The 60,948-nt window shown below is 37.2% G+C and overlaps 1 protein-coding gene and 1 pseudogene across 1 annotated transcript; both read right to left on the bottom strand.

The window, feature by feature from the left end:
• Positions 1-382: 382 nt before the first annotated feature.
• On the bottom strand, positions 383-41,943 carry LOC149844240 (putative GTP diphosphokinase RSH1, chloroplastic). Its single transcript, XM_090000444.1, has 24 exons — positions 41,642-41,943; positions 41,358-41,554; positions 33,766-33,954; positions 31,425-31,490; positions 31,154-31,246; positions 30,871-31,002; positions 30,694-30,795; positions 30,537-30,614; positions 30,392-30,463; positions 29,781-29,888; positions 29,499-29,596; positions 8,763-8,823; positions 8,579-8,641; positions 8,439-8,495; positions 8,242-8,343; positions 6,324-6,482; positions 6,100-6,231; positions 5,923-6,009; positions 5,779-5,850; positions 2,245-2,331; positions 1,715-2,171; positions 1,276-1,337; positions 1,132-1,200; positions 383-801 (listed from the first exon to the last, which is right to left on the bottom strand). The coding sequence occupies exons 1-24, from the start codon at positions 41,664-41,666 to the stop codon at positions 694-696; spliced, it is 2,676 nt and encodes an 891-aa protein (XP_089856570.1). The 5' UTR covers positions 41,667-41,943; the 3' UTR covers positions 383-693.
• A 5,063-nt stretch (positions 41,944-47,006) lies between these two features.
• On the bottom strand, positions 47,007-47,443 carry LOC149844239 (uncharacterized; annotated as a pseudogene).
• Positions 47,444-60,948: the final 13,505 nt, after the last annotated feature.

Genomic DNA, 60,948 nt, shown 5'->3' with positions numbered 1-60,948 from the left:
AGGCATTCAAGTTGAAAGGCATAGACAGTTCGATACTTAGAGGCAGATCCTTTCCCTTAAGGCTACAGCAGCAGGTTCCGTGGTGGACAAAAAAAAGCAGCCAAACGATTTTAACCACTTGGAGGTGGGTCATACAGCAGAACATAGCTCCCGAGCCTCACCGCGTGTACAGCGATTTCTCCCTCACATGGTGGGGCTCCGCAGGTTGGTGCAAGTCTGTTGGTAGTTTGAGCTTTCTATTGGTGCACCGTGCACCTGTATGGCTTTACGGATACCCAGCAAAGGTAGGGGAAGAGCATGAAAACTCAAAAAACTACTCTGGTCAGATTGAGCACCGAAACGCAGATCATCAAGAATTAATCATGACTATCGTAAATTTCACTTATTTAAAGAAAAAAGACCATGATTAGCTCTTCTTATCAAGAAAAAAAAATAGGAATGGACATTTACATTACCAGACAAAACTTCCCAACTTCTCTCTCATATACAGTCCCCTCAGATGCTTTATGATATCGGTACTTGAAACAAACAATGGTATTTGAGAACCATTTCAGTGCACTTCATATACTTACCTCCCTAAAAGGTGACCACATTTTTTCCTGAAAGGTGATTACATTTGTAAATTATGACATTAGCTTCGTATATCCAGATATCAGTGGTTGAAGTCTATTTGGATAACTTGCACTGAATAGTTTAACATTCAAGAAATCCATAATCTGAAGCTTCTGACTTTTGCCAGCTACAACCAGTGGACCAGGCAAGAACACCATGGATCAAGTCAATCCTCGAGCAAACGGTTGCCTGAAAAGATGTACAAAGTGGATTGCATTAGACAAATCGTAGGAACTCCGTGTCCGTTTGCTTTCCATGCCTAGATACGAAGACTGCTTTGCCCTTTGGATGTTAATGTTGGAAGGTTGTGTTGAATTGATTCTTTAATCAACCTAGCCAATCATACAGCTTGTGTCTATTTGCATGAGATAAAAACAAGATAGACATGTCGACCTACTACCTAAGTAGGCCCCAGTTGCCATATGCACACTGACTCAATCCTGAGAAGCTAGCAAGCCATGTAATGACTTTTGACAATGTCAAATGAGAATGGATGATAAACTGTAAAGAAACAAGTACCAGATTGTCAAAGTCTCCTTCTATGTGAAATAGCATGACATCCATTCCTTTCTTCCTGTCAATCTCTGCCTGCTCATTTACAGCAGCAAATGTGAATAATTGACAAGAGCATTTTATCAACCAAAAGAAGAATGAATTACTCACCACACAAGAACAAATCATTATACCAGGGGTTGTCAATGCAGAAGTTACCTCCGCCATCACCCCTGTTTCAAAAAAATGCAGGAAGCAATCAGCATTGAAACATCATAAACCAATTACAAATAAAATCAAGACTCTCATTTTGGACATGACACTAGACTGAACTACTGCAACACTCAACCTAAGTTCAGCTGGTTCTATGGTAATGTACAAATCAAGAGAAAATTTCAAACAAATACAGAATAAAAAAATTAATTTGATCAGGCAAGCACGTTTAACGTAGGCATGTATCCTCTAGAATAAAAAGCATACACTGCATCCGCAAGATGACAATCTGGGATAAGTGAACCAGATTGGTATGTGATGATCTGGGCAAAAATTTGACTTGGTGATGTAAAAATTGGAAAACCAAAAATATGACTTGAAATGGAGGGAATATCACCTCCTTGGTTGATTGAAACAACAGAAAACCATTGAATGGACTGTCCTTCAATATTGTGCCAGAATGAAACCTTCTCAGCTTGCCAAGTTTCTAGACCAGGCAATACTTCTCCGTACACAGGACGGATTTCCTGTATCAACCCAGAAAGACCCTTTTCTTTAGACAGAAACTCCCCATTGACCTTCAAGCTCATTTTCTCTATGCTCTTGTTATGTTTCCCGTTCACCTTTGGCATGCCAATCTTACTTTGGACATTCGGAATATCATCATGGCCTTTTCTAGTTTTTGATAAACCTGATATATTCATGAGTATTTTCTTCCACATTGAGTTTCTTTCTGTGGAAGAATCTGAAATTATATTCATTGTTTCAACCCCACACTTGAGATCAGCAACAAAGTTGTTAACTGCATCTGCTGTTATTTCGGTAGCCGAGAGTGCAGCTTGCTCTCTCAAGAACTGAACAAAATAGAAGTCATAGTATAAGATGTAAAACCAAAATAATAGCAAATAGATAATACAAAAAAAATACCTTCATTATTTTATGCCTCGCACTGCAGGTCCTTGCGTGTTTCAACCACTGTTGATGCCGCTGGAATGCAATTTTGCCTGACAAAGCCTAAGCATATACCACCACACAATCACACCAACATGAGCTTTTCAACACTGAGACCTCAGCATAACAACTTCACAGTAAAACAGTGCCACTACATAACAAAAAGGGTGATAACTTATAAATGTGTGCATGTGTGTGCATATGTCCACGTATTGAAACTAAAAAAACCATACGCTACAACAACAACAACTACGCCTTCATCCCAAAACAATTGGGGTCGGCGATATGAACCAACAAAGAAAATCATTCTGGGTCTTCCACATGAATCCTTCTCCTCCATTCATTTCTATCCAATGCCATGTCCTCGGTGAGGTTCAAAGCATTCATATCCTTTCCTATCACCTCCATCCATGTCTTCCTAGGCCTACCCCGACCTCTTTTAACTAATATATTTTCCCATTTCTCCATCCTTCTAACTGGAGCATCATTAGGCCTTCGTCGAATATGTCCAAACCACCGTAAACGATTCTCTCTCATCTTATTTTCAATGGGTGCAACGCCTACCGTCTTACGTATCTCCTCGTTCCGAATCTTATCTTTTATTGTATTTCCACACATCCATCTCAGCATACGCATCTCAGCTACACTCATTTTTTGAATATGATGTCTCTTGGCAGCCCAACATTCCGTACCATATAGTAAAGCGGGCCTAATAGTCGTCCTATAAAACTTTTCCTTCAACCGCAATGGCATTCTACGATCGCACAACACTCCAGTTGCACTCTTCAATTTCATCGACCCAACCTTTATCCTATGATTTACATCTCCATCAATTTCTCCATACTTTTGAATGATAGATCCCAAATATTTGAAACAATCATCCACCAGTATTTCTTTCTCACCAAGCTTCACTACACTCCCATCTCTATTTCGTTGCTTACTAAATCGACATTCCATGTATTCTGTCTTACTCTTACTCAACTTAAAACCTCTTGCTTCCAATGTCTTTCTCCATAATTCTAACTTAGCATTAACCCCAGCTCTAGACTCATCAATCAAAACAATATCATCAGCAAACAACATACACCATGGCACATTTTCTTGAATTGATCTCGTAAGCTCATCCATCACTATAGCAAATAGGAAAGGGATTAAAGCAGATCCTTGATGTAACCCAACCGTTATAGGAAAATTGGTTGTCACCCCTCCACAAGTGCGGACATTGGTTACTACTCCTTCATACATATCTTTAATTATACTAATGTACTTGAGAGAAACACCTTTCTTCATTATTATCCACCAGAGAACGTCCCTAGGTACTCTATCGTAAGCCTTCTCCAAATCAATAAAAACCATATGCAAATCTTTGTTCCTCTCTCTATTTCTCTCAATAAGTTGTCTAAGAAGATGTATAGCTTCCATAGTAGATATTCCAAGCATAAAACCAAATTGAGTCTCCGATATCATGACAACCTTTCTCAAATTGATTCTCCGATATAAAAAAAAACCATACGCTATTTTCTCAAATTTTAAAAAGAAAAGAGAGTATGCTAGTAATCAAAACTTTGTGCTGCGCTGGAAAGCTCAAAATTTTGTCAGGAAAACATATTTACTAGCATTGACCTAATAGGGTGCCATACATCAGAAGGCACTGATATGAGAGTCCAAGGTGGAAGCGTCATGATTATAGAAGGGGTTGATGATGAAAACCTTACATTTTCACACAATTATTTCATTTTATATCCTCAAAAGCAAAAAAACAAAATCCTTTGCACAGAACTAAGCATAATTCAACTATGTCCACCCTACTGATGACAAACATATTCAGCAACCACCGTGTGATACAATATTAACACAGTATCATGCATAAGTAGAACTGAACAATAAAAGGGACTCAATTTGTGTGTTAGATTTCAGTAACCAGCCCACTCAAGTGATGTACACATTGCAGAAGCAACAGTACCCTTTACATGAGCAATTAAACCTGTGCTGTCGACATGTTGTGCAGCCAAGACCTAATAGGTACCCTCATTCAGGGTCTTGTATTTCCTATTCTTAGTCTAATACTACCATGCCAAAGGCAAAAATGAATTATCCTTCTAGTTCCAAAACAAATGGGAATGAAAGCATTACATGATAATAGCCACATTAACAATGCAAAAGCTTTCTGCATAATTTATTGTGTCACCATGCAAGATACCTGAAATGCAAAGTTTAACTCAAAAAGAATATTACGAAGCAACTACATAACTGACATGCTAACTGCATGCCCAATTCAAACTAGAAAGCTCCTTTCCTCTATCGGAAAGCACTAGCAATTACTGAACAAGTAAATGAAGTACTCTGACACCAATCTAGACATTTATGTCTGCACTTTCCATGATTCAGGAGTGAGAAATGATGTTTGCAAAGTAGGACTCCTAGTAATGAGCATTATCGAGTAGGCATACTCTTGAAGATGCATTCGTCAGTCATAACTGGTTGCAGGTTCAAAGAAATTGACATGGTACAACGTTCAAAGACTACTTATGTGCATCACTGATCATGCGAGTATGCAAATTACATTTGATATTCTTCTCCTATAGCGAGGAAACTACTTGATATACAACCAAATTTACAAGTCAAGCACCTATTTGGTAAGTGATATATGTCATATTCCCAAATCCGTTTCTTTTAATAAGACATCTAGTGATTACAAATATCACCTATAGCTCCAGCCTTTCATAACAAAAGAGCCCAGTATTCAATTTAGAAAGAATAATAATACAATGATGACTAGTTGAACAGCTTAATTGCAGAATAAAAAATATTAAGTAGAATGCCTATGTTATTTTCTTTTAGAGCGCAACAGAACTGATGAAGTTGGATAGTAAACAAATTTCCTTTTCGAAAAATCCAATCTTTTCTCTTTTTGTTTTTTTTATTTCCTACTAATAATGAATGATGCTTGCAAATGTGGAGATCCAGTAACTCATATTCTTGAGTAGATATTTTATCAGATTGACGCTAGGGAGTCAAGAGTATGCTAGTTGAAAGTTAAAATGATTTGCAGAATTAAACAGCTGAACGAGTAATTTCTGATATTCTTGAAAGGACCAACATGCCATCATGCAGCACTCCTCAGCTATTATTTTCCCACATTGAAAGATCCACTAATAAACATAAACAAATTCCACAATTAGATCAAACTAATGCTCTCTTAAGTTTTTCATGATCCATCAATGATAAGTGACAGTTGTCGCTATGGAATCCTTAACATCATGCAGACATGTTGGTTTTCACTTTTCAGTGTATCTACCAGGCTATGTCACACGGATACTCCATTTTGGCTCCTGTTCTGTATCCCCTTATATACTAGTCATATTGAGAATTTCATAAAAAGGGACGGATCCCCGTATCTGCAGCCATATCCATGTGACATAGCTACCAGGTATAATAAAAAGAACAAATACATCACAAACTAAGGAACTTAAAAGGATGACTATTGACAGCATATTCAGTCATACTGACATTGTATGTAATAATCTCGACAACTTCAGCATTGGCAAGCACATGTGTCGGAGATACAAGATTTCCATTGACCTGCAAACCAGCAGACAGATTGCATTATGTATTGATTTCAGAACTGGTTAGTAATGAAATCTACAAACCAACCTTCGCAGCCACCATTTTGTGGCCAATTTCTGTATGTATTTGATAAACATAATCAATCACTGTAGACCCCTTAGGCAAGTTTTTAATCTGGATGGTCAAATGGCCAAAACATGCATTAATCATAGTGGTAAAACTAACATGATGATAGACTAATTGTGCCCTATGAAACTCCTTTACCTCACCCTTTGGTGTGAAAACAAAGACATGGCTCCCCAAAAGGTCTCGAGTTATGGTATCCACAAACTCCCTGGAACTCATATTTCCAACAAACTCTTCTTGCCATTCTCGAATTGCATTAAGCCATCCAATCTACAAAGTATACAATATTTTCATGAAAAAGTCAATGTCTAATACACACTTGTTTATTGATAGATCAGACAATCCAACTGATTGATAATTACCCTAAGAACAATGCCTGCATTGTTCAGACAAGCAGCCTTCCCTCGCATGTTTCTCCCAGCAGACTTGATGTATCCTGTCAGGCTAGTTCCTAATTCTTTCCCACTGTAATGAGCAGCAATGCCTCTTTCAGCTATCAGATCCATTTCCTCTGTCCTTATCTGTCAATAGTGGGGAAAAAAAGTTATAATGTCAGTGCTTAGATAAAAAAAAAAGTGAAATAGAACTGAAAGAGAGAAAAAAGAGAGGAGAGGGAGACATTGAAGAAAAGAGAAAAGAGAGAGAAAGATATATATTGACTACATTAAAGCATGATAAGCATCTCTCTTTGTCATTATTTCTTATGACATAAAATTACAAAGAATGACCAAAATGTTCTTTAAGATTACAAAAAGAGACGAATCAAACTGAAAAACCATGGTCAACCTTCTATACATTGATCAAATTTAGATTAGATGACATGGCATTACAAAGAACAGTGAAAATGTCTTAAAGATAACAAAAAGTGGCAAATCAGCCTACAAAGTCACAGTCAACCCTCTTTACATTGGTCAAACTTAGATTAAATGAAGTATGAAGTATGAAAATAAGCGTCATCCTCATTAATAATAAGTAATAAAAACAATACAAAAAAAGAGTGGACAAAGCGCAGCAGTTTGATAGTAGGTACCATAGTCACTGATAAAGCGAATATTTTGAAAATAATGTGATATTATTAGCATTTTCAGCTAGGCCGATAATACAGGCAAAATATTGCACTATTTTCAAAATATTGCCAAAATGAAAATATCACAATATTGTCACAATATTTTGTGATATTTTTTAAACCTTATTTTTATGTATTTTAAGTTCAGTTTTTCTATTTTTTGGTTTCATTTGTATTTTACAAACTTTTAAAACTTGTTTCTTTATTTTTTGCAAGAAAATAATAAAAAACCTATTATTTTCCTATGTTTCTTATTATTATTTATATTTTTCAATTTTTAAAGCTTCTGAGATTTTCCCGAGAAAAAAACACTTTTTGAAAATATCTTCAAGAAAAAACCTCACCGAGAAATTACCTTGAACGATATATGCATAGTCACCTATATTGTTCAGGTAATTTCTCGGCAAGGTTTTTTTCACAAAGATATTTTCAAAAAGTAATTTTTCTCAAAAAAATCTCAGGAGCTTTAAAAATTGAAAAAATATAAATATTAATAAGAAACATAGGAAAATAATAGGTTTTCTATTATTTTCTTGCAAAAAAAAATAAAGAAACAAGTTTTTAAAGTTTTTAAAATACAAAAAAACAAAAAAAAATTGAACTTAAAATATATAAAAATAGTTTTTTAATATCACAAAAATATCATGATAATATCACAATATTTTCATTTTGGTGATATTTTGAAAATATCATGAAATTTTGCTGATATTATCTGCCTAGCTGAAAATGCCGAAAAGATCGCGATATTTACAAAATGTCGGTGAAATCAGTGACAATGGTAGGTACCAAGGTACCCAACAGTTGGAGGCTTGCACAACCCATTAGAGCATGATGGTGGTGAAGATAGCAGAAGCTGAACTGAGAAAAAAATGCCACACTCAAGTATGATAAGAACATGATTTTAGATAGTGGAAGAAAGTATCAGTTCATAACAAGCCCAAGGGGGGTGGTGCAGTGGGGTGGGGTCTTGGCCACTAGACGGGTGGTCATCATTCCATTCTCATGGGTGTCACCCCCCTTGCATATTGCCAAAGCATGGCGACTACCTGTGGGCGAGGGGTGCAGCTGGGTTTTACACCAACCGCAGAAGCGACCGTAGGCCAGCAGGGTTGACAAGCATGGCCAGGTCTCTTACTCTGGGAGTGGTTTTCTCCGGTTCTCATTGAAAAAGTATCAGTTCATAACAACAGAAAAGAATGATCTCAAGGGATCACCTGAACTTCCAATCTGAACATGCTCTCATAAAGAAATGGTATCACTGTGGTATGTAAACTTTGATAGCCATTAGGCTTGGGTGTCACAATAAAATCTTCCATCTGTTGAAAATTTGGAATCATTATTCTTTTTCTTTGAGAGAAACAAACAAATTGATAAATAAATAAAATAAAAAAGATTAAAGAGAGATCCTCACAGCCCGAGGAATAGGGGTCCAGATTCCATGAACAAGACCAAGAACATGATAGCAAATCTGCAATCGCAAAACCACAAGCATGTGAGAGATAGTGAAAGAATGTGGTCTTTTGATAACTGAACCTTTGAAAAATGGTCCACCTTCTGAGCAGTACATAAAGGTCGAACACCAATGGATGGCTTTGGTTTGATAACAATACGAAGCTGGTGGCCACAAACATGATGTTAATCAACTTGAGTTGCAAGCTAAACCAAATCAATGATTGCAGAGGCATAATTCTATGGTAAGCTACACAAATCTATTTGTTAAATTTAATAAACAAACCTGAGCAATTTGATTGACTTCACGTATTGATCCTTTTGATTTCAGAATAGCCTTAAATATGCTGTAGTAAAAACAATAACAGCAGACAATCACCACAAAGAAGCCACTCTCACCACTGATCAAGATTCAAAATACACTAGATAACAATTGAAAAAGCCAAAACAAAAGTACACAAATATTTATATATATGCATTTATGCATGTGTGTGTGTGTGTGTAGAGAGAGAGAGAGAGAGGTTGATGCTGATAAACTCAGTTGATAAATGAGCTTCAAATTTTCATATTTTCACATATATACCATTTGCTTGATTGGGAATGTCCCTTTTCAGTTTCTACATTTTCCCATAAAATTATCATTCACTTTTCCCAAGAAACAGTTTCACTAAATGGCCTTTCTAATGCATATGTATGTATTTCTAATTCATATGCATTCACAGCTTGTACCTTAAATAAGTGTGTTTTAATCTGCCAGAGGCACAGGGCCTATATATGTAGATGAACTATAATCTCAAATGCTTCCTAATTGCATGTCTAAGCATAAGAAAGGCTAGCACAAATAGTTTATTTGTTTTCATTGTTGAAACCAGGTTGACCAATAGTTGGACCCCTTTCGGACTGCACATTCTGCCCTTATGATTCAATTGGCAGTCCTATTCCCAAGGTACTGAATGAAACATCCAATAAGGTTAACACCTATGTCACATGGGTACGGGTATGGAGGGTATGACACGGCAAGTTCAAAAAATGTGGGTGCAGGTGTAGTGAAATGGTGATCTTCCACAAAGCACGCGAATCTCTCAAAAGAATGTCTATTAAAGACACTTCAAACAAAACCCATAAAAGGGTATAAATGAAAGAGCACAATAAAAATAAATAATCTTTATTTATGACAAAAATACTTAAGAAGCATTCAGTACAAATGTTGAAGGGGTTCACCCCTATTTATACAAAAAAGAGAGAGTGAGGAGAGCTTACTTTGAGCTCTCATAAAAAGAGTCGTTGGACTAGAGTCCAACGACTATTCCTTAGTCAAGTTCCAACTAGGAACTTGACTATATTATAAATCTAGTTCAAACCGAACTAGGTAAAAAAAGGAAATAAAGGAAAATAAAAAATAATAAAAGAAAAAATTATATATAATAATATATTATTATTATTATATTATATATATATATGTTACAATTTACATTTTAACACGCTCCTTCAAATTTTACGGGGAGACGACGGAAAGTTCGAAGAAACGAAGAGAAGAACTCCAAGTCTTCTAGATTCTTTAATGGAAATCTGAAATTAAATCATAATCATAAGAAACCATAACATTGATTATAAGAAGATTTGATTATTTAAAGGACATATGATTCATTAAGAAGAGATAAACAATTATAAAAAAATATCTTAAGCATTTCAATCAAGCAAGCACCATGTGAAGATGTCTTTAAAAAAGAATCAAGTCTGAAAAATGACTTCAATGTGAAAATATCTTCAATAAGATCAAGTTCAAAGATGACTTGATTAACTCACAAGAATCACAAAGAGGCTAAGTGCAGAAAGGCATAATGAAATACTCACAAAGGAGTACAAATGCACAAAGGCATGAAAAAGAATCTTTATTTATAGAACTCAAAATCTTTAGAAAGGGCTAATTAACTTCGTGCATACCACAACGTGGATACGATAATCAATTAAAAACATAATTCACTCACCCATCCTAGAGTGATTTTAAGTATAGAGGACCAAATGTATATATATATATATATATATATATATATATATATATATATATATATATATATATATTATCAATGAAATGCATGAATTTTTATCAATAAATATTTTTCTATACAAGGAAAGCACAAGTATTAAAGAATTAAAAGAACCCACATGACAAAGGGAATGATATAAGCAAGTCAAAACCAATTTGCGGAAGATGACAAATTTAAAAAATCCTATAAATATCAAGAAATGGTATTTTGCAAAGAGAGATTTTAAAAACTTATATAAGGAGAAATGAAATTTGTAAATCAACACCAATTTATGAAAAATTACATTATCACAAATACCAAGGAGTGATATTTTGTAAAATTCTAATAATGCAATGCAAGATACATAAAATTATTTCAATCAATCATTTCTCATAGAAGAGAAGATAAGTTAGACAATTTTGAATAGATTAAAAATTCTAAAACATTTGAATGAGTAAATTAGAGCATCGGTTTAACCATCACAAGCAATCACCTCCTAGTCCTCCAAACCTCAAATATCAAGTGTATCAACGACTAGACTAAGAGCATAAACAACATGCCACTAAAAGGCCAAAGACACACACGAAGGTGTATAAAAACACCTTTTGTCTACATATAATGACACTTGAAACGAGTGTATCAGCAACTAGAACAAAAACACAAAGCCAACAATGGACTAGAAATCACACACGAAAGTGTGGATAACTGTCTCTTGTCTACATATAGTGACACTCAAAATCAAGTGTATCAGCGATTAGAACAAAAGTACAAAGCCAACAATGAGCTAAAAATCACACACGAATGTGTGAATCAACATCTCTTGTCTACATATAATAACACTTAACACAAGTGTATCTGCTACTAGAGCAAGAGTACAAAGTCAATAATGGGCAAAAAATTACATATGAAGGTGTGAATATACATCTCTTATCTACAAATAATGACACTTAGATAAGAGACACAAAAAAGAAAAAGACAACCGAGATAAGAAAGCTTGTAATGGAAACACATTAATGCAATCTGTAGAAGGAAGCATCCACCTGTGTAGAGAAAGAGAGAATAGGTGGTTTTTAGGTTTTAGGATATGTAATGGAATTTGATCACCCACAAAAGACGAAGGCATGCGGTTGATCAGATAGCAAGCAATGGTAATCGCATCACCTCAGTATAACGCAGGAACATTGGATTGAATCATAATGGTCCTGGCAACATCAAGCAGGTGCTGATGTTTTCGCTCAGCCACCCCATTTTGTTGAGATGAATAGGCACAGGAAGTTTGGGGTTGGATGCCATGATCTTGGTAAAATTGTAACAGACTTTTTTGATTTAAACTCGAGAGCATTATCAGTGCGAACAATCTTGATAATAGATTCAAACTGAGTTTTTATTTCAAGAATTACGGATTTGATAATACTTGGAACTTCAGATCGTTCCTTTATTAAAAATACCCATGACAATTTAGAGAAATCATCAACAATAACAAGACAATAACGACACTGAGTCCTAGTAGAAATCTTACTAGGACCCCATACATCTGCATGAAGAAGTTCAAAAACTTTATTACTAGCCTGACTCTGACTCGAAGGGAACGAGCTTCGATGATGCTTGCCCAATTGACATGCTTCACACTGAAATGATGTGGTGGAAGGAATATGAGGAAAGACCGACCGAAGCTTTGACAATGAAGGATGACCAAGACGACGATGCCACTGAACATGACTGAATGAATGTTCCACTGCAGCATGAACAGTACCCATTGGATGATGTAGGTAGTAAATTCCATTTTCTTCATAGCCTCCACCAATCTTCTTCCCCGTCAGCAAATCCTGAAAATGACAACCCATTGGATCAAATATTACTCTACAGTTTTGTTCTTTTATAAGGCAACTAACAAAGAGTAAACTTTGAGGAAAGTTTGGAGCATGAAGAGCATTTTTCAACTGTAATGAGGAGGATATAGAAATATTTCTCTGACCAACAACCGGGGAGGAGCTCCCATCGGCTAATGAGACTCCAAGCTGAGCCTTAATATCCTTTAGATCTGAAAAAACATGTGAATTTCCACACAAATGTCTGGATGCACCAGAGTCAATAACCCACTTACTATCAGTCGGATGAAGATGATTTCTGGTTGAATAGGCAACACCAGCTACAGGAGGAGTGAAACTCAAAGGTCGAAGAGCTATCAACTCATCATATTTCGCACGACAAAGGGTGATACTACTTTCATTTGCAGAGATATTCTTTTGTACATTTGTTGCCTCGATAGTAGTAACATTTGCTTTAGGAGTATATGACTTTGATGAAGAAGAGGTTGGCCGACCATGCTTATCCCAACAACGATCTTCTAAATGTCCAGATTTTCCACCGAATGTACATTGAAGCTTTCCTCTACCTCCCATACCACGTCCACGTCCACGTCCTCGTCCTCTGATATTCTGAATATTTCCACGCCCATAACCAAATGAGACAACAAGAGCAGATGACTGAGTCACAGGCTGAGATTGTGGCAGAGAGATCGCAAGTCTACTCAGACGATTGTAAGCATCAGCAAGAGTGGGAACATCTGATCCAGTCAACATTTGAACTTTTGCAACAGAAAAATCTGAAGAAAGACCTGTAAGAAAACGAGCAACCATGGTTTGTTCTTGATGGTCCTTTTGCTTCGAGCAACAAAGAGGCCTGTGAGCATTAAGTCTTTCAAACGCAGCTTTGATAGAGGCATAGTACTGGGCCAAGGTCTGATCTCCCTGTTGCAAATTATATATTTCCTGTTCGACTTGCAGGATACGACTCACATTCGTTTCTTGTGAGTATGTATCACGAAGATTGTCCCACATCAGTTTGGCAGTATTATAGTAGATCAATCCATCTGCAATATGGGGTTCGACACTATTCATGATCCATGACATAACTATGTCATTATCTTCATCCCAAGTAACATATTTTCCCAATTTCTCAGTGGGTTCGCCTTCCAACAGAATATGTTTTCGACGATGTCCAGATACCGACATCATAAAAGTTTTGGACCATCTGGCATAGTTGGTTTCATTCAACCTTACGGAAGAACCATACGAGAATGGGTTGGCAAACGCCTTATACTTCCCAATATGTTCCATTTTAGAATCACATTTCGAATTTTCAGCCATACTGCTCATTTTAACAGCAAGTATTCAAGTGGAATTTTTCAACATTGTAAGAAATCAGTCCTGCTGAAAAAAAACCCACAACCAGTAGGGAATCACTCCTGCTGCTTTCACGACAGAGGGATAGCTTGAACTAACACAGCATGAAACAAAAACTCGACACAGCAGGGAGTCACTACCGGTGTTGTACCCAAACACACCACGATAATATTCAGTTGCAACGCAGATGATCACGCCAACTGCTGTTCCCAAAACATATAAGGCATAACAGCCAATAAGACTTCAGAGGACAATAAAAGAGATCAAACATATCTCGATCACACGCAACAAGTATAGGAAATAAAATTCAGAATCACGACAGGCACTTAATCAGCACAGATTCAGAATCACAACAGGCACTCAATCAACACAGAAAAACATGAAACTCACGGCTGGCACGCAGCAACACATAGACTTGCTGCGTAACCCAAACAACCAACAACACAATCAACACAGCAGAAACAACCAGCAGCATAAACAACACAGCAGTCACGGTAGGCACGCAACAGCAGGAACACAACTCGTCAATGTCCAAGAAATCACGACAGGAGAAAAAAAACTCCAGATTCCAAAATAAAAAGGAGGTTACGGCTCCAGGAAAATCCTCGTTGGGAGTTACATCCTTAGATCTGACGACAGATCTGGGTAACATCCCAGATCTGTTATCAGATCTTCCACAAACGCTGAACAACAAACCTGATTTCACGCAGTCGGGTTTTTTCTTTCTTCGTTGGTGATGATGAGCCTCTCGTGGGTGATGATGAGCCTCTCGTGATCACGCTCCCGAGATCGAGTGCTCTGATACCATGTAGAAGGAAGCAGTCACTGTTAAAAATAAAATTGTATCCAAATACCCAATAAGGGTATTTTTGTCTTTTATCATATAGTACAGTCCACTAGGGACTGAAATGTAATTTAACATTATAATAAATAAATAAACTGTCATACAGCTTAGGCACAACAGTCATATTTATGACTGTTGTGCACAACAGTCAAAAATATGACTGTTGTGCAGCAGTCCAACTAGACGTTGGACTGCCACCCAACAGTCATAATAATGACTGTTGGAAGGCAGTCCAAAGAGCTGGACTGCCTCCCATGTGTTGGAGTGAGGCTCTATAAATAGAGCCTCACTCCCTTGTTATTCCTCAATGCTTTTAGAAGCATTTGAGGGTTTTCTCTAGAGTTTTTTCCCATCTTATAGGCTTGTATGCCTCTTGTGCTGTTTGGTATTTTTATCTCTTTTGAGATTGTATTTGGTCCATTAGTGACCAACTTTAAGTGAGTTTATTAAAGCCCTTTGTTGGCATTGTGTTTGTTTCCCTATTGTTCTATTGTACCTTGTTTCATTACATGGTATCAGAGCGAGGTTCTTGAAAGAAGGAGAATCTCGTGAAGGAAGTGTTCTTCGATCATTGATCATTCCCTATCTTCTCTAGTCTAAACTCAAGTATTCATTATGGGAGAAAGAGAGTTCGCCACCATCATCACCTACAAACTCAATGAAAACAACTACTTGATGTGGGCGACGGCTATGGAGAATCATATCAAAGGAAAAAAAATGTGGGGTTTTGTTAGTGGTTCTACTAGTGAACCACAACTCAAATTGACTAGAAGAGAAGGAGATCAAGTCAAAGCCTTGTCCGAAGAAGAAAAAGAAAAAGCCTTAGAAGAATTCCAAAATAAATTGGAAGATTGGGAGGCAAGCAATGCACAAATACTCTCATGGTTTATGAATACCACGGAGTTCAAGATCGCCACCAATATCATCAAATTCAAGAAGGCATGTGACGCATGGAGCTTTCTAAGAAGTACTTTTATCCAAAAGGATATGGCTAGACTTTATTATCTCCAAGATAAGGTACGTAATTCAAAACAAGGAGATAAAAGTGTAAGAGATTTTTACGGTATTTTATCTCCTATTTGGGATGAATTAGCCATGTTGGAACCAAAATGGGAAGGTTCGGCTATTGATATGAGAAGGACCCAAATCGAAAGAGAAAATCTTTTCTCCTTTCTTTATGGCCTTCGACCGGAATTTGAGCAAGTAAGATCTTCCTTACTTCATAGGACCACTTCTCCTTCTATAAGTGAGGCCCTTGCTCAAATTTGTCAAGAAGAGACAAGACTTGGAATGCACAAGTCTAATGATGAGGTCCTTGCCATAGCAAGGCCCGGAAATTTTGTGAAAACATATAAACCACCTCACTTTGAGAAAAAGTTCAATGGAGAAGGACACAATGGAGGAGGATACAAGGGAGGATACAAAGGAAAAATTATTTGTCATCATTGTAAGGAACCAGAACATATAAGGCCGGAATGTTCCAAATTTAAAAAGGTGGCCGCCTTAAGTGAAGAACCTCAAGAATCAAGAAAAGGGGGCAGCTTCAATGAATTAAATCTTGCTCAAATAGCAGAAGCCGTCTCACAACTTCTTAAGGCTGCACCTTCTACATCCGGAGCTGCCATCTCTTCCTCGTCTCCTCCAGGTAAGACCTCTTGGATTCTAGACTCAGGTGCTTCTTTCCACATGACTCATAATGAGTCTCTAATATCTGATTGCACTAAATCATATTTTTCATGTGTCAACTGCCGATGGTACCTCTTTAAAAGTCAAAAGCTTAGGAAACCTTGATGATATTTCAAAAAAATTCTTTATTCCAAAAGTGAGAGTCATTCCTAAACTGGATTTGAATCTTTTTTCGGTCTCTCAAATTGTTGACTATGGTTGTAAAGTATTCTTCTCATCTAAGGCGTGTTGGGTGCAGGATCTCCAGTCAGGAAAGCGGATTGGGCAAGGCCATAGACGAGGAGACCTTTACTACATGGATTTCCTGTGTTTACCAAAATACTCGTTTTGTAATCATGTCAAAGACATTAATATAGATCTTTGGCATAAAAGATTAGGACACCCAAGTATATCCAAATTATCTCTTTTTCCATTTTTGGAAAAATTTTGTAAAGATAAAAATTTTGTATGTGAAGATTGTATACTTGGAAAAATGCAAATGATACCTTTTGGGTCTAGAACCTCTGTGACACATAAAATTTTTGAATTAGTGCATTCGGATGTGTGGGGTCCCGCCCCTGTTATGTCAAAAGGTGGTTATTCGTACTATGTTACATTTATAGATGATTTTAGTAGACATACTTGGATTTACTTTCTAAAACTCAAATCCGAAGTTTTTCATGTTTTAAAAACTTTCATAATCTAGTTAAAACTCAATTTAAAACAAATATTAAAGTCTTCCGCTCCGACTCTGGGGGAGAGTTTCTTTCAAATGAATTTCAATTATATCTAAAAAATCATGGAATTGTGCATCAAAAATCATGCCCTAGGACACCTCAACAAAATGGGATTTCTGAAAGAAAACATCGTCATATCATTGAAACTACTAGAACCCTACTTATTTCAAAAGAAATTCCAAAGCAATTTTGGGCTGAAGCTTCCCTAACCGCAGTCTATCTGATAAATAGAATGCCTTCTCAAACTTTGGAAAACAAGTCTCCTATTGAAAAACTCTTTAAAATTTCTCCTGATTTAAAAAGGCTAAGGGTATTTGGTTGTAAATGCTTCGTGCTTCTTGAAAAATATAGCAAACTCTCTCCTAAAGCCATAAAATGTGTCTTTCTTGGTTATGCTGATAATAAAAAAAGATATCGATGTTATGATAAAACAAATGATAAACTCTATGTTTCTAGAAATGTTACCTTTCTAGAAAATGACAGTGGATTTGATTTTGAAGTTCCTAAAAAAGAATCTAAGTATGCTTTCTTATTTGATTTGTTACCCAATAAAGGTATTAGTAATGATATTGAAACCTTCGAGTCTATTAATGACTCAAGTAGTGAACCATCTCAAGATCTTCTTCAATACTCTAGACGAAATATTGGGGAGCATCCATGAGACCTTGACAGATATAATCAATTAACAAATACTGAAGAAACTAGTGTTAGAAGGTCAGAACGAACACATAGGCCTCCAAGTAGGTTTGTCTCATATGAATCCTTCTTACCAAACTACAGGGCATGTCTTCTAGCCATTCATTCCTATCATGAACCATCCAACTATAACGAGGCCAAAAATATAAACGAATGGGTTGAAGCCATGAAAATTGAATTAGATGCATTACACAAGGCTCACACTTGGGCAATTCAACCTCTTCCTATCGGAAAGAAGACAATAGGGTGTAGATGGGTGTTTAAAATTAAAACAAAAAGTGACGGGTCTCTTGAGAGATATAAAGCAAGACTTGTTGCAAAAGGATATTCTCAAGAATATGGTATAGATTATGAAGAAACCTTTGCCCCAGTAGCTCGTATGACTACAGTTAGAACTCTAGTTGCTATAGCATCCATTCGAAAATGGCCGATATATCAGTTAGATGTTAAAAATGCATTTTTTAACGGAAACTTAAATGAAGAAGTATATATGGATCCTCCCCCTGGTCTGTCTATTGAAAAAGGCATGGTCCTTCGTCTTCAAAAAGCCCTATACGGGCTTAAACAAGCCCCTAAAGCATGGTATGATCGGTTCAGTGGTACGATATTAAAACTTGGATTTAAATCTTGTTACACTGACACTGCTCTTTTTGTGAGATCTACAGGTACCTCATTGATCATTCTTCTTTTGTATGTTGATGATATGATCATCACAGGGAATGATCAAAAGAAAATTGAAGATATTAAAATTTTGCTTAAAAAATCTTTTGATATGACTGATCTTGGTTTTTTGAGATACTTTTTAGGAATTAAAGTAGCCTACTCACCAAGAGGATATATTTTATCTCAAATCAAGTTTGCAGCTGATATTGTTGAGCGTTCAGGAATCACGAACACAAAATATGTTGATACTCCTGAAGTAATAAATGCGAAAATGCGAGCTGAAGATGGAGTATTATTAGATGATCCAACCCCTTATCGACAACTTATTGGATCGTTGATGTACCTGTCCATTACAAGGCCAGATATTGCGCATGCCGTACATTCTGCAAGTCAATTTCAACATGCGCCCACAACCGTCCACATGAGTGCAGTATTAAGAATAGTTCGATATATCAAGAAAACTATATCTAAAGGACTATTCTTATCCTCTTCCTATCTTTAAGTCTTATTTCTTACACTGATTCTGACTGGGGAGGAGATCCCAATAACCGTCACTCAACTACTGGCTTTTGTGTATTTTTAGGTGATTCTCTCATTTCTTGGCGATGCAAAAAACAACAGAAAGTGTCTTTATCCTCTACGGAAGCTGAGTACAGGGCAATGGCTACCACAACCATTGAAGTTGTGTGGATGAGAGCACTACTTTCCGATATGGGTGTTAACGTCTCAGAACCTTCAAAGCTATGCTGTGATAATAAAAGTGCCATCTATATAGCCAGCAATCACACATTTCACGAGCGAACAAAACACATTGAGATGGATTGTCACTATGTTCGCGAAGAATATTTGAAGGGGACCATTACATTGCCATATGTCCAGTCTGAATTTCAGATTGCAGACTTCTTCACCAAAGCTCTTCCACTACCTCAATTTTTGTATCTTCTTAGCAAACTTTCAGTGATTTCCCCATAAGTTTGAGGAGTGTTAAAAATAAAATTGTATCCAAATACCAAATAAGGGTATTTTTGTCTTTTATCATATAGTACAGTCCACTAGGGACTGAAATGTAATTTAACATTATAATAAATAAATAAATTGTCATACAGCTTAGGCACAACAGTAAAAAATATGACTGTTATGCACAACAGTCAAAATATGACTGTTGGGCAGCAGTCCAACTAGACGTTGGACTGCCACCCAACAGTCATAATAATGACTGTTGGAAGGCAGTCCAAAGAGCTGGACTGCCTCCCATGTGTTGGAGTGAGGCTCTATAAATAGAGCCTCACTCCCTTGTTATTCCTCAATGCTTTTAGAAGCATTTGAGGGTTTTCTCTAGAGTTTTTTCCCATCTTATAGGCTTGTATGCCTCTTGTGCTGTTTGGTATTTTTATCTCTTTTGAGATTGTATTTGGTCCATTAGTGACCAACTTTAAGTGAGTTTATTAAAGCCCTTTGTTGGCATTGTGTTTGTTTCCCTATTGTTCTATTGTACCTTGTTTCATTACAGCCACCTGTGTAGAGAGAGAGAGAGAGAGAAAAGAGAGACGGTTGCACAGAAACTTACTTTCGTTATATGTCGAGTACGGCTTCTCTCTATTATTAAATAGAGAGAGGCTAAAAGACAAAATTACAACTAAGTCCTTATGAAAACAAAAATTCAAAACACCTCTAATATAAAAGAACTTTAACCTAAAAACCACCTATTCTCAACACAATCATTATCAATTTTAACCACATTTCGAAACACCATGGTTTCAAAAATTAGATATCCATCACATATACATAATTAAAAACATCCATAATAAAAACAATGACAAAAAATAAATGAGTGATACAATCCACTCGCAATCAGAGATCATATAACTATCAGCTAGAGTCAAACTACAAGTTGACAATCTAAAATGACATAAAACGAAGTACAAACAACTCACCCCAACAAACATCTCTGATTCAAGAATAATAAAGCCAAGAAGATGGATGCATCATATGTGAAGGACAACATAAATGCCATAAGAAGACAATAAATACTCACGAAAATCATTTTCCAAATAGGTGAGTTCATAAAAGAAACCGATATGAAAAGACAATTTCAAATCGAAAAAACCAATAATGGTAGACGACCAATCTTACAAAAAGTGCAATCATATGCATAACAATATGTCTTATGACACCCTTTTGAATAAACAAGAATCATGCTTAACATAAACAATTCTTAAAAATGAAGTCATAAATTCACCGATCAAGGAATAGATGCACTAGGGCACGTTACATACAAAAGATTTTTTAAAGAGAAGAGGACATATAGACTTAAAAGGAAGTCTTTTAAAAACAAAAGTCTACTACGAGACATGTAATATTAAGGAAATAATATATATAAAGTTTCTAGAAGAACTTTTTACAATCCCAAAAGTAAGCATAATTACTACCAATCATGCAAATAATCTAATAACCCATAGTTATATAGAAGCTATGAAATTATACCAAACATTATTCATAATGCAATCTATTTTGTGTGACTATGACACATTTTTAGAGAAAAATGAGTTAACATTATAAAATGTATTCAAAGCATCCAATGCAAGATTTATTTTCTACATAAAAGTCGAATAGAGAGAACACAAATATCGAAGATCATTCTCAAGCATAATCAATCAAGAATATTTTTCAAAGAATTAGTTTTGCATAATGAGGAAAACATCTTAAAGTTAACCATTATAATGAGATATGCGAAAATACAAATTACAAGGGATAACACAAGAGGATTCAATAAAGAACCAAATATCACAAGTACATAAAATGCAAAATCCCCAAAATACACTAGGGGTTAAATGCCAAAAAGCAAAAGAAGAATATTATTGAAGGGAAAAAGTGAGAGAACGGTTGAAATCACATGAGTATGCAAAAATATCCACGATATCACCAAAGAGTTAAGGAAAACATGATGACATAAGATGTACATCATACAAGTTTATAAAATCTTCATAAAATTCATATAATATACCTAAACATCATATTTTAACATATGCTTAGAACTATCAATTTCAATAAAAATCAAATACATACAACAAAGGAATTAGCCATATGAAAAGCGCAATATTTAAAATCTATTCTTATAAAATATAATTTTTATGATGATATGCAAAATTAAAACAACTATTTTAAGGAAATATGCTTACGTACGAGATTTAACAATTACTTTAAAAAAACCTATTCATTTTTAAACATATTTAACAAGAGGCTACTATTTAAAATAGAGATACATATACGTAAATAAGATGCATAAAGACACAATACATGAGATAAATAATACAAAAGACACTTTAAGAAAATATGAGATACATACCGGATAAGAACTTTTCTTGAATCCAAGCCACATAATTTTGAGTGTCACATTTTTCGAGACAACCATCGCAACAAACGATCTATTCTCCTAGAGACCAAGCTCTAATACCATGTAATGAAATGGTGATCTTCCACAAAGCATGCGAATCTCTCAAAAGAATGTCTATTAAAGACACTTCAAACAAAACCCATAAAAGGGTATAAAAGCACAATAAAAAATAAATAAATCTTTATTTATGACAAAAATGCTTAAGAAGCATTGAGTACAAATGTCAAAGGGGTTCACCCCTATTTATACAAAAAAGAGAGAGCGAGGAGAGATCACTTTGAGCTCTCACAAAAAGAGTCGTTGGACTCTAGTCCAACGACTCTTATTATAGCCGTTGGACTAGAGTCCAACGACTATTCCTTAGTCAAGTTCCTAGTTGGAACTTGACTCTATTATAAATCTAGTTCAAACCGAACTAGATACAAAAAAAGGAAATAAAGAAAAATGGAAAATAATAAAAGGAAAAAATATATATAATAATAATATAATATTATTATTATATATATGTTACAATTTACATTTTAACAACATGGACATGACTATATATATGTGCGTGTGTGTATGTGTAATATTTTTAAATGAAATTTTGTGTGTTTTGAATTTTTTTAGAAGGGGTATTTTTAAATGAAATCTTGTGTGTGTTTGGAATTTTTTAAAAGGGGTAAAATGAAATTTAAAACAAAAGTGTTTTAAAAAATATGTGTGTGTTTATTATAAAGGGAAGGGGGTGCTTTGTATTCCCCATTCCCACCGCCTCTCTCTCTATATATATACGAATGAAGGAGGTAGGTACCCCCCTCTCTCTCGTTTCCCCCCCACCCCTTTGGTTTACTTTCTCTCTCGTTCCCCCCACCCCTCTAGTTTACCCTCTCTCTCTTTCTTGTCCCGTCCTTGTTTATCCCTCTCTCTCCCTCTCATTTTCGCAGTCGCCTAGAGACAAAGAGAAGGGGGAAATTGTAATGAAACACTAATGAAAAGAGATAATGCCACTTAGTGACTAAGAAATAAACAAGTATACAAGCAATAGGCCACTAATGGGCAAAAATACAATAGGTCACAAAGTGGCAATTGACTAACACACACAATATGTGAGAGAGAGCTAAAAAATATGTAAATTCTTATTGAGAAAAGTTTTAACAAGCTTACTATATGATGGGGCAAAGCCCCTTATTTATACACAAAAAGGAACCAAAGAGGGGCTCCACAAAGAGTTGTTGGAGCCCCTCCAACGGTCATATTTATGACCATTGGAGGGATCCAACAACTCTATGGTGGACTCCTCATTACAAAAGGAAAAATAAAGAAAAAGAAAATAAAAGAAAATAAAAAATAAAGAAATTGAAAATTCATATCCATAATGAATATGCATATACATGTGAAAAGACTATTTTACCCCTAGTGGGTATTACAATATATATATATATACATATATATATAATGTCTATATTTTTTAACACCCCCCCCCCTCAAACACACAATGAGATCACCGAGAGTTTGTTGAGGAGAAAGTAAAAACCAAGTGATGACAAGGCTTTAGTGAAGAAGTCCGCTAGTTGGTACTCTGAAGTAATATAAGGTAGTTGAATGGTCCCCCGTAAAACTTCATCTCGAACATAGTGGCAGTCCATCTCTATATGCTTTGTTCGTTTATGGAAGGTGTGGTTGCTAGCAATGTAGATAATACTCTTATTGTTGCAAAACAACCTCGAAGGAGTAGAGAGAAAGACACTCATATATTTGAGTAGACTTCTCAACCAGACAAGTTTAGTGGTGGTGATGGTCATTGCCCGATACTCAACTTTTGTAAAAGAAAGACACCTTCTGTTGTTTCTTATATCTCCAAGAGATTAATGATCCTCCAAGAAAAACACAATATCCTATTGTAGAAATACGATCATTGGGATTACCCCCAATCACAGTCAGTATAAGCAATCAAATTAGGAGATGAAGAGGAAGATAAGAATAGTCCTTTGGTTATAGTTTTCTTTAAATATCTGATAATTCTTATGACAGCAGCCATGTGAATAGAAGTAGAAGCATTCTGAAATTAGCTTGCACTGTGAACAACATGAGTAATATCTGGCCTCGTAATAAACAAATATATTAATGATCCAATCAGTTGACGATAAGGAGTGGAATCTTCTAAATGAGTTCGATCATTGACTCTCATCTTAACGTTAATTACTTCTGGAGTCTCCACTTTCTTTTCGTCAATTAATCCAGACTTAGCAATAATGTCTGATGTAACAAGAGGTAAAACCATTAGCAAGAACAACTTTACTAAAAAGATCATACTAAGCTTTTGGAGCTTGTTTGAGACCATAAAGAACTTTGTTAAGTTAAGAATTTTTTCTTTATCAATCTCAAGACCCGGTGAAGGATCCATAAATACTTCTTCATAAAGATGCTCATTTAAAAACACATTTTTGACATCTAATTGATAGATAGGCCAGTGTTTAATAGATGCTAAAACTATTAAGGTTTTTACATTGATCATCCTAGCAACTAGGGCAAAGCTTTCCTCATAATCTATTTTATACTCTTGTACGTATCTTTTAACAACCAACCTAGCTTTGTATCTTTCTAATGTCCCATCACTCTTGGTTTTGACTTTATAAACTCATCTACATCCAATAGCTCATTTTTCTAATGGTTGACTTACAATAGTCCAAGTGTTAGCCTTGTTGAGTGCTTCTAGTTCAAGTCTCATAGCATCAACCCAATGTGGATGTTGCTTAGCTTCTTTAACATTGAAAGATTCATCATAGGAATGTATCATCATTAGACAAGTTCTATAATATAGAGAAAATAAATCATACGACAAATTTTTGAGGTCTACTATTCTTAGAAGATCGCCTAGGTTGGGTTTTTTCAACTTGATCTTCTAAAGAGATGTCTTGAGAGTATATATCGAAAGCACTTTGATGTTCATTACCCTCACGCTGAGTATACACATGCATATTATTAGGATTCTCATTGCAAGAATCACCATTTTGATGTAACAAAGTATCATTTTGATAAGAATTGTCATCACAAATATTGTCACAAACTAAATCACCTTTAAACTTATTTTTAGGTAATAAGTCAAAAAGGAAAGAATAATCAATTTTTTCTTTAGATTTTTGAATTTCAAAACCATTTTGCTCTTCAAGAAAGGTCACATTTCTTGAAACATAAATTTGTTATTTTGAATATCATAACATTTATATCATTTTTTATTTTCACCATATCCAATAAAAGCACATCCAAGAGCTTTGGGTGAAAGTTTATCTTGTCTTTGAAAAAGAACAAAGCACTTACAACCAAAAATCCTTAATCTTTTAAAATTCAGAGATGTTTTGAATCATTTTTAAAAGGGAGAAACATTTTTTAAGAGGAAAACATTCTATTTATGAGATAAGTTGCGGTAAGAGTGGCTTCAGCCCAAAAGTTCTTTGAAACATTTTTAGAGACAAAAAGAGTCCTTGTTGTTTCAATGAGATGCCTATGTTTTCTTTCGGCAAGACCATTTTGTTGGAGAGCTTTTGGACAAGATCTTTGATGAATAATGCCATTTAGTTTAAGATAGTTTTGAAATTCTTTTGACATGTATTCTCCTCCAGAATCGGATCTGAAAATGTTTATGTTCTGTTGAAATTGATTTTGAATAAGAACATGAAATTCTTTAAAGATAAAAAAGACATCAAATTTGTTTTTGATAAAGTAAACCCATGTGTATCTAGTAAAATCATTAATAAAGACAACATAATATGAATATCCTCCTTTTGACATAATGGGTGTCGGTCCCCATACATCCGAATGCACTAGTTCAAATGGTCTTTTGGAAATAAAATTGCTATGTAGATACAAAAGAGAATGCATTTTTCCAAGGATACAATCATTGCAAGTAAATGTCTTTTCATTACAAAAATTTTTCAAAAAAGAAAAAAGATACAACTTGAAAATACTAGGTTGACCAAGCCTTTTATGCCAAGTCCCAAGATCTTTAGATTGAACGAGATTACAAAAAGATTTGGATGGCAAAGACAAAAAAATCATGCAATATAGGTCTCCTCTTTTATTGCCTTGCCCAATCCACTTCTCAGAATGAAAATCCTGCACATAGCAATTGGTTGGTGAAAAAGAGACACTACATCTAAAATCGGTAATTTGATAAACAAAAAAAATGTTTAAATTAAGTTTTGGAATGATTCTAATTTTTGGAACATGAAATTCTTTGTTTTGACCAAAAACTTTTTCAAGATTTCTCATTCCTTCAACATCTAATGATGTTCATCGGCCATGAAAACGAATTATTCAAAAGAATTAAGACTCGGTTTAGATAAAAGAGATGAATTTGGAGTCATGTGAAAAGAGGCACCCGAATCAAGAATCCAAGAAGACATACCGGGAGTGGATGAGATCGCAGCACCGGAGGTGGAAGGTGTGGAAGAATCTATGTCACATGGGTGCGGGTGCGGGTGCGACACGGGTGCGGCACAATTTTAAAATTTTTGGACACGGGGACTCGGCAAAAATATATATATATATATATATATATATATATAATTTTATTTTATTTTTAAAATGCCACAGGTGTCTGTGCACAGTCACAGACTGTGACTGTGCACAGGCACAGCACTGTGCACTGTGCACAGGCACAACACTGTGCACACTGCAAAGACTGTGCACACTGCAAAGACTGCACAGTCACAGTGCCTTTTTTATATATATTTTTTTAAATAAAAAATATAAAAAATTAGTTTTTTAGGGACATTTTTGGACTCGGTCAAAGTTGACCGAGTCCAAAATGTGGACGGACTCGGCCTGGACTCGTTGACCGAGTCCGACTCGGCGTTGACCGAGTCCGGGCCGAGTCCGAAGCCGCACCCGAGTCCGCACCCGTGTCGGGGCGTGTCGACTCGGGTGCGGCACCTCCTTAGCCGAGTCCGTGTGACATAGGGAAGAATTGATCCTCATGAATTGTTGGAGAGTTTCGGTAAGTTGAGCAATAGAGTCCTTTATATCTCCATTTATCTTTGAATATTCACTTGAATTGCTTGGGCAATCTCCAACGAAAGCCACCTTTCTTTTGAGCTTAGGACAATCCGGTCGTAGCTGACCCAGTTCATTACAATGGTGACACATAATTTTTCTTCCACCACCATTGTTATTTTTCCAAAAATGAGGTTTATATGTCCTCATGTTATTTTCCGGTCTAGATACCGATAGACCTCATCAATATTTTTCTTAAGGGCTAAGCGAGTTTCTTCTTTACATAAATCGGCTAGGATTTCACTAAGAGGGGTAGAAGCCCTATGAAGAAAGGACCCTCTTAGTTATACAAATTCGGGATGAAGCCCATGAATAAATTGAGAAAACCTTTCTCTCACCAATTGCTCTTGCCTCATAGCAATAGCACTTCCATCCCATTGTGATTCGAGAAGAGCAAGTCCATCCCACAACGGAGATAGAGTACTATAGTAGTCTCTAATGCTCATATCACCTTGTTTGGTTCATCTTATTTTTTCTTGCAAAAAGAAATGTCTAGCAAGGTCTTTTTTAGTGTACATATCTTTCATAAAGAATCATGCTTCATTTGCTTTTTTGAATTTAGCAAGATGCAAATTTTGAATTCCACATTATTCATGAACCATGCCAATATTTTGGCATGCTCACTTTCCCAATCTTCAACTTTAGATTGGTATTCTTGAATAGCTTTGGCCTTTTCTTCTTCACTTAAGGCTTTTTCTTCATTTCCCTCATTTTTTATAAGCTTCAATTGTGGTTCCAGAATGGTTCCACGTACATACCCCCAAAGTCTTTTATCTTTGAGATTGTTTTCCATGGCGGCTGCCCACATTCTATAGTTGGTTTCATTCAATTTGAATGAAAGATCGATGTTTGTATCTTTGTTGGCCATCATGGAGGGAGTCAAAGAAGAACAAATGTATGATACTTAAAACCTACTCAAACGTAAGTAAGAGTACCCCGGTGATGCTTTCACAACCAATGCTTTGATACCATGTAATGAAACACTAATAAAAAGAGATAATGTCACTTAGTAACTAAGAAATGCACAAGCATACAAGCAATAGGCCACTAATGGGCAAAAATACAATAGGCCACAAAGTGGCAATTGACTAACACACACAATATGCAAGAGAAAGTGCTAAAAAATATGTAAATTCTTATTGAGAAAAGCTTTAACAAGCTTACTGTATGGTGGGGCAAAGCCCCTTATTTATATACAAAAAGGAACCAAAGTGGGGCTCCACAAAGAGTCGTTGAAGCCCCTCTAACTGTCATATTTATGACCGTTGGAGGGGTCCAACGACTCTATGGTGGACCCCTCATTACAAAAGATAAAAGAAAGCAAAAGAAAAATAAAGAAATTGAAAAAGCATATCCATAATTAGGGATGGCAGTGGACCGGGGGAAAGCGGGGCCCCGCCCCGCCCCGCCTCGCCCCGTTTGGACCGGGGATGAAGGGTATGAAACGGGGATGGAGGCGGGGACGAAGGTTAAAATCCATCCCCGTCCGGAGGTGGAGGTGGGGATGGACGTGCACTTTTCCCCGCCCCGCCCCGTCCCCGCCACGATCCCCGCCCCAACCCCACCCCGACCACTTTTCCCCGCAATATCCCCGCCCCGCCCCGCCTCATCCCCGTTTGAACCGGGGATGGAGGCGGGGGTGGAGGATAAAATCTTGAGGCGGGGCGGGGGTGGAGACCTTGTCCCTCGCCCCGCCCCACTGCCATCCCTATCCATAATGGATATGCGTATATACATGTTAAAAGACTATTTTACCCCTAGTGGGTATTACAATATATATATATATAATATAATATATGTATATATGTATATATGTATATATGTCTCTCTCTATATATAATGTCTATATTTTTTAATAGAAATGAGAGAGAGAGAGAGAGAAAGAAAAAGAGGGAAGTCAAGAAATTTGAGTTTGGGTCGGGTCTGAGTTGGACCCGACCCGGACCTGTGCGGGACCCAACCCGGGGCATACCTGCACTGCATCCAGTACACGCACCCGTGTTGTGAAGTGTCGACACGAGTACGGCAGCTATACTACCGTGTCTACGTTACATAGGTTAACACAATCACTAATAACCTGAGCAAGTCCAGTAGGAACTATGAACACTCATATTGACATGGAAGCATCGCTACTAGATTCTTTACTTTAGTATCAAATAGAACCCTTGTACATACATCATTATCATAAATGTCTCCATATTATCATCATGACAATCTCACCAAAATTTTTGTTGTCAGTTTGCAGGATTCATATTTTAAAATCTTTGTTCTATTAGACCAAAAAGTTAAACAAAATCATAAGTTTCTAAAAGTAAAAAAAACCCATTTTATTTGGTTGGAAAAACCCAATCAAATAGACAGAATTTTTAAAACCTTTTTCTTATGTTATTTCCAAGATTATCGCAGTATTTATAAATAAAACCTAAAATAGCTAGTGCTTCAGCCATGACACTGTGAGGTGCTTAAAAGCTGAAAAAGGAAAATGTAGTATTAGCATGACAAGTCGAATCTTTTCCTCGCCTAGAAGAATTCATTCATTGCACTAGGAAACTGCAAGGAAGTTAATGCACTGAAGGCAGGTCCTAGCTCACGTGCTCATGTGCACATGCTCACGCACGCACGCATATAAATTCATTTGTTTATTTATTTGCTTAATATTTACTTGTTTAGCAGAACAAGGAAATGCTGGTACAATATGTAAACACATTCCAGCAGACAACTATGACACCCAATATGTCCATCGCCAACAGAATTGAAAAACAGCTTCAGATGCTCACCCGTAAGGCTCTTTACAAACTGAACGAACTTCTGTGCTAAGAGTCATAAGTTCCAGGAACTGGTCCTTCTCAATATTTTGAACTAGGATTCTCTTTGCCTATGATCAGATAAAGCTCATGTAAAGAATTCAAATAAGGCAAAAACCGATAAATATATAACAATGAGACCCATTCAACAATTCACTTTCATTGGGATCACCTTACACAAAAGTTGCATGCAAATAAAATTTATAAATAAAAAATAAATTTTTAAGGTGGTATCTCAACCAAAGATATGGATACCTCATCGAGTTCTTTCTCACGCTCTTTATAAAGCTCACTGATTCTTTTCTGTATCTCGATATACTCACAAGGATTGGTGTACATAAATGATAGATTTTCTAGCTCTGACTGTCAAAATAAAAGCAGAAATGAGAAAGATCCAACACTTGTATAGAAAACAAGTAGGTGGTAGTAAATGCGACCAGAACCTACAAATCAGGCCCATGGAATCATATTGCCATTTGTATAAAAGGATAGTTAACAAAAAAATGAAAGAAGACGTAAAAAAAGGCCACCCATCACTTTGCATATTGCAAAAAAAGCAAACAGGAATTACTTTTCAAACTTTACAGCGAGCTCAAGATATCATTTTCCTAGCCAAAGTAGATGACTGTAGAAAAGAGAGAGAGAGAGACCCCAAGCCTGGAACTGCAAGACTGAGTGATGCACATGAACAACTGTTTTGAAATAATAGTGATCAAATATGCAACATGTAACTTTACCAAGTTGCACAAATCCAACAATGTTTTGAAGCATTCATTTGGATTTCATATATCAAGATAATGAAGAAGACTTTAAAATTCAAATGACCAGCAAACAGAGATTACAAGTAAAAGACAGCCTAGGCATACCTTAATTTGATACATCCCAAGCAGCTTTGCTAGAGGAGCGAAGACTTGCAATGTCTCTAATGCAATACTAGACTGTATGTATACAGAAAGTAAGAAATGAGTGAAAACACAAAAAAGTCAGTGGCAACCAGAAATTTAAAGTTACCTGCTTACGTAGAGGCATGTGAGAAAGGGTACGCATGTTATGCAGCCTATCAGCCAACTTGACAATAATCACACGAACCTACGCATATAAGAATCCAAATGGCACATCAATAATACGTCACATGCACATTAAACTGCCAGAATGCAGCAGAAAATACCTCTTCTGTCATCGCTAAAAACATCTGCCGCAGATCATCAGCTTTTACATCTTGTGCTGATGTTTTTGAATCAGTATATTGCAGCTTACCCAGTTTGGACACCTGTACTAACAAGGAGTTTACTCACAAAACATATCTTCAATGAAACTTAGGAAAAAAAACACAAATGATCCAAACCTTTGTCTCTCCCTCAACTATGTGGCGGACAATAGCACCAAATTCCTTTTCAATTCTTTCAAATGTAACAACATTTGTGTCCTCAACAGTATCATGAAGTAACCCAGCAGCAATGGACTCCCAGTCCAATTCCTGATTAAGTGCAGTTAACTAAATAATAAGCCACTGCCCAGTAACCACAGTATAAAAGTAGCAGTTAAATGGTCATCAATCAGAGATAATCACAGCCACCAGAAAACAACCATTCTACAAAGATGTATAAACTTTCAAAATTTACACTAACAAGTTCTCCAAGAATTCTAGCCACTTCAACTGGATGAATAATGAAGGGCTCACCACTTCTCCTAGTTTGCCCATCATGAGCCTCAAATGCCAGCTGCACTTACCGATAGAGAAAATTTAGATAAAATTCTATCTATAGCTGAAAACATACAATTACTGAGTGCAAGGGAAGATCAAACATAGCCAAAAACATGCATGCCTACCAAGAATGAAATCAGATGAGACTTTCCAATTCAAAGATGCCATTCACCACAGTATCAGGAAAGACGTACCTTCAAGGCATTGTTGACCAACTGCAACTCATTTAGTGGAAGATATGAAAGAGAAGGTTTTAAATCCTGAAATTACCAGCAAATTAAGTCTAATAAACACGCATTCCCCTAAAGACTATTAGGAGAGTGGGGAGCAAAGAAATGGAAAATATAACATGCTTTCTCATAGGAAACTTAGCATGTACCGGCAAAAAATAGGCAAGGAAGACAATCTTCTGAAAAGAACAAAGATGATTTGGGAAATGAATACTACTATGCTACTAATGAAAATACCATAATAAAACAAGACAGAAAATAGATGCATGTTTAGGTGGGAAAAAAGAGGCTGATGTACTATAAAATAACAAATAAAAAGCCATTTAACAAAACAATTTACAAGAATGAAATTAGAATATTAATTGAAAAAAAAAGTAGAAACTAAGACGGAAGGTACTGCAACAGCAATATTCAAAACCAAGAATCCACAAGCACTTCATGAAACACCAAACCAAGGCTGATTGATCATTGGTGTTGTCAAGATTTACAAGCATCAAGGAAAAAACATAAGTTGCCCTTCCACAACCGTATGAGAACTTTAGTTTTTAATAATTAAAATCTGGCATTCATTCTGGTATTTCTCAAATAAGAGGCAGACAATCTCATAGCTGCATAATGGCAGTTTACATTTCTTTCAGAAAAGGTATCCTACAAAGGTAATATCTTGCATCTACTTTCCATGTCAGCAAGTTGGACATTTATTCAGTTAGATGGTATCCAGAGGCAGTATTTCACCTATGATGCAGCCAAATAAATTTGTATAAATTTCACTTTATTATATTGGGAGAAGAAAGTTAATGCACATATGAATTTGACATGCTTATGGTTCAGTTGATCTTTTAACAAAAGGTCTCATTAGAAAGAAGATTATTCCTTTCCACACACACACACACACACTGTTCATATGCATGAGTTTAGTGAATGTTAAAGTTCATCACATATTTTTGTCCCTAACAAATTTTGAAATACCACAGTAGCTCTTTACATTAATAGTCACCATCAAAGAGTTAGAGTAAATTTATAAAGAATATGCAAAGATGACGACATAAGTTCCTTAAGAATGATCAATAAATGTTTTTTTACTGTTAGCAGGAGTACTTAATTACCAGTGGTGATGTAACTCAAAGCAGTTATATGTGACCACCATGGCGTTTCAACATTTATTAGGGAACTTGTTAACACTCGCTACATATATATGCATGCATGTGTTTGATGCAAGGTTGCCAGACTAGGAAGTGAAAGCAGGAAACGAAAAGGGAAGCGGAAGCGAGAAGCGAGAAGCGAGAAGCGAGAAGCGAGAAGCGAGAAGCGAGAAGCGATGCATTTTAAAATGTATAGGAAGCGGGAAGCAAGGAATAAAAAAAAACAATCTAATAATTGAATGGGAATTAAAATAGAATGCAAATATAAAATAAAATAAGTCATTATTCTTAAATTTCATGATTTTTTAGTGTAAGAATTAAATTTTTAACAAAATCTAAAAATGATGACTGCCAATTTAGAGAAAGCACATGCAAGTGAGTGAGAAGCGTGAGAGGAAACACATAGAAAACATGAAAAGTAGAGTGAGAGAACATATAATAAGAATAGATGAAGTGTGTGGAAAGAATAGGAGAAGCGTGGGAGAATCGAGATTCTGATCAAGTTTTGGAAGCGAGGAGTATCATGCTTCCGAAGCGTCTTTCCAGGAAGCGGGCTTCCCACTTATCCAAGAACCTGTAACTCTGATTTGATGCTTACTCACAGGTTGATGAACATTTTTAAAAGTTGGTCCTCATTACTTCAATGTCAAATTAGATGGTCCTAACAGGATGGGCTTTCTTCATTTCATTTTTTTATCAATTGTAGAAAAAGATATCACTCATATACTCTGGCTGGGTCCCCCATTTCGTTCCATGGGCTTGGGCCACATCTGGTCCACCAAAATTGACCCAGGCAGCCCATGGTCCACAGGTCCACCCAACCATTGCCCACACCTAATCCAAACCAGTTTCAATCACAGAGGCAAGATGAACTATCTTTACAGAAATCTGAGAATGACTGCTTGAAAGTATATTAGTTCCTAAGTATATGGAACCATAAGATAAGAATTGAGTTCTTCATTTTCAATTAACATGCAATAAGAATGTATAGAGAAAGATCAAAAGATTATTTGAAGTTTCAACAATTTACCATATCAGACAAGACACCTGCAATGCCCATGAAACAGAGAATTTAATTGTCAAAAACATATATTCAGCAAGAATAAAGAAGGGTCACTTCTTTGAGCGAGACTGCTGAATACAAATTTTTCAACACACTATACCTCCCACAAAGTCTCAGGAGATATCACATCAGAAGCCTCTGAAGGAAAAGGTGATGTTGAGTGCAGCCTCCATCTATTACAAGCACCATGAAGTCCACATGATTTATGACATCCCCCCACATAAGCAGAACAAACAGGTTCTGCAGAGCCCACGCCTTGAACATAAGAGACTTCAAAGCTCCATAGAATCTACAAAATAACATAACGGATCTGAGAGTGAAACCAAAGCATCAAAGTTCATAAGCATGATTAAGAATCACATTATTATGATTCAATAATTAGAAAAGGTACTCCAAAGACGATCTAGAAAAAATGAAATGAGAGAACACGTGAGAGAGTAATGTGGTATTGCAACAAAAACGTGTCACATGATTAGTACACATTACATAAATAACAAAAACATTGATTGCACAATGACAGCACTCTGGTTGGACAAGGATTGATATTGAAAAGAAGTGAAGTGTATTCTCCTATTTCGGGTCACGGGTCTGGAGATCCAGACCCGTGATCATTAACGTTTCATTAATGGCATTGTGTGTAATTTATACTTTTGTAAAAAGGGTACTTTCGTACCCTAGTCATATACTTTGTATGTTATTATAAAAAAATATCATACAACAGCCGACGCAAGGTATTGGGGTTATCGGCTTTTTCTCATTCTCTGCTATCTCTCTCTCTCTCTCTTTCCCTGTCTCTCAGCTCTCACGAGTGGATTAAAACCTAACATGGTATCAGAGCATCGCTACAGCTGAAGCTGAAATCGATCCAAAAAGGTACGTCCGAAAGATCTCTTTCTCCTTTATATTTGTTTTCTTCTTAAGTCAAGAAAAAAAAATACCTTTGTTTTCCCCAATCTCGTCTGCATCTCGCCTTTCCCAATCTCGTGGTTTTGATTCTGTTTTCACCTTCTTTCTTTTCTGGTTTCTCCAATCTCGTGGTTTCCCCTCTTTCCCAATCTCGTGGTTTGTCCATTTTCCCAATATCGTCTGCACCTGTTCTATTTTCCCAATATCGTCTGCACCCAAGAGCACGTGTTAGTTCAGTTAGTGCTCTTATATCACCTCTGTTGCCTCTATTTGTGCAAGAGTACAAGGTTGGCTGGATATTGCTTGTTGTGCCACAGAAGAAACTTCATTTCTTCTCCTATTGTCTGAGTTACCCAGTTGAGTATCTCTTCATTCTGCTTTTCATATATTTTGCTAGTTGTCTTTGATCACAGCGGCTGAATATAGGTCACACAATCGGGTTTTATTTTGTTTCAGCCACATGTTTTTTGTTTCACAGTGTGAATTCATATTCACGATTTTTAATTTCTGCTTTTCGTTTCACAATCCAATATTCAATCACTTATGAAAATCAGAAATCTGACAGATTTTTTAATTTCTGCTTCAAATTCAGCCACTGTCGTCGGCCATTGATCTGTATTAGTTTCTAAAAAAAAAAAGGTTACAGAAACTATAGACAGACTGTGCTAAACGCATTCTTAACATTGTAAACCATGGATTCATTTCCTAGTCAGTCGGTTCTTTCTTCAAGTTTCCTCAGTCAACTCGTATCTGAAAAATTAAACAATGGTAACTTCTTGACTTGGAAGAGACAAATCATACCTTTTATTAGGAGTCAGGATCTTTCTGGACATCTGGATGGATCTATTCCAGTTCCTCCTGAATTCATATCACAAGAAGAAAGGGACAATAAAGGGGAACCTACTACAATATATGTTAGAAATCCTGAATTTGTGGCTTGGATGAAAAGAGACCAAGCGCTTGTTGCTTATATCACATCTACACTGTCACAAGAGGTACTTGTAGCAATTCCAGATGACTGTACTGCCATGCAACTTTGGAACAGACTTGTTCAGACATACTCACAGGTTTCTCAGGCCAAAATTATGTTTCTTAAAAGAGAATTCCAAATGTTAAGAAAGGATTCCATGACCATCATGGAATACTTGAACAAAATGAAGGTTATCACAGATCAACTTGCAGTTGTTGGAAGTACAGTAATTGATAAGGATTTGGTACAGCAAACTCTCAGTGGATTAGGACATGACTATCATATGATTGTTACTTCATTGCTATGTTTACCTGAGCTCCCCAACTTTGAAGATCTGCGTGCAAAATTGTTACAATATGAGATGAACCTAAAGGGGTTTTCTGAAGAATCATCTATGCATACTGGGGCACAAGAAGTTCTTGCTACAGGGGTTACTTATGCACGAGGACGAGGAAGCTATGATATTAAGGGAAAGGGAGCACAAGGGAGAAGTGGTCAAGGAAGTCGTGGATTATTGCCTACACTCAACACATATACCAATCCACAAAGACAGAGGCCAATTCCTACTTGCTTTCTGTGTAATAAAAAGGGGCATATCAAAGCTAACTGTTGGTTCAATCCCCTAAATAAAGGAAAATCAACACAAACTGAAGCAAAAAGAGGCACAGACAGTACAAGGACCAACGGATAAGTAAAGGAGTTATTGTTGTCAGCTTTAGCAGAATTGAATCTGAAACAAAATGAGCAAGGTACTTGGTACGTGGACTCTGGCGCGGCGACTCACGTTACTGGTGATGCAGGTAAGCTCCTAAAACTTGTTCCTTACATTGGTAAAAGCAGTATAGTTACTGGAGATGGATCACACCACTCTGTCTCTCATATTGGAAACTCCATTATACCCCTGTCCGAATCTTCTATCAATCTTTCAAAAGTCCTTTATGTTCCTGAAATCAAGAAAAACATTGTTTCAGTTTCTAAACTTGTTGATGATATCAAAGCCTCAGTTGAATTTACTCCCTCTTCTGTTCTTGTCAAGGATCTCTGCACGAAGGAGACGTTCGCTAGAGGAAAACGACAAGGCAATATGTATGTCTTTCAAGAAGATCCTTCAGCACATATTCGCTCTGCAGATCCAAACTTGAAGCTCCAATCATCGTTGCCTTCTGAAAATTCTACTTGTGTCTTCAGTGTCTCTGAAATCAATAAGTCAAATCTTTGGCATGGTCGTCTAGGTCATTGCAGTAGTAGTTTCATTGAAAAGCTTGTTTCAAATAACCTCATTCCTAAGTCAAGTTTAAGAATAAATGTCGATGACAACAAATGTTCTAGTTGTCTCTTATGTAAGAGTCATGTCTTACCGTTTCATTCTATTAATAAAAGAGCTTCAAGACCTTTTGAGACTATTTGTTCTGATGTTTGGGGGCCTGCTCCAGTTGCTTCCATATCTGGAACAAGATATTACCTTTTGTTTGTTGACAGTTATTCTCGTTATTATTGGATATTTTTCATGAAACACAAGTCTGAGACCTTCAAGTTGTTCCGAAACTTCCATTCCTTTGTCAAAAACCAATTTTCTGAAAACATCCTTAGTTTCCAATGTGACGGAGGCGGTGAATTTTCTTCCATTGACTTTACTAACTTTCTCCAAAGTAACGGGATAAGGAAAAAGGTGTTTTGCCCACACACACCTCAGCAGAATGGGATTGCTGAAAGAAAGCATCGCCATATTGTTGAGAGTGCGATGAGCATGATGCATGACAGCAGTCTCCCGATCACCTTATGGACAGAGGCTTTTCATTCTGCAGTTCATGTGATAAATCGTTTGCCCATGACTATTTTGGAAAACAAGTCTCCTTACTTGTGTCTTTTTGGTGTACATCCCAACTATCATGATTTGCATGTGTTTGGTTGTTTATGCTATGTTCATGTTGATAGTTCAATGAGACATAAGTTTCAGGACAAGGCTCTGAAATGCAGGTTTGTGGGTTATGCTGATGACTATAAAGGGTACAGGTGCTATGATCCAGTGAGCAAGCACATCAAAATATCAAGAAATGTCATATTCGATGAATTGAATTTTGATTGTCGATATATTAGTTCTTCAGAATCAAAACCTAAAGTTGAGGCTTATCATCTTTGGTTGAATTATGAACTTCTCCCCGAAACTAAAGAGGTTTGCTCGAACTGTATTCAAGAGAATAAGGAATCTATGTATGCAGATGAAGTGGTTGCTCATGAAAATACAGACCCAACTTCGAATCCACAAAGGTATAAAGGTCTTGTCTACGCTCGACGAGAAAGAGAGCCGCCCACCATAGTTAATTCAGACATGGACATATCCTCTACATCCAACATTGCTGATAATAGAAGATCCACCCGTACTCGTCATCCAATTGAAAGATGGGTCAGTTATGAAAATTTCTCATTGGATTTTCAACTCTTTCTAACAGCCTTGAATAAAGAAAATGAACCCACAACGTTCTCTCAAGCATCAAATTCCAGAAGATGGATTGAAGCAATGAATGAGGAGATGGAAGCTCTACATGAATGTGGTACGTGGGATGTCGTATCAAGATCACCTGACAAAAATGTTGTTGGTTCGAAATGGGTGTACAAAATAAAGTATAAACCAGATGGGTCTATAGAGCGATACAAGGCGAGACTTGTAGCCAAAGGTTTTATACAGGAGCAAGGACAGGACTATGATGAAACTTTTAGTCCAGTGGTGAAGATGGGAACAATCAGGATTATACTTTCTTTAGCTATTGAACATCAATGGACTATTAGCCAACTTGATGTGAAGAATGCCTTTCTTCATGGAAATTTAAGAGAAGAAGTATACATGGAACAACCCACTGGCTACGCAGAAGATGATCCTACAAAATATGTATGCAGACTAAAAAGGGCGATATATGGATTGAAGCAGGCATCTCGATCTTGGTTCGACAGTTTCTCTGTTGAAATTCAAAAATATGGTTTTAAGAAATCTCTTCTTGACCACTCCTTATTTATCTTTAAGAACAAAGACACAATTACTCTGTTGTTGATATATGTAGATGATATCATCATCACTGGTAATTCCAATGAGCACATTAAAGAAGTGAAACATCTCTTGAATCAAAGGTTCAAAATGAAGGACCTTGGCAAGCTACGATACTTTCTTGGAGTTGAAGTCGACAGTACATCTGAAGAGATGACTCTCACCCAACATAAGTATACCATTGATGTTCTAAATAAAGCGGGTATGAAAGACTGCAAGCCCTTGGGCACTCCTAGTGTCCTTCATCAAAAGCTTAGGTCTCAAGATGGGGATCCATTTGATAATCCCACACAGTATCGTAGCATAGTAGGTATGTTACAATATCTCACCTTTACTCGCCTAGATATAGTCTATTCGGTGAATCAAGTCTCTCAGTTTATGCATGCACCATGTGAAGGGCATATGGAAGCAGTTAAACGGATACTTCGATACCTAAAGGGAACTGTTGGGGATGGACTCATATATCAGAGAAAGACAAATGGGCAAAATGCACATGAGATCACTGCTTATTCTGATGCGGACTGGGCAGGAGATCCAGATGAACGCAGATCGGTATCCGGCTATTGTGTGTTTGTTGGGATGAATTTAGTTTCTTGGAGCAGTAAGAAACAAAAGGCTGTTGCCAGATCCAGTACAGAGGCTGAATATAGGTCAATGGCAGCAACCACTACTGAAGCTACTTGGATTAGACATTTACTGACAGAAGTAGGGGAATCGATCTCTCGATCACTGCTTTTGTGTGACAACCAGAGTGCCATTAGTATGTCTTTTAATCCAATCCATCACAGTCGTGCCAAACATATTGAAATAGATCAACATTTTGTGAGACAAAAGGTAGAAGAGAAAGAGATTGAGCCTGAATTTGTACGAACCACAGATCAGGTGGCGGATATATTTACAAAAGGGTTGACGAAAGACAGATTTTGGATGTTAAAAGGCAAGTTGTTCATGGTCTAAGATCATACACAACTTGAGGGAGGGTGAAAAGAAGTGAAGTGTATTCTCCTATTTCGGGTCACGGGTCTGGAGATCCAGACCCATGATCATTAACGTTTCATTAATGGCACTGTGTGTAATTTATACTTTTGTAAAAAGGGTACTTTCGTACCCTAGTCATATACTTTGTATGTTATTATAAAAAAATATCATACAACAGCCGACGCAAGGTATTGGGGTTATCGGCTTTTTCTCATTCTCTGCTATCTCTCTCTCTCTCTCTTTCCCTGTCTCTCAGCTCTCACGAGTGGATTAAAACCTAACAGATATAACTAATGCATAAACGCATATTCATGCCATCAACCATAAGAGCACCATATTTATGGTTCCCCTAAAGTTGTATATCAATATCATGCTCAAAAAAATACAAATGGACCTTCAAGATATAATGTCAATCCTAAAACAATTCTTATTTGACTATATCCCCCCACAATTGGAGCTTATTGTTTGCTCCAAGTTCCTTGCACATGAAATGAAAAGACATTTTAAATTCCTTGCCCTAACATAGAAAATCAATTATAAATCATAACATGAGCATTCTTACGTCCAGTGTCCACCCTAGAAACAACCAAGATATGAATCTAGGAATATTTTTAGCAGTGCTAACTAAGGCTCCATGGTCAGCTATCCAAAAGAAAGACTTGGGTAGTGAAAAGTATCCAAATCCAAGTAATTTGAAACCAACATCAAGAATTTGGTTGCATACTTTTCAACCACAGCAACAACTCAACATTCGCATGGAACCCATACATCCCTTGAGTTTGAAATTCAAATAAGAGCTATGAGGATGACTTCACCACAACCATCAATTAGTGTTTCATGTCAACCAGAGATCTTGCAGTCTAAATTTGAAGAATTCACATAAAAAAGAATTGAAATTGTTGATGAGTTGATATCCAACAACATGGTTGAAGATCCAGCATTTATCCAACAATAATAGAAGAAACAGCCAATCAAGCTTCGGCTGCCTAATATTCATCATCTCCACCCATGACAATCACCAGCTATAAGGTGTTTGTCTTGGTCCTTATTATATGATGATTTTAATCATGTCATACCCATGTCTTCAAAGGACTTTACGTCATATTAGTCTGATTATCAATAGTACTACCAATATTCTTCTTTCTTCCGAATTCAGATAAGTTTTTTCAGAATCAGCTAACTGGAAATAAACTAGGAGAGCCCTAAAGATGCTATTTTTCCATCCCAGTTCATTCTCTCAAGTTTGGCTGCAGCAGCATCCATATTCATCTATCAAGCTTGTATTCCGATGAACGTTTGAACTGTAGCAGCATCCTTTATTCGTCTATCAAGCTTGCATTCTGTCGAACGTTTGAACAATCTCTCCCAGACAGTGCTTGAGCATGGCAGCACCCTTTTGGCATCTATTTAACACAAATTGAAGGAAACATACTAATCGTGGGTCTCTTCATCCGTTATTTGGTACCATATTGAAGTGTTCTGAAGTTCAAGCTATGAATGAGGAAAGAAAACATACATAATATATATCGAATACTTCTATGTCCAACAAAGAATTGCACAATCCTCCCATGAAAGACTTCGCAGATCAAGAGAAACTTCAAATAACAAGCATACACAGAAGGGTGTCCAGAATTGCATCCATATTTGAACTAACAGATTGTTATCTATAAAGAAACATGTACCATGCTCATCTTAGATATACATGCAAACACGGATAACGCTACAATTTATTGCAAAAACACTGCAGCAAGACGCGAATTAGCCGAAACTAAAGATTGGCCATACAAGTATAGCTTACCGATTTCCCATGGCGCCTCGAATTCCTGCTCTCAGCCCCGCCACTGCGAAGCAACGAAGAATATGGCTGGGTGGTGCTCGCGAGGAAGCCACTGAGGACGCGCGGAACGTTCAATGCGCACGATAGAGCGCTACACTCCAATCTGCCTCTCCCATCTGGACTATCAAGCTTGCAACGATTCACGCACTCCATGAATACTGCATTACATCCCCAAAAGAAATCGTTAGAAATTGAAACGAACAACATTGAAAACAGAATAGAAGAAGGATTTCGGAAAAGAATACCGGAAAGAGACGTTGCAGAAGCCATAACTAAGCGGAGAAATCGATACCCAACAAGAATAATCGCATCACTTAAGAAGACGAAATGGAAATCAAGAAATCGGTTTCCTTTCAGTGGCTGGTTTTTTTCCGGTGGTTTCTTCCCATTGGATTTTTGAAGGATTGGGAAGAGATGGGTGCTCTTATTTCTCGTTGAAGGAGGGAAGAGAGGGGAGGAGAAGGACAGAAAGAGGAGAGACGATCAAAAGGAGAGAGAGAGAGTCTGTGAGTATTTGTGGGTGGCCTGCCGCCTCTCTCTCTCTCTCTCTTCTTAGGATATATTTCTCTAATGAAAAAATGCTTTTTTTCTTTCTTTCATGGCGTTTTTAAATTGAGTGCCTATTTAACGCTAAGCACATTCATCAATTGCTTCAGTGTACGTTGCTATTTACAGAAAATTTTGACTTTTGTTTTCCTTCGCTTATCTTCTTCTTGAAAAATACGTCATATATTCGCGTTAAACACTTGCATCGAAATAAATCTTTGTTTGGTAGAGAGAGAAACCAACGGGGGCTCCGCTTGTTTGGCAGGAGCAGTTAGCGCACGTCACCGACGTTGCAAGTTCGAATCCCAATGGTGGTTGTGTAATACCAACGGGGGAGTCTCAGAGTGGTTGGTACTAGTAGCTGTCAGTGCACGGGGGTCTGCCTAACCCCAGCTTGCCTTTTAAAAAAAAAACTGGTAGGGTTTAGGGATGGCAGTGGACTTGGGAAAAGCAGAGCCCCGCCTCACCCCGTTTGGACCGGGGATGAAGGTTAAAATTCATACCCGTGCGGGGATGGACTTATGCTTTCCACTGCCCCATCCCGATCCCCGCCCCGCTCCATCCCCAATCCTTCTAAGGGATGACAATAGAGTGAGGGGAAATGGAGCCCCGCCTCGCCCGCGTTTGGACAGGGGATGGAGGACATGAAACGGGGATGGAGGGTGAGGGTGGAGGTTCGGATTTTTAGACGGGCCGGGGGGTGGAGACCTTGTCCCCACCCTGTCCATTGCCATCCCTACTAGGGTCTGCCACTGCCTAACCCGAGTTTTCTCTCCGAAAGAAGAGAGAGAGAGAAAAGTGGGTGGGAGCTCCCATACTCTTTCAATCTTTTCTTTTGGAGGATCCCACGAATTTCACCAAAGGTCTGTCAAAAAGACATGGGTATATACAGCTTGACACGTGATTGGAGTTTAATAAGTTGAAATATTTTTCGAAAAATAGGACACGAGGACACAGATTTTTTTTTTCATTTTTGCTAAATAAAAATTTGTTGGTAATTTAATATATAAAAATATATTGTTACTAAAACATTATCAAAACTATTAAAAAATATCAAGATAATACCAACACACATGTTGGAGTCGTATCAATGTGTCAGTGTCCGACTCATGTCACTCATAACACACACCCTAAATGGTGTGTCACTTGGCAATGTAGGTTTGTATTGATTGAAATATTAATCTAATATCTCAATGTTTTTATCTTGGAAAAATTGAGAACATAATGTTGGCAATCTGAAAACAGTTTTGTACTGATCAAGATATTATAAAAACATAGAATCTCACAAAGTTTTGGTACACACTGACATCTTTTTTTCAACCTGAACCACTATTTCGGTGAATCTGAGAAGAAAGGCAATTCTAAGACGACTCATAATTCCAAAACAAGACTAGAAAAGCTTTGATTTTTTTTAAGGCAAGCTGAGGTAAGGCAGACCATAGTGACAAATATCTTGAGATTTATGAAAATCTCGCCGATAATATATATCACGAGAAATTGCCTAAAAGTTTAAAACAGCAATTTCTCACAAGATTTTCAAAATATCACAAGATTTATGAAAAAACATAGATACTACGATTTAAACATGATATTTATGTTTTAAACAGCTATTTATTGCGATTTAAATGTGATATTAATACATTTTATTAATATTTTCTTATAAAAATTCATTTTTATGTTTTTAAATTTATTTTTTATTGCCGAGATTTTGCCCCAAAAAATGCAAGATTTATGGATTTTTTTTAAAATTTCTCACGAGTTTTTGAAAAACGAGAAATTACCGATAAAAACTTTTGTCACACTATGAGGCAGACCCCACCGGTTATTATTCAACGTGGACCACTGGGGTTTGAACATTCAACGTCCCACCACAAGTAAACGTGTACCGACAACTCCTACCAACCACCCGGATTCACTAGAAAAAAGTTTCAAAGGAAACATTTGTCTTTTCTTTTAGTCAAAAAGGTGATTTAGGGCTTTTTTGGAATCTCGGGGCTGGGATGGGCGTTTATGCATTTGGTGTTTCCGAGGCAAAAACTTGATCAAACGCCCATGGTGGTCCTGTTTTGGAATCTCGGCACTGGGATGGGCATTTATGTATTTGATGTTTCAGAGGCAAAATCTGGATCAAACGCCCATGGTGGTCTTGTTTGGAATCCCGGTGCTAGGATGGGCGTTTATGCATTTGGGATGGGAAGTGAGGCCCTTACTCCTTTGTATTTACATTAAAGGATGGATTTGGCAGCTACCACCTCCTAGAGGTTAGCAAAGCAGCTTTCACTTCCTCACTTGACCAGATGCCCACAGTTCAAATCCCACAAAGTGCATTGATTGCCACAAAGTCAAAACTAAACCTACCGCCTTGTGGGAATAGAAGACTTCAAAGATTTTACTTTTACCAATTGGAGTCCAGCCAATGTGCGGTCGGTGATGGTTTTTTTTTTTCCTTGGACTATAAAAAAAATGTCAATAACGTAACGGTTAATGAGTCAATACAAAAGCAATTTATTGTTCCGCGCAAAACTAAACCAAACAATCAAGTTAGAAACCTCGATTCAACTAATAAAATTGTATGATCAAAATCAAGTTTTTTTATGTAAAAAGTTTGCATGCTAGAACAAATAAAATATTATATCATGGCATCTGATCTACCTTGTCATACAGAAGGTTAGAAAAGAGGTTCGAGGGCTGGAATATCCATCTTTCTATGTGTTATAGAAAAGTTTGCTTTCCAACAAACATTTTGTCTTCACTGGTGGAGGGATGACATTTTAAAATGGTCTTGATTTCCCTGTGAATGGTATATTCGTTTGATGAAAAACAATCTTTCTCTTTCTTTCTTTCTTTCTTTCTTTGGGTTCCTACATTTGACATCTTTACCAAATTATGGTTTCCCGGATTTCATTCAGCAACCATGGTGAAAATAACCAGTAGCCTACACTTTCTATTTTCCTGGTCTAAGAAAAAGATTTCCATGGAGAGAGAACTATTTTGGTTTGTCTGCTTCCGAATGGTACAAGACATTATTCTACACTAAAATCAACTCCCCACTTGTCCTGCCATGTTTACATGCTTCTTTGTAATTCTTCCCAAGTGGGGTCATCATCTTCTTCTTAGTGCCCTAGATGGCACTTATTTGGCCAAAGCAGGAGCATTGCATCAAGTAAGGCTGGAAAACGAGACAAGCTGCTTATGGCTTGGCTCATGTTTCGCTCATAAGAAGCTTGTTCAAACTCATAAAATAGGCTCAGTAAACCAAACATGAACGATGAGTGTTCTGCTTGGGATGCTCATATAGATCTGTTAACTATTAATAAATGTACTTTACATATATTTTATATCTTAAAGTATAGATGGATGAAGTGTTTGGCTTGGAAGTAATAAGTTTCAGAGCTCAAATCCTATTGCTTACAGCTTCCAAACAAACAATGCACTTATTTTGTAAATGAGCCGGTTTGAGCTTAACTCAGGTTTAGAGTTCAAATTCTTTATTTTATAAAAACACATTTTCTTAAAAAAATGAGAGTTTGGCTCATTTAATTTAGGCTTGGAATGAGTTCAGCCTTGCTTGAACACCCTGTTTTAGGTTTGTTTGACTCATCATTTGTAATATTGTTGGAGGATAAAAGGACCAACTGAATCAAATGCACTACTCAAGCCCCTTGAGGTAAAGACGAGTCACTACATCAGCAAAATAAAGGAGGCAAAGAATCGTGGAGGCATTTGCCGAAGGACTTAAATGCCATACTGAATCTAATATTGATTACAAGAAATGACTAATCAAATAGCTAAAACAGGAACCAATAAATTATTTACATGGTTTTCCTTATTTGTAACATCTTTGCATTGAGTACATTCGCACCAGAAACTCTGATCCTTAAATATTTCTAGCAAGAATGGTAAACATCTTGGTTATAACCCTTTGAAACTCCAAGGATCTGCAATGCTTACATATGGTTAGGGGTGTCAACGGGCCTGGTTTACACAGACCCGGCCCGAACCAAACCCTGTAGGGTCTGGGTATGGTGATAAATAATAAGAGCCGATTAAGACCCGTGTCTGGAACCAAAAGGTCCGATTAATATATGGATCTGGGTATAATTTGTGAAAATTTATACCAGACCCGAGCCCGACCAGAGTTCCGATTAAGACCCACAATTTTTCAATGTAAAAATGATAAAAAATAATATTTTTACCAGGTATGGCTCAGGTCTGTTCATGTAGTTCTTGTTGGGTCTGGGTCTGGGTATGGTTTCTCTTATGGTGGGTCTGATTAGACCTAGGTCCGAACCCGATACCATACCCCAAATTTGGGGACCGTTGGTCTTCAAACACTAAAACGGCCTTAAATAGTTATTAGTACCAGACAAACATGGAGAGCAGTACAATGTTCCACGAAAATCTGTAGTCATTCAACTGACCTGACTCTACATGAACAATTCTTGATTACAGTCACGGCAAAACTACACAAGGTTGTACAACCTCATATATTTTGATGAAAGTTTAACATGGACCCAACCATATGATTTTGGAACTAAGGCTGGAAAACAAGCCGAGCTTAATCTGTTTCAGTCGGTTCATTTAGGTTCAGATCCAACTCCAGCTTGGGCTCGTTTAAACCAAATACCCTTTGCTCATGCTCGGCTCACCAAGCCTACATGACAAGAACAAGCTTAGTGTAAGCCAAACCAAGCCAAGCCACACGCAACTTGCATTGTTTCCCAGCCCTAGTTTCCATCACGATATCACACCCATGACCACAACAATCAAGCTGTGGATCATGGGTACAGGCAAACCAAAAGTTGAGGATGAAAAAAAAAAGAAATCACCGTTTTATCATATTTGGTACCTAGTCGATGATGCATGGCCCATTTATTAACAAATTGAACAGCCTATAAACAGATCAAAAGCAGCAGTCCTCCAGTCGATGTCATCATTCAGGTTATATATTACAGCACAATATGCTCAAAAAGCCAAATCATCAAGGAATTAAATGAGCTTAAGAAAGCCAAAAGATGTCACCAGGCTTATATATCAAGGAAACCATAGATGAACATTGTACTCTTACTCATCGACCTGTGTCTTGACAATGAAGTTCTGGCGCGTGATAGGGTTCATGACCACTAGAGGCCCAGCAGTGCGCAGGGGCAGGTTGTATGTCCCCCCGGAACAAACGTGGTGCTCATTCGGACCCCGAACATGCGGCCCCATGTTCCGGGGGGGACACACAACCTGCTCTCGCAGTGAGCGGCCAGGCCTGAAACTTCTTGTCTGTCTCCTCCCACCATTCCTTGCCGGTAACCGTTTTTGGAGTGGTGCCTGATTAGACATACACTATTGGCATATTAAACCACAGAGAAGAATGTCATGCAGAGAGACCACAATCATAAAGTGAAAACAAACTGACCTCCAAATAACTTCTTGTCCTAAATCAAAACATCAAGTGTATAGGCAACTACACCAGTCACCGCAAGAGTTCCCAAGATATACTTTGCTGACATTTTCAAACTGCAACAACCAATGTCAGTAAAAAAAGACTGTTTAAACAGAGAAATTAAGAGAGAACAAGTTTGCATTCTTCAAGAAAAGAATTGTGAATCACCATCATTCAGAGATGGCTGAGGGATAAAGTATGATAAAAAAAACAAAAACTCCCGAGGCTCATGTCTTTGAGCAAGTCATGTGATTGTCAGTAAAACTAAGTGACTAATATTAACGGATTTCTTTTGATGCTTGCAACTCATGGCAATGTTCTTTTAGTCTGGAGTTTGAGCTGGGATGCGCAAACGGGAAAAGTAGATCCAAACTATATATGATATCCTAAAGTATGAAGAACAGGAGTCCCTAGAAGTTTTTCCCTTCACAAAATCCAAATCACGCCAATTTCCTTTTACACAACCCAAGTGAGAATAGTAGGAGGGCAACAATCTTCCTTGTTATAACATGACTACTAAAAATGGGGGCGTATGTGCATGAAGAGCCATCTCAACTACCAGCACAGCCCAGAATGTTTATCAGCTAGTGATGGGCCCACTTAGAGCAGCATCTTTTCTCCAAACCAGGATCCAACCACCGCACAACAAACATCCTAGCAGCACTTCAATCAGTGCACTTACTATGTAGAACGCTAAGGATTAAAAGAAGGCAAGCTGGCTATTATATTTATTAAGAAGTATACACTTCATGGTTGACCTTCTAATTGGTTTGTGAATCAAGCATGAAAAAAGGGTTTGGGCATTTGGAATTAGGGATGGCAGTGGACCGGGGGAAAGCGGGGCCCCGCCCTGCCTCGCCCCGTTTGGACCGGGGATGAAGGGTATGAAACCGGGATGGAGGCGGGGACAAAGGTTAAAATCCATCCCCGTCCAGGGGTGGAGGCGGGGATGGACGTGCACTTTTCCCCGCCCTGCCCCGTCCCCACCTCATCCCCGCCCCGACCACTTTTCCCCGCAATATCCCCGCCCCGCCTCATCCCCGTTTGAACCGGGGATGGAGGCGGGGGTGGAGGATAAAATCTTGAGGCGGGGCGGGGGTGGAGACCTTGTCCCCCGCCCCGCCCCACTGCCATCCCCATTTGGAATGGGTGTGTTGCGGCACTACAAGTCCTTTGTTTAAGCCTTCGAATTAAGATAGGAAATGATAACTCTACACTCTTTTGGCAAGATACTTAGTGGCGACACGGGCGACTTCAATACACATTTTCATGCCTATGTGCAGCCTCTAGAAGGAAGTTTGCCCGGGTTATGGATACTTGGTCCCCCATCTCAAGCTTCTTGGGACTTGACTCTTCATAGAAACCCGTCAGAATTAGTGTTTGCTCAATAGATAGACCTTATCGCTCAAGTTAATCATTCTTTGGCTTTTGACATGGAAGATTTTTCTTGGTAGAGTCAACATCGACTCTAGGCTTCAGCTTCACGGGGTTTATCTTGCTAGTATGTATTCTTTGTAGCAAGGACAAGGAATATATCTCACTCATTTTGGGACTGTACATTTTTTATATATCTACTTTTCCTAGCATGGGAGGACTTTAACATGTGCTGGGGTCATTTTAACTTCCTTAGGAACGTTGTTGTTTCATACATTGATGGTCGGGGCTGCAAATGAAAGTATGTGTGGAGGGCATGAGCTAGTGTACTCTGCTTGGTATCTTATTTAGAATAAAAGAAACCATAGAAAGTTCCGTTAGGTTCTCACTGATCCTTGTATGATTCATGAACGACTGAGATGAGAATTATCTTCTAAAGCTAGGTTGAAATGGCCGGAGCAGCCGCTTGAATGGATTGGAAGAAGGAGAGAGATGTTATAGGCTACATGGTTTCTTCGTGCGCTTGTTCTGCACATGTTCGTCCCTTTTACTGTTTTGTTCTCCATTGTGCTTTCAACTGGTTGTAATGCTCTGGGTATTTCTGCCCATTGTTCCTTCGTTTGAGCTTGTGATATACCTCATCACTAGTTGCCATCTACGGCTTAACATTTGGATGATATCATTTTTTTCAAAAAAAAAACTATAACATGCCTCCAATGCTCAAAAACAGATTCTAAAAATGATTAGTAAGCCCGCAAGAGCATGGTTTGTCATACGATATAGGATGACCATGTATCGAAACCCATGGGGGCATCTTTTGCTGCAAGGTCGAAGCTGGGTGTACTCCCTGTCAGGTAGGGGAAACCTCATAGCTTTTACCAGCTGTAGACCTAAAAATGTATATATTTTTCCCTTGGCCTAGCCTTAACAATTAAAAACAACAAAAAGGATTATCAAAATGTAACCAATATGCAGCTTCTTTCACTTGGGTAGCAAAAGAAAGATGGATAAATTAAGCAATAACTGAATTGTATATATATATATATATATATATATATATATATATATATATATATATATATATATATATATATATATATATATATATATAGGCAAGCTGGTGTTAGGCAGACCCCACTAGTTATACAACATACTATTGGGTTTTGAACTTGCAACGTCCCAATACAAGGTGACGTGCACTTTGTCCACTTAAGGCGGTCTTGGACATATGGTCGTACCCTGTCTTGCCCAGGATCGATTCCTCCTTGATATCATACCAGTGGCTAGACCGGTGAGTGTCTTTTGGGGGCTAAGGCATTCACCCGGGGTATACTATCTATAGGGGGGGGCATTAAGTGACCCGGGTCCTAAGCAGGTTCCTTGTTATAAAAAGAAAAAAAAAATTGTCGTTCATTCTTTTCTGACTTAATTCCGTTTTAGATTTGTTTATGAAATGAGGTGCTTTCAAGAAGATTCACCAAGTACAGGAATATAATTCTTTTTGATGAAGATTTCTTTTAGATATTCTTTTTTATTTCTCATCGAACAAATGATGTGGTGTGCACCATACAAAAGTGGTAAAGTATACCAGTGTTGTCAGTATCGGCCGATACGCATCGTATCACCAGAAAATCGATATCTGAATCGACTATTTTTAATAAATATAAAAATAGCTTAAAAGTTAAGTTTTAATATTATTTTAATACATGTCATGTTCTAATTGACACATAATATTTTTAATTATTTTTTGGCCGTATTCAGAACGATTCACTTGAGAATTCGGTATCTGCCGATTCACCTGAATAGTTGGCCAAAAGATACAGGTCCGATTCCGATACTGACAACATTGAAGTATACCATTTGGCCACAAAACGCTCGTGAACAAGTCGCAAGAAATGGCAATCTTCTACGCACTTATTGATACTTTCATAACTTGCTTAGAAAAAGTGCCAATTTAACAAAAAAGGTCGGTAGTTTTTTTTTTAGCATGTGATACCTCGCTTTTAAATTGCAGTATTTTTAAAGCCTTTTCAACCATCTAGAGTATTGCTCCAATAAAAAAAAAAATCGATGGAAATAAACTTTATTCCCATATAATCAGATTTTCATTGTCTAAATAAATAGTGATGGCATGTACAGGGGGGGGGGGGGGGGGGGGGCAGGGGACAAGGTCTCCACCCCTGCCCCCATGTCTCAAAATCCTGACCTCCATCTCCGCACGGGTTTGAATTTTAACCTCCATCCCCGTTTCATGTCCTCCATCCTTAGTCCAACCAGGGCGAGATGGGACGGGGCCCTATTTTCCCTCGGTCCATTGCCATCCTTTAGAAGGATTGGGGATGGGATAGAGCTGGGTGGGGGAATACGTAAGTCCATCCCCGCCTCCATCCTCGCACAGGCTTTGATTTTGCCTCCATCCCAGTTTCATGTCCTCCATGGCCCGGTCCAAATGGGGCAAGGCGGGGCGGTGCCTCGTTTCTCCATGGTCCACTGCTATCCCTATAAATAAGGACATGAATGATTGCACGTGAAATCCGATTTTTTTCTCAAAGAAGAAAAATTAATTTCATAAAAATCAAATAGTACTAAATTTCATCCTATTTGGGTAAATATCAAATAACCACCAATGTTTTGTCCTAATTAATATATTCAGCAAAAATGTTCTTATTTTGCAGTAGCCCCAAACTTTTAGCTAGTGTAAGCAAATATCCCTATGATTTATATGTCAAAATTATCAGTTTACCCTTGTTAGTTTTTAAAGGTGGCAAAAGCTAGGGGGAACATGAAGCTCGACATACTTGGCACATGGACACGAGGACGAGTCACACGGGTTTGATTCGAAAGTTAAAAAATTCTTTGAAAAATAGGACACAAGGACACGATTTTTTTTTTAAATTTTAATCAATAAAAACTATCTTTTGATATTTTAATGCTAAAGATATATTTTATTGAAATAAAACATTAAAATATTAAAAAATAATAAAACAATATTAAATATGGTATGCACGTATCAAATTTCCGTGTCCAAGTGCGTCCGCTTGTGTCACTATGGACACACCACTAAAATAACTTGGCATTTGGCAACCTGACCTTAAGGTGCACATATACACACAAGTAGCATTAGGAAAGGTAGGAAAAAAAGTGCTGCAGCAACCATTACCCACTTCAAATGGAAGGTAGGAGATGGCGTAAGGGTCGAGTTTTGGTTCCCCAAAGGTCCAAGGGAATAACTAAATTACCTTTTCAATCGGTGAAAATCCAGACCCAAGGGAGATTGGCGTAGTGGGGTGGGGCCTTGGCTGCTAGACGGGAAATCAAGGTTCGATTCTCATGGGCATCGCCCCTCTATGCAAGCTCCCGTGCAGCATAAGCCCCGGGGGCAAGGGTCCTGGCCTCAGAGTTTTTTATGCTGCCAACACGATGACCGTAGGTATGGCAGGCGGAGTAAGCACAACGAGGTCTTCGTGCTGGGTGCAGTTTCTTCGGGTTATAAATCCAAAAAAATGGCGAAAAACCTAACTTTTTTTTTTCTTTGAGCTTGATGAGGAAGGAAAACCCTCACTGAGAACCGGGTCACTTAATGGGCCTGCCTCTCTACAAGGTAAAACTCTGGGTTGAGGACATGACCACCTAACCTTACATCCTTGATTTAAGTAGGATTTCAATCACTTTGGATTTCTCAGACTTCCTGTAAATTGGATTTCTCTCTATTGCTGAACATGAAAACCTTTTCCATCTCTATCCTCTTAACGCCAACTGAGTTGGTTTAAATGTGGTGGAGATCTGGATCTGGATCGGTCTCTTGTGATGAGATGTATTCATGATTCATATCTCTAACACCTTAAGCATAAGATGGACCCACAGTACCAACGGGGGCTCCACTTGTCTTGCAGGAGCAGCTAGTGCAACATTGCAATGGTATTGTTGTGTAACCGGTAGGGGTCTGCCTAACCCCAGCTTGCCTTCAAAAAAAAAAAAAAGATCCACCGTTCCTCTCATTAACCAAAATGTTTTGGTTAATGAAGATATAATAACCAAGATATTATTCTCTAATCTAAGAGAAAATTAAAGATGGGTGTTTTGTATGTTTGGTTGCATTTAAATGAGATTTGAAATCTCATGCAAATGAGAGAATTAATCTCATTTACACAGCTATAACCACCAAACATGTGATTCAAAATCTCATACAAATGAGAGAATGAACAGCTAACCAAACATATGATTTAGAATCACAAGCAAATAAGAAACTGAATGTGATTTAAAATCATGACTTCAAATCACATGTGATTCCAAATCACTTGAGATGAAACCAAACATACTAATGTCACCTAAACCAACATTTTCTTTCATCTCTTTGATCGAGGTAAACTAGTCTAAATATTTGGAGATTCTAACAACTGCATCAGATAGAATATCAGGAAGAATAGATTGTACAACCTAAATATCCATGTGACCATGCATCTGCATATCTTTGCACCATTTGGCATTATATAAAAAATTATTTTACATGTTATGTTAATTTCTAATAATTTATCGATTTTTTGGTTTAGATTAGCATGGTGATAAAGGTGATTTGCATGAGATTTGCTTCCGTAAGGATGGGGTTTTGTGATGAATGCAACTATGAATTTTTTATAGGTTAATTGGTTTAATTGTTAACTTTAGAGCATATACAACTATACAAGGAAGTTGAAAGGTTCTATTCATGCATATAAAAAAATTTGAAGTTGACCTAGATGTGGTTTTCATACCTAACGTGATGCAAACTCGTTGTCAACCTCCCTTGATAATTTGTTTTTATATTCTGTCTATTTGTTGTAGTTTCTGCATTTTCCAAAAACTATAGAATTAGTTTCTGCATTTTCCATCATGGGTCACCACACAAGTCCAAGTAGAACCAACACCATCAGGCTCTTCCTGGTTTTGGTTTTAAAGTTGTTATCTTAAAATAAGAAGATTTAAAATATAAATCTTTTCTTCTTAATTTTGTATGAAGGTTGCCTATGCAAGACTTCATAGTTGGAAAAGGGTTGGTTCTTAGACCATGACCATAATGCACATAACATAATATTGCCCGTAAGCCCCGTACATGTATTTATTTAAAAGATGCATGACAAGAGGATGATTTTTTATATCCAGCTATTGTCCATGCAAATTTCTAACAATCTGACTTTCAATTTTTCTTTGATTACAAGGCATACTTTTCACTCAGGCACACGTATCAGAGATTTTGAAAAGCTCACAATATTATCTCCAGATATTGACAAGCCATGAAATCCAGATAATGATATGTAAATCCTGATAAGGAGATATCATTAACTTATTCTCATATTGATGTAATTTTTAATAATATTTTAAATATTTAACGTTTGGAATATTTCATATTTAACTTTTGAAATATTTCATATTTTTGTATTTTCTTGTATTATCAAAAAATATAAAAGTACCAAATTTTGTTTGCATTTTCTTGAGAAAAACAAATTTTTTTTTTTTACTATGAGAGGGATCTCAATCTCACCTTGCTTTGACAAATTTGGCGTAACCAACTCAGCCAACTCACTATAATTAGATCCAACACTCATTGACCCTTGACTATACATGGTCAAGCCTCATGGTGCATAGGGTATGCCTTTAAGAAGAGGATGGCATTGATGATTTTGCTCCCTCTAAAAAAAAAAGACATTGATGATTTTGCTTGGTTCATCATGCCAATTACTTGCCCAATTGACTTAATTAATTAACAATCCAAACCACAGCATTTTAATTACTTGAAAAACTGTATATGGTCAAAGAGTGCATAAACAAATAAGAGTGGGTTACAACTCATACATCTTTGACTAAGTCCGCGGCTGAGCCCAGCCCGCTGAAACCTAACCTTGACCAAGACTTCTACTTCTTGCAGTGGTGTCCTTTTCACTTCATTTAGGTCAACCTTCAGATGGGTCCAACAATGAGATCTTTAGAAATAGATTACATCAAGGGTATGTTTGCCTATACCATGTGAAACCTGACCAAGTTCTTGAAATCCATCATTCTTACAGCCAGTGGGAAGCATTTCTGCTCATCAACTGAGTTGGTGTCCACAGTGTAAAACTCCACGAGCGCTCCCTTGTTGCCCAGAGGGAATAGTTTCTCATTTGGCTTAAACCTTGTGAAAAAGGACTTGCACCCTAGTCATCGAATTCCTTCAACTTGAAAGCCTTAAGCTGACCCAACCTAGCCAGGTTTGCGGAGTCCTTGTTGCGGCAACCTAACAAGCTTATAGGAGCCTAGACAGGTCTCTCACCTATCATTCATGTTTAGCTTGCCAAACTTAATTTGGAGCTTATACAAGTATTTTTGAGATCCGAGACACCAGCAGCTCATTTTGTTTCCTTGCCAAGTTGTACCTCTTACTAAATCTGATTAAATGGATTCAAGTTTGATATAAATTAATAACAAACCCCCAATCTTTCGGTGGTAGCTAATAATGCAGATATGGGATCCACAAAAGCCATGGTTTTGGCAAATCCATGGGCACGTTTGGGGCAATTGGCATAACACTGGTAGGGATTTACCACTTCCAACAGGTTACCCGTTTGGAATGCTCTTCGAAAGTCACATTGTTAATGTTGGAAGGCAGTCAGGAGAGGAATTGGAGCAGTCAGATCCCTATTGGAATGAGAAGTAGGGTGATAGTTGCCAACTACCACCTCATCGAGGTGGTAGCTAGGGATGGAGCTCAGGGTGGGTATAAAATGCATCTAGTGACTCGTGACTCAGGTGGGTTGACTCAGTGAATCTTTTAACAACATTTAGTCAATTATTAACAAAAAAGTGAAGTACCAAATAGCTAAACTAGTGTGTTAAGTATAGATTAAATAACATAGTTGAAGTAAGGAGTTTAACAACATCCATAAAACCCATTCTAACTTGAGCTTACTTGTAACATTTACAAATTCATTTAAACACATTCTAACCTACTCATCAAATATTTAAAAATGTAACTTCATAACTTGCTTATCAATTTATTTTAAAATATAAATGTATTCTTTACAAATAAATTTCTTCAAACATTAAAAGTTCAAATACAAACAAAAATTCATTCGAACACATTGTAACTTGTCCATCAAATATTCAAACATGTAACTTCATAACCTTCCCATCAATTCATTAAAAAATATAAATTTATTATATACTAATAAATTCTTTCAAACATTTAAAGTTAAAAAACAAACATATATCATTTAATCACAAAGTTACTTTTTTTTTAATATTTAAACATAAACATAAATTTACTCAAACACATTTTGACCTGCCCATCAAACATATAACTTCATAACATGCCCACCAATTCATTCAAAAATATTAATTTATTATCTGCTCATAAATTCTTTCAAACGTTTAAAATTAAAAAACAAACTCATTCATTCAAAGAAAATACCTTTCATGAATAATGCATCATGACTAATCTCAAGCATTGATTTTGAATGCATTTAGCAAGACGTGATAATAAATATAAATATTTTGCAAATAAATAATAATTTAATTAGTTAATCTTCTAAAAAATCTACAAAAACCATCATAAATATTTTATAAATAATTTAAAATGTACAAGCCACTTAAAACAAAAAACAACATTCACAATTAAAAATAGTTACTTTAATGAATACCTTTTAAAATTGGCCTAATCGATTTTTCATATTTTGAAAACCATTTATAATTTATTCATTGTTAACAATGTCAAATATCTCATTCTTGGTGTAGGTAACTAAAAAAATTATGTACTAATGATTACTAACAAGTGACAAGTATTTAATAAGCGAGTAAGGACTGAATTAATTGAAACAAATGCATGTTGATTGAAAAAACCTTAAAATTCTCATTTATGCTAATTGAAAAAGAGAAAAACCTTAAATCCTATTATTCTAAGTTCTAACCAAATTCAATAATTAAAAAAAAAATACATAACACCCAAAAATCATAATCCAAATTTATGTCATTTAAACAACTAAAAAATTGAAACACAACTATTACAAGAATACAAATACGTCTCAGTTTCAAATCTCAAGAATATGTATAGGTTTTTTCTGGCCCAACTGTCTAGTCTAATAGTACAAAATTACAAATACATCTCATTTTCAAGTTTCGACCAACAATTACACATAAACAAAGTAGGAAAAATAAATCTTCACAAAAAAACTAAAAAACTATACAAAAACCCACAAAAAGAAGTGAGATAATGACTCCATTAGGAATCTCAAAATCTTACCCGAAAGATCTGACAGAATGAGCGCTCTATTGATGATAAGATGGTTTTAGACAAAGAGAGAGAGAGGGAGATTAAAGGGGGACACTATGGGAGGGCAAAGAGCCGCCTATGGGGGGGGGGGGGGGGGGGGGGAGAGAGAGAGAGAGAGAGAGTACCGACCACAAGTGGATGGGGTCAGGATAGAGGCGAAGGCCTGAAGCCTCGGTGAGGGCAAAGGGCAAGTGCAGAAGCTGCAGAACAAGCTAGGGAGTGGGTGGGTGGAAAGGTAGGGTCAATCGGTCAGGGATGGTTTGGACGGAGGACTTACATGACATGGGAACAAGGTGTGTGGGCTGGCCTGTGGGTCAGGCGAATAGAGTGGGGGATTGTTGGTGCGTGTGGCCATGCGCTGCACATTGTGCTTATCCATGAGTAGGCCTGCTCATGGATAAGCTAAGTTTGTTTTACAAATAGCCCTTTTTTATTTAAAATTTAAACTCTAAGTTTATCAAAAACATCAGACTCACCGATATTCTCTCAATCGTCTGCTGAGCCGAGAGAGGGAATCTGAAGGCTATATAAACACGAAACTCGACCCCTATGAATATATGTGATACAACATACCATGAAGCCTTCGAAGCAAACCTCCAAGCAGAAAACAATAATCTGCACATTCTCTTCTTTCTTTCTTTCTTCACTCTCTCTCTCTGCTGCCACCCCTCAACGTCTCTGTTGTCGCCATAACCGAGGACCTTTTGCTGTGCAACCTCAACAGTGGTATCAGAGCAGAGGTTCAGGATACTCTCCAATACCTGCGACCTTCAACCTGCAAGGAAGAAGCAATCACACATACACAAAAAAAGGACGAAAAGGTAAGAGCTACTGCTCCCCTTTTGTTTTTAGCCTTTCTGATTGGTCTCTGGACCAGAGACCTTGCTTCTGTGCCTGCCTCAGAAAACCTCAATCGGGAAAACAGAGATCAGCTTGTTTTATTTATCTCTGAAATTCAAAACTAGAAAAACTGAGTCGTACTTGTTCGACTTTGTACATTAAAACAAAAGAGGGAAAATAGAGAAACAGCGAAAACAAAACAAAAGAAAAACATATATAAGAATATATATTTGATGTTGCCAAAAAGTTATCGGTCGCCTGCCATTTTTCTGGCAGCACCGATCAATTAGAAATAAAAGGCCTCTGACCTGTTTTTTACTGTTGCTCCCTGACTGAACAGAAAATAAAAAACAGAGAATCGAAAAACAAAACAACAGGAAATAGAGAAAGGGAAAAACCCTAAACCACCAGGAAAAATCGGTTTGACCTCAGGTCTGAGCGCAAAGAGAGCCTGCATAAAAAAAAACCCAAATAGAAAGATGGCCCATCGCCTCTAGTGAACGGTCGAAAAACCTTTTTCTTTTGATTTATGAGTGCTCCGACAGTAGAAAGATCGAGAGTCCTCGGTCAGAGGGAGCCAACAACAAGAAGACCAAACCCAACCAGGCAGTCGAGCCATTGTCGTCGGAGGTCGGTCGAAAAATTATTTTTCTTGATTTTCTGGTAGCCCTGGCAAAAGAGCGACAGTGAGTTTTTTGACAAAGGGAACCTACACCGAGAGGGTCAAACCCAACCACAGAAACATGTCGTCACCGCAAAAAATTGGCAGAAAATCATCGACATCACCGATGCACTCTCCGGTTGGTTTGGAGCTCCGACAAAGAAGAGAGAGAAAAACCCGACGCATCTCAGTTGGTTGCGCCTTGTTCAGGCCTTAAATTGGCCGAGGGGTAAAAAGACCCCTTTGACCCTGGATATCTTACATATTTTGAAAAAAGGGTTAAAATAAAGTATTTTATAACCCGCATACTTTTTAAAACTTATTTGCTAAAAATGGTTTGCGAGTTTGAAATTTCTGAAAAATAACTGAAAAAGTTATATTTCTCATTTAATACCTGGAATAAATTTCTAATTTTCAAAAAAACCCCTTGCTCCTATTAGATTTAAAATTACTCATTTAAATTTAGTTTAAATAAAAAATAATAATAATAAAATTGTTTTGTCTGACAAGAATTTTCTTTTAATTGTTTTCTTTATGCTAACTTGCCATAAATTAATTAAATTAAAATTAGTCAGTACAAAGTGGCTAGTCGTGTATGTGCCTCCAAATTAGCAAAAATAGACAAGCTAAATGGGACCAACTTTCCTGTTTGGAAAAGGCGGATCCCCTTAGCTTTAACTCTGGAAAGACTGGAATATGTCTTTAGTATGTCTATAAAAAAATTGAATGACGAATCATCTCAAGAAGAAGTAATCAAATTCGGAAAATTTTAAAAATATGATATGATGGCAAGAACCATCATGCTCACCTACATAGACGATGATCTAATCTGAGTCTTTGAAGATTATAAAACTGCTAAAGAAATGATGGAGGCCATCGCCACCAAGTATGATACCACATTCGAGATCCACATTCAACTGTTACTCTAACAATACAACTCATATAGGATGAAAGAAAGTGATAGTGTGGTAGATCACATAAATAAGATGTTGGTCATGGCTAAAGACCTAGCCATTGTTGGAAATGTAATTCCAGATAAAATGCAGGTGTCCACCATACTGAATAGCCTCTTACATTCATGGAAAATGATGACCACTGCGCTAAGATTAAATTCAAAGAATTTAAACTTGACTAAGCTGCGGCCCCTGCAATTAGCCATAGAACAAGAACACGTGGCTAAGGAGAAGAAGTCTGAGTTGATGGTGGTTCAAGACACACCATCTTATAGCCAAGTACCCATTAAGCAAAATAACTTTAAAAAGAAGGGTAATGGCAAGTTCCATAAAGGACAAAGTGCAGGTTTCAAACCTCAAAGCCAGAAAGGCTCACAAGTCAAGTGCTTCAAGTGTGGCAAGATGAGACACATCCAGAAGAACTGCAGGACAAAATTTTCCAATAACAGAAGCAACTGTAATGGTGGGAGATACAACAACAATTCAAGCAAAAAGCATGACAGAAAAAAAGTCATTTGTGTTGTATCTGAATGTCACTTTGCGAATGAAGAACTCTCAGGGTGGTGGGTGGACTCTGGAGCTACTCGACATATAGTCAAATCCACCGATAGAGCTGTGGATCTCAAAGGGCTAGGACCAGGCAAGCACAAGGTCTATATGGGCAACAACTCCTATAGTGATGTTCTAGGAGCTGGGTCCTACAGACTCAATGTGGGGGGGACTAGTGTGTTACTGAAAGATGTACTTTATGTCCCTTCAATGAGGAGGAACCTGGTATCTGTACCAGCTTTGTCTGGGAAAGATTTTGAGGTCCGATTTGTCCCTGGAAAGGTCACTATGGGGAAACATGGTAGAATCCTGTTTGAGGGTAAATTTGACAAAGAACATGGGATGTTTAAATTATCTGAAAATAAAAAAAAAATTTCCTCGTATATTGATTGTGCCTTAGTTATTGATGTGAATGCATGACATAGAAGACTTGGGTATATAAGCGTAAAGAAAATGAAAAATCTGGCACAACAAGGACTAATCCCTAACTTCAATGAATCTCACTTTGAAAAATGTGAATCTTGTATTTTTGAAAAGATGACAAGAAAACCCTTTCCACATAATGTTATTCGAGCCACAGAGCTATTAGAAATAATCCATACAGACATTTGTGGACCTTTTAGAGTCCAAACTCATAGTGGCATGTTATATTTTATAACATTTATTGATGATTTCTCGAGATATGGATACTTGCATCTCATCAAAAATAAATCAGAAGCACTTGAGAAATTCAAATGATACAAAAATGAAGTTAAAAGACAACTTGGTAGAAACATTAAAATTATGAGATCTGATAGAGGTGGTGAATACACCTCAAATGAGTTCAGCAATTATTGCAAAGATCTTGGTATTAATAGGCAAAGAACCATACCAAGGACACCACAACAAAATGGTGTTGCTGAAAGGTGTAGCAG

The sequence above is a fragment of the Nuphar pumila genome, chromosome 3 (assembly GCF_984573655.1).
Source record: "Nuphar pumila chromosome 3, dmNupPumi1.hap1.1, whole genome shotgun sequence".
NCBI lineage: Eukaryota > Viridiplantae > Streptophyta > Magnoliopsida > Nymphaeales > Nymphaeaceae > Nuphar > Nuphar pumila.
Note: the sequence above shows the minus strand (reverse complement) of the source record. Positions and strands in the feature narration are given on the sequence as shown.

Excerpts from the sequence above, each read along its gene's own strand:
- LOC149844240 (XM_090000444.1), bottom strand. The coding sequence starts at position 41,666 with ATGGCTTCTGCAACGTCTCTTTCCG. Across the intron at positions 29,597-29,780 it reads GTGAGAAAGAACTCGATGAG|GCAAAGAGAATCCTAGTTCA; the intron begins GTATCCATATCT and ends ATCTGATCATAG. Across the intron at positions 1,338-1,714 it reads TGTTTCAATCAACCAAGGAG|GGGTGATGGCGGAGGTAACT; the intron begins GTGATATTCCCT and ends TTTTTGAAACAG.